Below are 60,948 nucleotides of genomic sequence, written 5' to 3' on the forward strand. Positions count from 1 at the left end.
GATTTGGGTCGGTTCCTAGGTAAATCCAGTTCGGTTGCACACTCCTAGATCACATGACATTTAGGGGAGAGATGTGGCAAAACTATTCCACCTGTACAGTGACATGATGAATACTGTAAATTCTTTCACAGTACACCCTGATGCTCTGAACTATCTCGCCAGAGACCCAGATTCGGCCACAACATGGCAAGACAAGGCAATCTTGTTGGCTGTTATCGCCCATACGTGTAGGTCATGAACGTCATGAACTCCTTCTATGCGCTTCAAACCATCCTCGAGACCCTCAACATCAATTCCCCTGGCTGTTCCCTCCATTAAAACAAAAAATACATTCTTAAGCAAGGACAGAGTAATGCCAAGAGCAAGAACAGAAACAATGAGAGTGGACATCAAATCCACCACTGTCAATTCTGGTGCCACCCATATAATGGCTCCTGCAATCATCACCTGCACCGATTGAATGAGGTCAGCCATGACATGCAAGTAGGCCCCCTGAAGGTTTATATTCAGAATCTTGGCCTTTGCTGAGGGAGTGGGGACTGAAAGATTTGTTTCGTGGTCCTCGTTAGCAGCTAATGCACACAATTCCTCTTCCTCGCCCTCATGATGATGATGATAATGATGATGATGATCAGCATCATCACATTCATGATGCAAATGATCATGTCCAAGCCCCATGACCATGATAAAGTTTACTATAAATCCAAATGCTGCAGTATAGAACATAAGCCCTCCATGCACCATCTCAGATTCGTGAAGAAGTCTGTCAACTGCTTTGTATAGTAGGAGACCAGACAAGAGCCAGATAAGTTGCACTGAAAGAAGTGCACCCAAAACTTCTAGGCGGTTAAATGCAAAAGAGTACTGCGATGTTGCCTTCCAACTTGACGCTCACACTGCAAAAAGAGAGAATGATAACCCGAAGATATGAGTGAGCAGGTGACCTGCATCGGCAAGAACTGCAAGACTGTTGGCTTGGATGCCACCAACAACATCGACGAACATAACTGTCATATATAGAATCATTAGTCCACAAAGTTTTGTTAATGACTTTAATCGGCGATTAGATGCTGCTTCATCATTTTCTAGCTTGGAAAAGGCACAGACAAGATCACAAGGTCGTGGAGGAGTTGGATGGTCATGAATAGCTCCAGAAACAGATGGAATCTCAATTTCCACTTCGTTAGCTTTTCCCTTGATAGAATCTGCCGGGTCCTCCATCTGCTTTTGTAAATCAAACCTTCATTAGTTGAAGCACTGGGAAGATTTTAAAGAACTTTATACAAGAAGGGTACCATGACCGGATGCAATTGAAGACAATCAACTGCAATTCACTGTATAAGTTGCTATAAATTTTGGTCCTCATTTTTATCCCATAGATCATTTACTCATTAAACCATGTACTTGGAAAGAGGACAAACACAAGCACGCCCATCTTATGACCAGTTATTCACTGAACGCATAAGCCGAGAACAGGGAAATGTGATCAAAGTGGAAAGAATTTGTGACAGTACAGCAAAGGCTCCAATTCAATCAGATACCTCCGTAAACATGACGCCAGCAAAGGCCATTACCAGTTAAAATACACAAAATCTAAGAGATACCGTTTTCATATTCCATATTAAACCATGGATTGCTCTTCCACACCAGGGTTATGAATTTTTTCTCCACTGCAATATCCCAAATAAACTCACTAGCAGCCTCGCACAATAGAACGATGTCTGGTTTATCCCCCTCACATGTTTCTCCAGCCTCCATCAGCCATCTTTGCTAAAATTTCTACTCAATCTTCCCATGTCACAGATATCACAATCCAATAAATGCACAAAGTTGAACACCATTAACATAGATAATCTGTCTCAAAGAGAGAGATGCACCGACAGGTGGTAGACAAATCTGAGTCGTGCCTAAAAGTCCTCTTCCACCATTTGTTTGTGCTTGATGCACTTAGCAACCAATTAATACTAAAAACACGTAGTCGTGTCGCTAAAGTTGGGATCTAGGTCTGATTGTCAACGACTCAACCTCCACTCGACCCTCAAACAAAGCCCTGCTTGAATCCCAATGAACCATCAGACCTAATTTCACTGGACACGATAATCTCAGCAGTGGCCATCTTTGACCCGATCGAAATGAGCCCTTGAATACAGAGAATGCAAAATTGGGGAGGAAACAAAAGGAAAGAAGGATGCAAGATCAAACAACAATCAAGAGCCCTGAATAACACCTTACAAACAATCATAAACAGAAGGAAAACGAAAGGACTACAGAATCAGCTTGGTCAGCTCATGCTCACAAAAAAACTACTCACCATCCCTCCAGTCGTGGTGTCTGAATCGGTGCTGGCTGGAGAGGAAGGCCCTGCGAACAAAAATGAACTACTCACCATCCCTCCACTTTTGGTGTCTGAATTGGTGCTGGCTGGAGAGGAAGGCCCTGCGAACACCATTCTCGGCAACAATGGGCAAGAACCTGTCTGCAATCCGATAGAAATATCATTAATTCCATCGAGTTTTTAATGAAAAAAGATGCAGCTCAGTCAGCTCGTGCTCAAAAGCAAAGTACTCACCTTCCCAACACTCTTGGTGTCTGAATCAGTGCTGGCTGGAAGGGCCTGCAAACACCATCCTCGGGAAGGATTGGCAAAAATCTATCTGGATTGATTCTGAAATTGATGGGAATTTAGGATCCACAGCACCGACAGCGTAGCAGAAATATGCAAGTTTCCAGATTTGTGGACAGACTTTGTGACACTGCAGCAAAAGCTTCAATTCAATCAGATACCTCCGTACACATGACACTAGCAAAGGCTATTGCCAGTTAAATTACACAAAATCTAAGAGATACCATTCATTTTCATATTCCACACTATACCATGGATTGCTCTTTCACCCCAGAGTTATGATACTTTTCTCCACCGCAATATCCCAAGTAAAGTCGCTAGCAGCCTCGCACAACAGAACAATGTCTGGTTTATCCCCATCACATGTTTCTCCAGACTCCATCAACCATCTTCGCTAAAACAAACCAATTATATATACACGAGAGTGCTGTATTCATGAATTAATGCATGTAAAACAAACCAATTATAGTTTAACATTACGTAATTATCATGCGGATGGCATTGTAATTGTGCTATGTTTGAAACTATATACATCGTGATATCAATTATTAGCTTCCTCTCGAAGTTGGAATGTATCTGCGTCGTCTTCGAGCGTGCGATTTGGGGGGAAAGACAAAGTTGGCTATGCCTTTCCATTTAAAAAGAGACACGACAAACCCTGCGGGCCAAGGTTCCCAAGTAGTGAGAGCGACGAAGTCTTCTTCAATTGACTTAGTGCATGCAGCCAAGTCAACCTCTCTGTCGTTTGTTTCTCGAGAAACAAATGCTTATCTAGATCGAAACTATTTCGGAAGACTTGCCAAAGATTTAAATATATTTATAGTGTACAATGAGCAATATAAGTAAATTATGAATTCTCTCAGAAACTCCGCTCACATCCCCTTAAAATGACCTTGATAATCGAGAAATTAGTTAATTATACATACCAACATCAGTTGGTAGTTACAATTGCAATAAATGAAGCCATTGGTTCGTGAAAGATATATAGACCAATCCAACGGATGCCTGTGTTTTTAGGGCATGATAGAAGTCAATCTATTGCTCAAGGCATGTACATTATAAACATGTTGCATTCAATTCATGTCACCAACGAATAATACACGTAATTGGACCAGCACACTTTCAATTTTCCTGTGAAATATCATTAAATACAAGGTTTAAATAATCTCAACATCACCATGGATCTTCAAAGGCGCATACTCTCCGAGACACGGCAGGAGGTGCTCAGCCAAGAAAGACTTGTCGACATTCTCATGGGGGCCGGCATTAGACTTGCAGACGGATGTATTCAAAGAGAATCACCATTGACATCAACAAGAAGCACGCCACTCCGATTCCTATTCGAAGCACTCTTTCTCTCAAAACAACATCGAACACAATGAAGAATAGGATCAGTAGCTGCAGAACCAAATCGAACTAAGCAAACACAAAGAAGATGAATACCACGGTCCCAATGTTATGCTTAACCAAAGCATTACTCTTCCTTGTGGCTTTAATCCATAAACATCTTCTAGCACAGAAACAAGTGTTGGGAATGACTGATCCCCGAAATACCGGATTCGACACTAAATCGAACCCCTAAACTCAAGCGGAAGACAAGCCCGGGAATTCTAACACGTATCACCGATCCTAAAGCACACCACAGATTCGAGCGTATCTTTTAGCCACAGATTAAACACCGATGCCAATGGAGGAAGAGAAATCTTGGTCCTGTTGATCCGGTGAAGCAAAAACGCCTTCGGGAGTCACCGTTTCCCTTTTGGAGGAAAACGACAGAGAGAGGGAGGGAGAGAAGCGTACATCGTTTCTTTTAATTAAACGGTACCTTTTCTCTCTCTCTCTCTCTCTCTCCTTTTATACCCCCTTCTTTCCACGGGCCCTATTCCCGTGGGCCGGGCTTTCTGGGCCCAACTTGGGCGGACGGGCCTTAAGCCCAAATCAAATAAAGTCTTCATCTCCCACTCGCACATGGTGGGCCGAACATGATTCTCTTTACTTCTCTTCAACTTTCATACCGGTGAATAATCCGTGCGACCAAAGCATACTTTGAGAGCTCGTTGCTATACATACGGTAGGAATATGTAATGACTCATAATTAGGCGTCACACTTTGAGTAGATTTAGTATGCGGTACCCTAAATCGATTAATTACATTTATATCTCCTTGATCTCTTTTAAACATGATATATATATATATATATATATATATATATATTGTATTCACAATTATAATTATCACAAAGACACTCATAATTGGTCGACTAGTGAATACAAAACCACAATGTGATTCTCCGAAATCGATATTCCTCTTTCATTCAAACTCTCAATTTCAGTCCAGCTTGCTTTTCTAGAAATGCCCCATTAGATCGAATCATCTCATTACCATTGGCAACACCCTAAGATAGCAAACACTGAATAGAAATCTTGAAAATAAGTAAGAGTCATGAGGGGACTTAAAAAATTGAGGAACTCTCTTCCTCAAGAGTCTCACACGTCATAAAAGTTGAGATCAAACTTTTTGCCACTCTTATTGGTAGTCTCATGCATACGTAGTATGAAATACGTATTACGGTATTAACTCATTTCTCATGGAGCGTATGTCTACACCTTTCAATACCGTACAGATGATAGTTCAGACATACCCAATATCTAACTTGAGTTCACGTATCTACTCTTTTTACAAAATTCATCAGAACTCACATCTGGTATCTTAGACAGATAAAGTAAAACATGTGGGGTATATTACTTTCGGACATAGTAAGTATTATGTCCTCATCTTAACACTCAGTTAAGGCGACATACGTATTTTAAGCTTGAGCTCTCGATTATCACCTAGATAATAAGCTTAAAAACAGTCTCATCTCTATTTATCACACAAGTAAATAGAGGCGATTACCCGTGTGAGTGGGCTAATCTTTTATCTGTCCGACATACTTCCTCAACTTAAAATAATGCTGAGCATCAAGATGCATAAAGATCATACAAAGATTCATAGGCATTAATAATGAAACAACACAAGTTCATTGATGTGAACAACTCGGGAAATTACAATATCCAAGTACATCGACTCTACGCAATCCTAGAGATTTTACATGACCACAAAACTCATCTCTAGGTATTGGCTTTGTCATAGGATCTGCTACCATTCTATGCGTAGATATGTACTGTAAGTTCACATCCTTTCGTGCAACCATATCTTTCACAAAGTTATACTTGGTATCTATATGTTTGGTCTTGCCATGATACTTTGGATCTTTGGTGTAAGCTATAGCTGCTTGGCTATCACAGTTAACCAACAATGGATTTGCAGCTTTCTCATTAACACCTAAATGATCCAAAAATCTCTTAAGCCAAACTCCTTCTTGTACCGCTGCTGATAATGCCACGAACTCAGTTTTCATCGTGGACAAGGCTATACACTTTTGTTTCTTATTGCTCCAACACATGGTGCCATTATTCGGTAAGAGAACAAACCTAGAGGTAGATTTCTTTTCATTTAAATCTCCTCCCCAATCAACATCAGAATAGCCTTAGAGTCGCAGATCCTTTCCATAATAAATCAACGTATAATCAGCAGTCCACTTTAGATACCTCAGTATTCTCTTAACGGCTTTCCAACGTGCTTGACTTGGATTGGATTGATATCTACTCATCATTCCAACTACATAACATATGTCAGGTCTTGTACACATCATAGCATACATCAAGCTCTTTACATCACTAGCATAAGGAACATGTTTCATTTATTCCTTCTCTTGTGGAGTCCTTGGACACAGTTTATGGCTCAATCCTTCACCTTTTGCAATAGGAGTGTCAATGGGTTTACAATCCCATATCATTCAATTCAAAAAATTTGGAAGACAACCAACTTTTGACAGTATTGACTAGCTCCATATTGCTTCCGGCAATTAGTATATCATCAACAAATAATGATATGATCACAAATTGATCCTTGGATCTTTTGATATATACACAATGATCATCATCTATCATTGTAAAGTCATATGCCATTATGGCATTATGAAATCGTATATACCATTGTCTTGACGACTGCTTAAGGCCATATATCGACCCCCAAAGTCGACATACTTTTTCTTCTTGGCCTTTCACTATGAAACCAGCAGATTGTTCCATATATGTTCCTTCCTCTAATTCTCCATTGAGGAAAGCAGTCTTTACATCCATTTGACGTAACTCAAGATCCATACCAAACACTATTGCCGAATTATGCGAATCAAGGTAAATCTCACTACAAAAAGAAAATGTATCTTCATAATCAATTCCTTCATGTTGATTATACCTCTTCGCCACAAGGCGAGTCTTATGCTTTCTATCGAGCCATCAGCCTTTCGCTTTATTTTGAGAATTCACTTGTTCCCAATAGCTTTGCGTCCCTTTTGGAAGATCAACCAGTTCCCAGACTTAGTTTGACTTCATTAACTCCATCTCCTCTTTTATTGCATAAATCCATTTTTCCTTACTAGGGCAATTAAGAGCCTCATTAATGTTTCTTGGCTCATCCTCATCTTTGAGCAATCATAAAAGTTTCCCTTTCAATGCTAAAATGTCGACGGGGAATACTTTGGCGACTTGTTCGCCGTATAGAGATTGTACACTTTGCACATCATTCCCCATTGTGCTCCCACTTGGATGAAGTCCACTAAGATCATTATCTTGATCCAAGGTTTCAAATAGGGAACAATCCTCCCTTATTTCGCCCTTCTTAGGAAATTCATCCACTAAGAATGTGACATCCCGTGATTCAAATTCAGTTATTCTCCCACTTTCCTGCTCACCTATGAACACATACCCAATCGAGTGTTCGAAGTATCTCATTAAAATACTCTACTTTTATCTAGGACTCAATTTCCCAAACTTGTGATAGGACTTATGAGTATAGGCAGCATAACCCATGGCTTAAGCAAACTTAAGTCCGGTTTTCTATCTGTCCATAACTCATATGGAGTGGAACTAACTGATTTAGAAGGCATCCAGTTAAGTATATAGGCAGCAGTTAACAACGCATCACTCCAAAAAGTGATATGTAAGTTAGCATGCGCCATCATGGACCTAACCATTTCTAATAGGGTTCTGTTTATTCTCTCTGCAACAGCATTTTGTTGAGGAGTATATGGAATAGACAACTGTATTTCTATTCATTTTCACCACATAATTTTCTGAACTTATCAGATAAATATTCTCAACCTCGATCGAATCTAAATACTTTTATTTTCTTGTCTAATTGATTCTCTACCAGGTTCATAAACCTTTTGAAACAACTTATTACTTCAGATTTATGAGAAATCAAATAGACATATCCGAATCGAGTATAATCATCTATAAAAGTGATGAAATAAACAGCCCCATGCCTTCCTCTCACATTCATTGGACCACATACATCAGAATGGATTAAATGCAGAGGAAATTCAGCTCTTTTACCTTCTCCAAATGGTTTCCTTGTCGTTTTCCCTTCTAGGCAATGCTTACATATAAGCAAATCAACTTTTTCAATATTGCCTAACAAGCCCTCTTTGGCTAGTCTTTTCATATGTTGTTGGCCAATGTGACCAAGTCTAGCATGCCACACATTCACATCATTATTATATGAATTAGGAGACGTGATAAGGGAATAACTAACATTTGCATTGATATACTCAATATCTAATACAATGAAACCATCCAGAAAATAACCACAACCATCGTAGTTTATATCCAAATACAAATCTACACATTTATTATGGAAGTTCATATTAAAACCTAGTCTAACCAACACTAAAACAAACACTAAATTCCGACGAATCTCCGGAGTATACAATACATCATGAAGGAACAAAGTGCGTCCACCACGCATATTGAGTTGGCATGTGCCAATTCCTTTCACTTCAGCTCTGGAGTTGTTTCCCACATAGATCCACTCAGTTCCAGTTGGCACTCGTTGGAATTCCACGAAGGATCCTCTATCCTTCGCTACGTGGTCCGTCGCTCCTGAATCTACAGTCCACAAAGGATTAGACTCAGTCAAGAATACATAACTCGACACATAAGTAAAGTTCTGAATAGTACAAGGGGTGTTTACCTTCTTTGGCTCACGACAATTGCGAGCATAGTGACCCTTCTAGTCATAATTGTAACACTTCACCCTTGACATTTTCTTTACTTGAGGACGTTTTCCTCTCTTGTGTTGGTTAACTTTTGATTTCTTGCAACAAGGATTTGATCCTTTGCAATCCCACATATTGAACGAATCAATACACTTGCGCTTAGAGCTCAAAGCCCTTTATGAGCTAGAACCAGCATTGTAAATGTCTACTTTTGACTCAAATGCCGTTAGACGGTCCTCTATTAGCTCAAGGTGGCGCACAGCATCCTCAAGATCTTCCATAATATGGTCAAGAGTTTCTAGTGCTTCTTGCTTTTCCAGCACATATTGGACTTTCATGTGCCAAATTTCATAGTTGTCACCATTGAGTTTTTCACCTTTGTTCAGCTCGGCAACTATGCTCTTTGTGGTTGAAGTCATTGATCTGAACACATCAGACATATGCACGAATTATTAATGCCTATCATTTATGCATCCCTTTTTACATAGACCCATCATATTAATGAATAATTTCAAGTAAGGCTTCAGAATCAAAAGGTCACTATGTTTCCAATCATCCTCCAAAAACCTAACTTAAAACTATCATCAATATAATTATCTTATGCAAAATCAATTCTATGAAGCTACAAAAACTTCTAAAACTACTCACAGCTAATTACCCATAGCAACCAGCAGTAACAGAAAGCAACACATTATAGGCATCCAATAAAACAATAATGCTTTCAATTAACAATAACATATAAGTTGCTACAGTATCAACAATCAGGTAGTAAAGATTACATTAAGTTGTCCACAAAGCACACTTAATATATATCAGCCAATACAACTAACACCAAGTCGGCACACAACCGGGAAAGATCCTCTTTTGTTCAATTTCTTGATCTTTTCCCTTGAAACAATACAGTAATATTCATTTACAAAATCCATCACAATTTTCTTATAGGAAGCAGCTCCGTTGACATCCCATATGCGATTCAATACATCTTGCCATTCAGGTGGAAGAGTGTTTATGAAAAATCGCACCATCTCTTGTGACATTGGACGACCATTCCATATGACCTGTTGAATTTTCCCGTTGACTTCAAGGACATGATCAATTAAGTCACCTCTCTCCCATCGATGATCAGTCAACTCAGCTATCAACTTAGACAGCCTATCTTTTTGCTCATCAGTAATTGCACGAATAGGTGCGCGTAATCTCAGAGGAGGCATTGTTCCTGCAACAAATGCAGAACAAACAAGGGATCGCATTATAATCCACATAGACTTAATTGAAAAAGAAACACATTCTTTTCCTTTTTTTTTTTTTTTTTTGGGTCAACGGTCAACGGTCGTCGGTCAACGGTCAATGGTCAACGGTCGTCAACGGAGGTCAACGGTCAACGTCGGTCAACGGTCGTCGGACCGGTCGGACCAGTGGGCCCGGCTCGCGCGAACCGACGGCACGTGCCGCGCGCGTGCGCGGGCTGACGTCACGCAGACGTCAGCCGGCACATGCCGCACGCGTGCCGGGTCTCGCGGGTCGGGTCGCTGGTCGGGTTGCCGTCTGGCGAACCGTCGCCGTGCTGACGTCATCGATGATGTCACCCTAGCGGTTATTGACCGTTGGGTGACGTCATGCTGACGTCAGCATGCGTCAGTCCGCGGACCGGCGCGTGTCGGCTCGCCGGCCGGCGGTGTGCACGCGCCGGTTCACCGACCAGCGCGTGTGCCGCGCGTGACGCAACGCTTCCGGCGGCGACGCAACGCTTCCGAGCGCGTGTCGCGCCCACGAGCAGCGGCTTCGGCGCGCGTGTGGGCGCGTGCGGCGTCGCCCAGTGGCGCACGACGTACCTCCAGACTCGTCTCGACGTCGCCTTTCTCTCCATCTTTTCAGAAAACAGTTTCGACATACGAAAACTCAGTAAAAAGGCCTAAGAACGCTCGGGTGTCGGGATTTTTGTCCCGATCCGTACGGCCGAAAGTTTCTTCGCGAAAACTTAATCAAAGAACATGAAATTGATCGGGAAAACGTGAACTAGGGCTCTAATACCAATGTTGGGAATGACCGATCCCCGAAATACCGGATTTGACACTAAATCGAACCCCTAAACTCAAGCGGAAGACAAGCCCGGGAATTCTAACACGTATCACCGATCCTAAAGCACACCACAGATTCGAGCGTACCTTTTAGCCACTGACATTAAACACCGACGCCAATGGAGGAAGAGAAATCTTGGTCTGTTGATCCGGTGAAGCAAAAACGCCTTCGGAGTCACTGTTTCCCTTTTGGAGGAAAACGACAGAGAGAGGGAGGGAGAGAAGCGTACGTCGTTTCTTTTAATTAAACGGTACATTTTCTCTCTCTCTCTCCTCCCTTTTATACCCCATTCTTTCCACGGGCCCTATTCCCGTGGACCGGGCTTTCTGGGCCCAACTTGGGCGGACGGGCCTTAAGCCCAAATCAAATAAAGCCTTCAACAAGATTAGCCATGTTCCAAACCATGATTATGCACACGAACCCTACAGTGTATGCAGTCGATAGAACAGCCCAAAGAAACATATTCTCGATGATGACATGCAGATTCAAAGCCGACCATGCGATAACATGGTAAGCAAAAAGCATGGCGTTAGCCTATATAAATGTGACTATTAATTTCTTCCAAAGATTCAGGACCACACGTGCGATTTTCTTGAAGCCGATCTCCTTGGGAATGAGTGTAAATCCATGCGACCATGAACAAGATCGCTGATATCAGGAAGAGCAATAAGGCCATTGAGATCAAGTAGTAAGCTATCAGGAAGACCCAATAAGCAAGATCGGAGTTTCCGCCGCTGCGATTGAGGTAGTTTAGGAGGCTTGATTTAGAGTACAGAAGCAGGAAGACTGGAGTTTGAGCCATGAAAAGGAAGGAGAGAAGAGAGCATGTGGGTAAGAGCTTAGTGGCAAAGAGTTTTCGATGGATAAGGGCGATTCGGAAGGATTCACAGAAGATACCAAAGAAATCAAGTGTCTTCAGATCATCTAGATTTCTGGTTTCCATGGCCAAATTTGCTCCTCTTTCAAAGAGAGAGTTTGAAGATGGCGTTTTGAAAAGGTTGGAACGGAGATTTACATGGAATAACCGGAATGTTTCGTTCTTCCTGGAAATGAGAGGAAAGTATGTAAATTGATTAAGTCTCTTTATGGGCTTAAGCAAGCTCCTAAGCAGTGGCATGAAAAATTTAATTCAGTTATATTATTAAATGGTTTCATCCACAGTAGTGCCGATAAGTGTATATACTCTAAATTCACTAAAAACTATGGTGTGTTAGTGTGCTTGTATGTTGATGATATGCTTATTTTTTGAACGAATATGATTGGAATTATTGAGACTAAGAAGTATCTAACTTCCATGTTTAAAATGAAGGATTTGGGTGAAGTATGTACTATCTTAGGTATTAAAGTTAAGAAGCATAGTGGGGTTATTCTTTAAGTCAATGTAGTTATGTTGAAAAGTTATTAAATAAATTTCAACATCTTGGTTTCAAGGAAATAAGTACTCCATTTAATTTTAATATTAAGTTAAATTATAATACTGGTAGAGCGGTGGCAGAACTAAAATATGTGAGTGCTATAGGATCTTTAATGTATGCGATGCATTGTACTAGACCTGATATTTTTTATTTTATATGCAAGTTGATTAGTCATACTAGTAATCCAAGTAAAAAACATTGGAGAGTTATTATCAGAATTTTTGGTTATCTTAAGAGAACTAAAATTTTAGGATTATCCGGCTATATTAGAAGGATACACCGATCTTAGTTGGATTACAAGTGTGGGAGATGAGCGTTCCACTTCTGGATAGATTTTCACATTAGCTAGAGGTGCTGTATCTTGGGCAAATAAGAAAGATACATGTATAACTCATTCAACAATGGAATATGAATTTATTGTTTTAGCGGCAACTAGGAAAGAGGCTGAATGGATTAGGAATTTGTTGTTGGATATCAAATTATGGCCTAATACTATGCCTCATATTTCTATCCATTGTGATAGTCAAGCTACTTTGGCAAGAGCCTATAATAGCACCTATAATAGTAAGTCTAGACATATTAGCTAAGGCATGAATATGTGAGGCAATTGATTAAAGATGGTACCATAACAATTGTCTACGTGAGGTCAAGTAATAATCTTGCCGATCCTTTGACGAAGGCTTTACTAAGACATATGGTAATAATGACCTCACAAGAAATGGGGTTGAAACCCTTTAAATGAAATCACTAATAATGGCAACCTAATCTTTTTCTAGAACATCACTAATTACAATGTTTAATGGGTAAGAACAAGTTATTGAATATGATTGTTTGATACTGACGTAGCCTTGATATGAATCGTATGTTACGTTTTGTAGGTTAGATTGAATTCTTAATAAAGTATAGTACGGACTTGTAATGTGTTAATAGTAATAGAAACACATAATAGATACTTCACCTATATGAGCTTAGAAGTGGTGCAACTTCTTACGAAAGTGAGGGTTGCTTTCTAGAGAGCTTATGAAACAGGATCAAGCACAATGCCATAATAGTGTGGAGTAATATAGAATTTCTTGCTGAAATAAGATGTTAGTGTATGTGCGATATATCCGGTTCTATTACATAAAAGTACAAGTTTAAAACCGAATTATTTGTCACTTTGATAGAGTTTTGATATACTTGCACTAAATAAAGGCTTAACTCGAAAGAGACATTTTTGTATGTATATTAATCTTATTGAAATTCTAGATATATGGTTTTAAAAATTTAATTTTGCAATCTTTATTTTACAAAAAAAGTGGGGGATTGTTGGAAGTTTGTTTGTAAAAACAAACTAAGTGCATTTTTCCTTGTCCCACATAGGAAAAGTTGGACGAAGTAGGCCAATTAATAAGTGTGGGATTTTTTTTGTGTACCTACAAGAATAATTGGATGTGGGCTAGACCCATCATACCCGCGTGCGAGTGTGTGATTTTTGAGCACTCAGCACGCTTGCGCACCCGCGGTTTAATTAGCATTAACCCATTTGCTATTTTATTTTTTCTTTCGTACGTTTATCTTACTAACTTTAATCAATTCAAAGATTGTTTTTGTTTATTAAGAATTATATATATATATATATATATATATATGTATGTGTGTGTGTGTGTGTGTGTGTGTGTGTGTGTGTGTAAGTTTTATGAACAAGTGTATGATCATTTTCATTTTTTCGAGCTTCCTTTCAATTGTTTCCTAGAAAGACCCGGAGAAATATTAGAATTATTATCTAGTATTCTTATTTGAGACTTTGTTGTATCCTAGATGAAATTTGCCTATGATCATTAGCAACGTTGTAAAGCAAATAAATCGTTATCACACCTCAAAATCTAACTTGATTAAATATCCAATTTTATTATTCTACCCAATTCAAAGCCATATTTTCTCAACAGAACCATTTTAAGTGTTGTCTCGGGCTAGGTAGCACGGACAAATCGCCGGAGCTTCCGTGTTGTGTCCGACACGTGTCGAAGCGTGTCAGACATGTCGACACATGTCGGAGCGTGTTAGACATGTCGACATGCTCGGACACGCGTTGATCACGTGTTGGATTTTTTGATACATGGTCAACATTTCTCGACACGTTTCGACGTGCGTGTCCGAGGGAGAGAATCATTAAAGAAGAAGATGGAGGGTGGAGGCGAGACTAGTGATCGGAGGCAACGCTGCCGATGGCGAGGTTGCAGCTGAGGCCTTTCGGCGAGCGATTGCGATGAGGCGAGATCTAAGAGGATCGTGCAACGAGGAGGAAGAAGAGGCCGCGGTTAGGGTTTAGCAAAAGAGAGCGAGGGTGGTGGAGGACGACGGAAAGAGACCGGAGCTGGAGAGGAGGGTGGATGGGGTGGCGTGGGGTGGGGAAGAGATGAACCAAAGGGGAGGGGTGGGGGAAGAAATCGAGGGGGCGAGTGATTGATGGGGGCGGGGGAAGGTGGTGGCGTGGATTGGGGATGATTGAGATGGGGGCAGGGAGCATGTGGTGTCGTGGGGAGGGGAGAGAGAGAGAGTAGGGAAGAAACCGTAAGGGGGTGGTGTCGTCAGGAGGAGGGAAGAAACTGAAATGGGGGAGAAAATAATAAAGAAAATATTGAGTCCGGATTTTGGGGTTGGCGTGGGCCCTGGGGACAGGGGAGAGAGAAATGGGAGAGGGCAAATGATTTTTGGGGGATGAGCGTAGGGGGAAAAAGGGAAATAAATTTTTAGAGATTTTTAGAAGAATAATTGTCATTTTTGTTATAAAAATAAATAAAATAGTTAAAAATGATTTCAAAAAATAAAAATATTGAATGTTAAATAAAAATATTTATTCAATAATAATGTGTCCCAACGTATTAAAATTTTTTATTTTTAAGAAATGACGTGTCGGCGTGTCGTGTCGTGTCGTGTCGTGTCACGTGTCCGTGCTACCTAGGTTTCGAGAGACGATGGTCAAGCCTTAGCTGAGAAGGAGGGTATTTCATTTCTGGATACTTAAACATTGGATGCAACAAACATTGAGAAGGCATTTGAGACAATTTTGATAGAGATATACCACATAGGCATTGGCAACTCAAGAAGTTGCTGCTACTATGCTTCCTACTCAAGGGACCACAATTAATGTTGCTAATGTCACACCCCGAAACTACAAGAAAATGGGATGACACGACCGTTCTTCGTCCGTCCTTCCACACGAAGGACGCAACCTCAAATATAACTAACTACTTGATATGAAATGTATATATCCAACATATATACATATTAGATAAATTAACAAATTGGTCACAATATCAAAGTTTCTATAATCCACCAAAAAGAATATGTACAATCAAAACTCAGCAAACCCAATAATTTATAACAATTATATAAACAACTCCTTAAGTCATATCTCAAAATATAACTCTCAAAAGTTTTCCAGTAATTCTCTCGTTCTACTTGCTGCTAACCTTGGGACATGAAACATGAAATATGAGCGGAATGAGTAACCACAACTTAGTGAGTATTATATATCATAAAAGCATATCAAACCTCCACATTACACAGTTAAAACTTAAAGACATGGTTCATTAATGCCAAACCAAAATATAATATCCTGCATTAATAAAATGCATTGTATCTTACTTCAATCTGGCTACATCAAATAGTAGAATTTCCCATTCATCCTTAATATCAAAACACGCATTATTAGTTTGGTTCAATAATTGAACTCATCCTATTTCATATTAACAATTCATTTCATGCTCAATACCTAACTCAAGGTTCTAGAGGTGACTCTCATGAATTTACGTTACTGTATAGTACTTAGTCTTTGCCCTACATATAGCAATAGTACAAAGTCTTAGAAGTGGCTTTTATGAAATTATGTTATCGTATAACACTTAGCATTTTATTACGTATGTTAATAGTGCAAGGCCTTAGAGATGGCTCACAAATGACTCAAGTTGCCATGTAGCATTTAGCCATTGACTACAAGGCTTTAGAAGTGACTCACTTGAAATTTCGTTATCGTATAACACTTAATCATTTACCCATTTACATCACAATTGGTTTTTCTCAATACGTGCACATGCCAAACCCCTTTTTCTTTTTCCTTCTTCTTCTTCTTTCTTCTTTCTCTCTCCCTCTCTTCTTTTTCTCCCTCTCCCAAATTGCTTCGGGCTCTCTTAAAAGAGCTAAGCCGCTTTTTTTACTTTATCTTGACTTTTCAACCCTTTTTATTTCTTTTTTTATTAAAAAAAATCCTTTGAAAAGTCAAATATTACATTATACCCTCCTTACAAGAAATTTCATCATCAAAACTTGAATTTACCTCAACTTTCAAACAAATGAGAATATTTATGTCTTTTGACTCCTCCTTAAGTTCCTAAGTGGCATCTCTCTTGGTGTGGTTTTGCTATTGTATCTCCTTATAGTTCGTCGCTACAACATCCTATCATTTTTACTAATGATGCAAATAGGTTGCTCCTCATACGTCAAGTTCTTCTGTAATCTCAATGAAGTGAAGTCTAGCACATGTTCAGGATTTGACACATATTTTCGCAACAAAGAGATATGAAACACATTATGAACACTCAATAGCACCAATGGCAAAGCCAGTTGGTAAGTGACTTCACCAATCTTCTCTGAGATAAAAAATGATCCCGCATATCTTAGACTCAATTTCCCACATATGTCAAATCGCATTACACTTTTCATAGGAGAAACTTTAAATATTACTTGATCCCCCATGCTAAATATTTAATACGCGTATTTTAAGATCTACATAGCTTTTCTAACGACTTTAAACTATTTCGAGATGTTCCCAAACGAACCTAACTTTCTCTTCTGATTGCCAAATGAACTTAGGGCTGGTTAATTACGTTCAACTCCCTTTCTCGGAATAAAGTTGTTCAGACGTGGCTATCGGTTACACAAACTAGTGCGTCCCTTTCGGCCTCGCTGACTTTCTTCCACGGTTTTCGATCTGTACAATAAAAAGAGCTTCCACTTTCTTGCCATTTTCTACTTAGTTGCATTTAACATTATCGCCATATCATTGTGGTTGGCAAGTGTTTCACAACTTGTTGGTGCTGATACTTTTATGGACAATAATTACGTTCCACTCCCTTTCTCGGAATATAAGCAAGAAGGTGGGTTATTACTGTTGAGTAATGAAACTGACTAGCCATATGCACGTGATTCATTGAAGACGCGGTCGGATGTCATGTCTTTCTTTTTTGGGTTTGAGGTCGTTACTTTACAATTAACGAACCAGGTGAATGATCAGAGTAAAAGTCTCGAAATAAGTCCAGTTTGCTGGAGTTCGCAGAAGATCGCATGACATCTAGGGGAGAGAGATGTGGCAAAACTATTCCACCTGTACAGTGACATGATGAATACTGTAAGTTCTTTCACAATACACCCTGATGCTCTGAACCATCTTGCCAGAGCTAACCCCGGACTCGGCCACAACATGGCAAGACAAGGCAATCTTGTCAGGTGTTATCGCCCATACATGTAGGTCATGAACGTCGTGAACTCCTTCTATGCGCTTCAAACCATCCTCGAGACTCTCGACATCAATTCCCCTGGGTGTTCCCTCCATTAAAACACAAAATACATTCTTAAGCAAGGACAGAGTAGTGCAAAGAACAAGAACAGAGAAAATTAGAGTGGACATCAAATCCAACACTTTCCATTGTGGTGCCACCCATATGATGGCTCCTGCAATCATCACCCCGACCGATTGAATGAGGTCAGCCATGACATGCAAGTAGGCCCCCTGAAGGTTTATATTCAGAATCTTGGCCTTTGCTGAGGGAGTGGAGACTGAAAGATTTGTTTCGTGGTCCTCTTTAGCAGCTAATGCACGCAATTCCTCTTCCTCGCCCTCATCATCATGTCGATGATGATGATGATGATGATGGTGATGATGATGATCAGCATGATCACATCCATGATGCGAATGATCATGTCCAAGCCACGTGACCATGATAAAGTTTACTATAAATCCAAATGCTGCAATATAGAACATGAGCTTTCCATTCACCATCTCAGATTCGTGACGAATTCTGTCAACTGCTTCGTATAGTAGGAGACCAGAAACCAGCCAGATAAGTTGCACTGAAAGAAGTGCACCCAAAACTTCTAGGCGGTTAAATGCAAAAGAATACTGTGATGTTGCCTTCCAACTAGATGCCCACACTGCAAAAAGAGAGACTGATAACCCGACGATATCAGTGAGCAGGTGACCTGCATCGGCGAGAACTGCAAGACTGTTGGCTTTGATGCCACCGACGACCTCGACGAACATAACTATCATGTATACAATCATTAGTCCACAAAGTTTTGTCAATGACTTTGATCGGCGATTAGATGCTTCTTCATCATTTTCTAGATTGGAAAATGCACAGACAAGATCACAAGGTCGCGGAGGAGTTGGATGGTCATGAATAGCTCCAGAAACAGATGAAATCTCAATTTCCACTTCATTAGCTTTTCCCTTGACAGAATCTGCCACGTCCTCCATCTGCTTTTGTTAATCAAACCTTCATTACTTGAAGCACAGGGAAGATTTTAAAGAACTTCATACAAGAAGGTGACAATGACTGGATGCAATTGAAGACAATCAACTGCAATTCACTGTATAAGTTGCTATAAATTTTGGCACCCTTTTAATCCCATAGATCATTTACTCATAAAACCATGTACTTGGAAAGAGGACAAACACAAGCACGCCCATCTTATGACCAGTTATTCACTGAACACATAAGTCGAGAACAGGGAAATGTGATCAAAGTGGAAAGAATTTGTGACGGCACAGCGAAGGCTCCAATTAAATCAGATACCTCCGTAAACATGACGCCAGCAAAGGCCATTACCAGTTAAAATACACAAAATCTAAGAGATACCGTTTTCATATTCCATATTAAACCATAGATTGTTCTTCCACACCAGGGTTATGAATTTTTTCTCCACTGCAATATCCCAAATAAACTCACTAGCAGCCTTGCACAATAGAACGATGTCTGGTTTATCCCCCTCACATGTTTCTCCAGACTCCATCAACCATCTTCGCTAAAATTTCATCTCGATCTTCCCATGTAAAAATATATCACAACCCAACAAATGCAAAAAGTTTCGACACCCTCAACATAGATAGTTTGTCTCAAAGAGAGAGGTACCCCAACAGGTGGTAGATAAATCTCCGAGTCATACCTAAAGTCCTCTTCCACCATGTGCTTGTGCTTGATGCACTTAGCAACAAATTGATGCTAAAAAAACGCGGTCGTATCACTAAAGTTGGGATCTTCCTGTGTCTGATTGTCGATGACTCAACCTCCACTCAACTAAAGGAAAGCCCCACTTGAATCCCAATGAACCAACCGACCCAAAAAAAGAATCCCAATGAACCATTAGACCTAATTTCACTGGACACGATGATCTCAGCAATGGCCATCTCTGACCGGATCCAGACGAGCCTCTAAAGACAGATAAAATGCATAATTGGGGATGAAAACAAAAAAGAAAGAAGGGTGCAACCAGATCAAACGACAATCAAGAGCCCTGATTAACACCTTACAAACAATCACGAGCAGACGGAAAACGAAAGGACAACAGATTCAGCCAGATGGCGACAAAGGGTGACGAGGAATTTTACCTGATATGAGACCAGACGAAGGCGGCAGCGAGAATTGACTCGTTAGGGTTTTGGATGAGAAGTCATCGTGATCGAAGATCACGTCGGAACGGGTGGGTATAAATAACGAACAAACGCGATGGCGACATTATAATGGAAAGACAAGGAATGCTTCGTAGATTCCATGTATTGATCCAGCGTACAGCCGTGCAGAAAAAGATTCCTAGTCAGGAGGAGCTGGTTTGTTTCGCCGGAAATTTAAGATTTAAAGAATATTTTGCCAAAAATAACGTTTACAATGCTTAAAAGTATTTTCTGTATGCATAAGGGTCATGCTCAAGTCGCTGATGCTCAAACTTTGATCGCGCGCTTAGGGTGCGTTTGGTTCGGCAGATTTGGAAAGTTCATTGGGAAAATGCAGCAGTTTAGCCTAAAGGGCTTTGGAGGAATCAAAGATGTTTGGTAAATTCTGCTTTGAAAAGCAACTTTGAGATAAATGCTGTTTGGTAAAAAAACACATTTAGAAAGCCCATTTGAGTGATTAATATTAGCTTTTTAGTTTTTATATGTTTAAAATTGACAAAAATAATGCATGCAACTTCTTTTAATTTAAATTTTGACGACAATGCTAAAAAATATCAAATGGAAAAAATTCACATCAAAGTGGTCTCTTTCTTAATTTAAAAAAAAAACCTTTATTATAATAAATGGAATAACATCTGCCCCGAGGAAATAAATTTATTATCCTTTAAAATTACAAACATCCTTAAATATTTCCTAAACTTAGAGCCATTTGATCAAGCTAGAATACTATGTACAACAAACCTTGATACAACACAGTTTCTCAAATATCTATTCTCTGTTTACATGCAAAGCGTACATAATAAAAGTTCAAATGCTCCTGTCATAGATAGAATTAAAGGTCATTATAGCACATAAGCTGCCATGTCTTTTGACCACAAAGATGATTTGTCTGGTCTGCTTGACTCCCCAGATGAAGTGGAGGATGAATCCTTTGAGTGACCTCTCAGACCTTCATCAGCAATTAGATCCATGAATTTTGAAAGTGACAAGGTGTCGATATTTCACCGTCATTAACCTCAGCTAAGCTCATTAGCATCTTCACGACAGTCAACATGGATGTTTGAAGCCCTGGTATACCCTGTGTTCAAAGAAGACCAATCTTCATGAATAGGCATGCCTCTTACCTATGATGTTCCCCATCCAGAGATGTACCACTAAGATCATTAGCTCCCTTTCTTGTGCAACTTCCATGCCCATAACACATTGTACATGTAGATCAAGAGATACATGCATTTGCAGCATCACAACTCAACTTCTAAGCCAACAAGAGCAAGAAAGTCTCCAAACCCCAAGCCTATCTGTCCACATAATCCCCCGTTAAACACAGAACCGATTTTCACAAGAAAGACCCTCCTTAACAGGAACAAAACACTGTGAAGTTGCCCATGAACATCCAGGTTGCATAACATAACACAAAATTGACATGTATTCTCTATACCCATTCATTGCCCACTCATTCTAGCAAGTATCAGCTATATGAATAAACATCCATGTTGAAAAACAGAACACAAAAAACCAGTGCATAACTCGTAACTGGCACGTATGACTTTGATAGCAAAAAATTTGTTGCAACATAATACAAACTGGGATGCTAGATTAAGCATACATATAGCACCAAATAAGGAGCAAATCAGGGCATCAACAAATTTGGGCAGCATGAGTTAAAGAACCTACTGTAAACAGGTGAATGAACACCCCAAAGCAGGAATGGGATTATGATGGATAGCAATTAAATGAAGTTCCATAAGGTCATTCCGCATCCACGCATCACTCAATGCACTCACCCCTCCAGTCAAACTCTCCAGGAACTCAATCTTCTTCTCGATCGAGAGCCCCCGAGACTTGGCATTCTCGCCTGGTGGGGATATCAAACAGAACAAAGAGAGAGAGACAACAGTCAGCAAAAAATGCCGCGGCGACATCAACCCCAGCGACAACCCCGACCCCGATCCCGACGACGCCGTTGACGAGACCGACGCGCGTCGGATCCTCGACGCCGGCGTGGCCCGGATCCTCCGCGGTGCCATACGCGAGCGCCAGGTGGAAGCTCTCGGACGTCCGGTTCCATCCCACCCAAGACATTCCCGATCGGGGATCCGCCGACCTCGCGCGCCGCTCACCGGCCTCTCACCGGCCTCTCGGTCGATCGATCGCGGCGGTCGTCTTCGTCGGCGGCGGCGACACTGACCGGCGGCGGCGGATCGGAGGACGGCAGTCGAGCTCGCAGTGAGAGAGCGATGGGGAAGGGTGCAGAGCGTGGGGGAGGGTGGAGAGAGAAGGCGATGGAAGAGAGGAGTGCGAATGAGATTAGGGGTTTTTTTGTTTTCAAAATGGGCAACGGTGGGTTTTCAAGAAAATTTTGGGGTAGAATAGGAAACTTAATATTTTCATTAAATGGAAGCCGAAGCATTCCGAAAATGCTGAAATGCTCAAGGCTGGTCTCCACCAGCCTTGAGCTTTCAGCATTCCCAAGGGCAAACTTTCACCCGAAAGCCCCTTGGGAATGGTTGCCAAACACCCTCCCTTAGGGTGAAAGGGCTTTGGGGCTTGGATGGGCTTTCTAAATGCCCATCCAAACGCACCCTTAGGCCCAGGTTCACAAATACCATACATGGGTTCTCGGCGCTTTGGCTCTTGAAAACATTTGTTCTTTATAAAAGCATTTTTAAAAACGTGAATTTTTAATTATTCTATTTTTATCTTTTCTTTCTTTTTTCTTTTTCCTTCTTTCTTAGTTAGTCGTCGACCATTATACTAGCTATCAACTAGCCTTAGGCGAGGGAAGAGCTCACCTGAAGTTGGCGAGACTTCAGCTCACCAAGATGTCACAAGGTCAAAGCCTCGCCAGCTTAGGGCGAGCTTATCCCTTACCTATGGCTAGTGACTAGAGGAGGAGAAGGAAAACAAAATAAAATAAAAAAAATCAAATTTGTTGGTAATTTTTTCTAAGAAAATTAATCAAATTTTTTATATCAAACTATAGAAAATATTTTCTAATTCATTTTCAAGTTACAAGCAAACACCAAGTTACGTTTAGTCGTCCATTTATAATCGAATATGACTAGATATGATAAAATATGAAATTCTAAGATTTTTTTTATATCATATCAATTGTTTAGTGAATCACAATATTAAAGTCGGATATATTTACATCATATCATATACGCTTTTTTTGATATAAATGGCATATCATTATAAACGAAAATAGTGAAAATCTCACGTAAAACTATTTCTTAATCTATTTTATTTTATTTTATTTTTCCTCTTTTTTATATTATTTTCTTTATTATTTCTTTTTTTCCCCTTTCATCATTCTTTAATAAAATTTTATCAAGTAGTAAATTGTACTAACATACCTAAAATACAAAAATACATTAAATATTTAAATTATAGATTGAATGTTTATTATAAGATAGAATTAAAGTTGAATATATAAATTAAAATATGATTAATTAAAAATAAATTTCTATTTTTAATTTTTAATTTCTTAAATTATAATCTAAATATTATTTATATTGAAATATAATTTCATTTTTTAATTTAATAAGTTTGTTATTTGAGAAAAATAACTTTCATATTATAGACATTAGAAATTTTATCCATCTTTATCCTATCTCCCCATGGGATAATTTTATCCTACCTATATCCCCTTATATCCGACTTTATCCTGTTCTAAGTGAGTACCAAACATAGGATATGATATCCTATCCTAAATTTTATCCCAAATTTGTCAAACGTAGCCCAAAAATATATTATCATTTACTCAAAAAATAATTTCCTAATTATTTTTTCCAAAAATGTCATATTATCTGTGAAATAAATGAAAGCTAAAACTCTGCATTCAAATCCCTTGAGATTGTGTTGCCAAATATAAAACTTTGGTTCAAATTTCATTTGAAAGCCCAAAATTGATTGCAAAAGTTGAACTGAACGCACTATGTGTATTTTATAAGATTTTTTTAGACGAATGTTGTCTATTGAGATAAAAACTTTAGTTTTATCATTTAACTCATGGATGATATTAATTTTTTTTATAAAGACAACGACATTAATTTAATTTGGAAATTACTAGTAATGTCATGTCATTTTTATCCTTCATTATATAATTAATGATATATTTCGCTTACAATCTTGGTTTAAATTTTCTTCATAAAATTTAGAAAAATGAAAGAGATATATCTATCTTATGCTTAAAGATTAAATGTTGAGCACATTTGTTTCACTAGAAAACTCGAAATTAGAAAATAATTTCTGAAAAATGACCTTTTATATCACTTATAAATGAATGAAAATATTTTTATTGTCCATGGAAATAACTAGGCATAAATTGTTGTGGATAATGAACACTTTCCGTTGATTAATTTTTCTAATGAATAAGATCAATCATTTTTTGGAGAGTATTTTTCAAATCTTGAACTTTCTATGAAATAGACATACCCGATCTTACACATTCTTATTCCTTTTCTCTAATCTGCCTTATGTATAGTGAGGTGGATATACACGAGCGACACATAATGCTAAATTGGGGCACGATGGGGATGGGTCGTGCACCAAAGTCAAACCCAAGCACCTGGCCAGAAAGAGAGAAATTCCTTAGGATTACTCTACTTGGATGATTGCATCACCCCCATCACACTCTACAAATACATACCAACTAAAGGTGGCTGTTCTCCATCATAAATAAAGGGCATGGATGATTAGTCTATTGGGCGTTTTTGGTCCATTGATCCAAAGGAGGGGATGAGGACCGAAAGAGGGTGTCCTCTTTTGTTGACATGAAGATGAGCAGATTGTGGCGTGGCCGAGTGCTGCTGCTGACCCCACTTGGCCGACCATTTGAAAATAAAATGAATTATTATTGGCGACAATCTCCAAAGAGTGGATTCTCATCTCTCTCTCTCTCTCTGCATGTGAACTATGTCTCGTGTCATCATGGATTGCTAGAAATAGAAACATCTTTGAAGCCCCCAGTGAATTTGATTTGACTCCAACAGGCCTTTCGCTTCAGCATGGCTGTAGAATCTAGAACCCTAGAGTTGTATGTACTATGTATGCTCATGACATGGTCAAAAACAAAAGCAGCTAAGCGCAATATTTGGCTCTTCCCAAATAAGAAAATATCATATAAGTGATAAGCAAGATTCCCAAGATTCCGTTGGGAATCGATATTTTCATGATTAAATTGATTGCCTCGGAAAAAGATCGATCTTTTGATAAGCGAAGATGTGTTATCTTATAGATTACTATAGCGCGTGGGAATTTGAGCACATTCATAATAATGAATCGAGATTTGTGGCTAAATTAATTTTACAAACTTTTTCTTCTATAAATAGTTAGAAAAGTGATGCAAAAGCTGATGATTCAAGGAATCATAACGGTGTGAGTATATACAACTATTTGAGAACCCCTGCTATTTAAAAAAATCATTAAGTTAATGAGCAAACTTAATATGATTGAACAACTAATCTTTTGAGTTTTCGGAATTTAATTGAGATACCAAACGAGTGGTGAGTGTAATTTCAACATGTCGGTAGGGAGTGAGATTTTTTGCACGTAGCCTTTTTTATGATATCTAGTGTCCCAAATATATAAAGCAGCCCATGAAAAACCTGAAAGCAAGATAGCAAAAGAAAAGAATCAAAATCACAAAAAGTTAGCAGCTATTATTGCTATCCACTCAATTCAGAATCCACGCAACACCGGAGAGAAGAGAGATTGAGTGGCAGTTTGGAAATAAGACGCCAACTCGGGGGGCACTCTCCAGACCGGCGGCCGGATTTATCGTCTCCAGCGAAAACAATTTTTGATAGGTATAGAGAGGCGTCCGCCGCATCGGAGTTGCAGAGGCCCCTTCCATTCTCTCTCCTCTCTTTCTCTCTCTACTCTCTCTCCTCTTCCCTCTTCCTCCTTCCTTCTTCTCGTTCTCCTTTCTCTCTCCCTTCTCTTCATCGTCTCCGTTCCTTCCCTAATCGGTCGGCAATCGCGGCGTCGTTTCGGTAGCTGGGCAAACCCTAATTCGCGGTTTCGTTCCCCCCTCTTTCGGTTCTTCTTCCTCCATCGGGAAAAAAGGGGCTCGCCTCGCTTCGCGTTCCGCCGCGACAGGGGAGCGATAGCGACGACGAGAGGGAGCGCGATTGAGGTGGGTGAAGCCGCTGGGTTCGAGGGATTGACAAGTTGAATGGCGAGGCAAGGTCAAGGGGCGCCGTTGGAGAAGGCAGCGCTGGACGACATCCTAAAGAGGTTGTTGGATTTCAGGAACGCCAGGGCGTGCAAGCAGGTCCAGCTCACCGAGGTCGAGATCCGCCAGCTCTGCGTGGCCTCCCGCGATATCTTCCTCTCGCAGCCCAATCTGCTCGAGCTCGAAGCTCCCATCAAGATCTGCGGTAATCTTATTGCGATCTTTTGTCTTATCTAATCCGACCTTTGTCTCGCCGTGCGTCTTCGAGATGCGGTAGCGGGAAGCTCTTGATGTTGGATTCTGAGGTGTTTGGTTCGTATGCGGTGTTGGTTTGGTGCTTTTGGGCGATTTTTTGGTTGAAGTTTAGATTTTTCTTTCCGCAGGCGTTGTATTTGGTGACCTGGACTATGAAAGTTTGGACCTTTTGATTGGATTGAGGGATAATTAGGGTCTTGAGATCCGCTTTCGGAACTCGCCGAGGGAACTTGAATGGCGTTTGATTTGGATTTGGATTAGCGGTCTGGTTTGCGAGCTCTCTCCTTGATGGCGGATTAGAATGCGACGTGATGTTTGTCGAGTGAGACTTTTTTGGTCAGAGTAGAAAATCTCTAATCCTTCTGTAACTTTAGCGTTTCCCAATATACGAGGTCTACTGGGGTTGGGGCATATAAAAACTTAAATGACTGGAACCTCCCTTTTTAATTTGGCAAGGTTAGCTATATGTTCATCTGTCCTTTGACATTTTGCTCCATATAAATATAAACATTCACAATTTTTCAAGCCTCTCTGTACTGAAGTGAATGATGATTGTTGGATGAAGTTTTGTTTTCTATTCTGCATGATAACTCTATCTCGCAGGCCATCTTGCAGGCCATCTTTCGCTAGTGTGATTCACCTCATACTCTCTTTTTGCAGGTGACATTCATGGGCAGTATTCTGATCTTTTGAGACTTTTTGAGTATGGAGGTTTCCCTCCTACTGCCAACTATCTATTTCTGGGAGATTACGTGGATCGTGGCAAGCAAAGTCTGGAGACAATCTGCCTTCTGCTTGCCTACAAAATTAAATACCCTGAGAATTTCTTCCTTTTACGAGGAAATCATGAGTGTGCATCAATTAATCGGATATATGGGTTTTATGATGAATGTAAACGCCGCTTCAATGTTAAACTTTGGAGGACGTTTACTGAATGTTTCAACTGTCTTCCAGTAGCCGCTCTCATAGATGACAAGATATTATGCATGCATGGTGGCCTTTCCCCTGATTTGACTCATTTAGATCAAATTAGAAACTTGCCACGCCCAACTGATGTTCCAGATTCGGGTCTACTATGTGATTTACTTTGGTCAGATCCTGATAGAGATGTCAAAGGCTGGGGAATGAATGACCGAGGTGTCTCATATACCTTTGGCCCAGATAGAGTGTCTGAATTCTTGACAAAGCATGATATGGACCTTGTTTGTCGTGCCCACCAGGTTAATGACATGTTAATGCTTTCTTCTTTTGGTGCCTTTTAGCCTCAGAAACGGCAGCATTAATAATGCTGCTTGTGACAGGTTGTTGAAGATGGGTATGAATTCTTTGCTGATAGACAACTGGTGACCATATTCTCTGCTCCCAATTATTGTGGTGAATTTGACAATGCCGGTGCAATGATGAGTGTGGATGAAAGCTTAATGTGCTCGTTTCAAATTCTTAAACCTGCTGATAAAAAAGCTAAATTCCTCTGAATGATGATGCCATGATTGCTGCTGGAGCACCTCTAAAATTGCAATGTAAGTGATGCTCTTTGTTTTTTATCATTAACCATCTCTATGGGTTTGCAGTTTGCACTCACCCCCTTGGTCACCAATGAGAAGGACCAGTTATATGATATTTACCAGAAGTTTAACTATTCTTTGATATGCATCAGTTACTTCACTGGTCAGGCCCTTGTAAGATGGCATGAATACTTATGTATGATCCTTTTCAGCATTAACATTTTTTGGGATGTAACTTCAATCTTATCTTGGTTGTCATTACGGAAATTACCTGCTTAGTCTTTTTGCAATTTTTTGGCTACCTTTGAAGATCTTGTGAAGATCAAGAACATCAGTAATATTATCCCCCAAGAAAAGAAAAAAAAAAAAGATCTACAATTGCGGGACGTTCTAATTTAACTATGCATATGAAACTCTGCGCCCATTAACATGTTTTTTTGCCTTCATGTAAACTTTGTTTGACTTTTATCTGCATCTCTATTTGCAATGACGGTGGCTCTTTATGTTGAGTTGGAGCAATTGACCTTGCTCGACTTCGAAAAAGTTTTATTAGTACTTGATATGTTTGAAGTTTTTATGTATTTGACATCATTCTCTTAGGCTTTATCCACTAAATTCTTTAAACATATTCCTGATAGAACTTAACAAGCCCAAACTTTGACAAAAACGTTAAAAAATTAAACACGCTCAGCTATGTAATTGCTTAAACATATAAATGAAAATAGAGGCTTCTTGTGCATGTTGCTATTTTTGCTTGATAGTCTTTTAAGTCCCATTCCCATCAATTTGTTCTTGGCCAGACATTTTCATTTAAGTAATGTTGCTTTTTCTGCTTAGGACCTATATCTCAAAGATAGATTGGGTAACTATTTGGGTTGTCAGTATTGACTTCGTAATTATGTTGCGATTCGGTGTGGTCAATATGGTCAATAGCAAGTATTGTGCTATGATTTTGGCCCAATTTCTGCTTTCTAACACTTATTTATGTTTTTATATCTGTTACAATAGGCCTTAATTCCATTATCACGATTTCATCAAACACAGCTCACAATTCTTGCAACTGACCAAGCTAAGCCAGTCATAGTTACAAAATGTCAAATAAAAAAGTCCAAAAGCAATCAAAGAAATAGATTGGGTAACTATTTGGATTGTCAGTATTGATTTTGTAATTATGTTGCTTTTTGGTGTGGTCAATAGTGAGTATTGTGCTATGATTTTTGCCTAATTGCAGCTTTCTAACGCTTATTTATGTTTTTATATCTGCTACTATAGGCCTTAATTCCGAGGACATTCTTTGATTGCTTTTGGACTTTTTTATTTAATATTTAGTAACTACGATTTACTTAACTTGGTCAGTTACAAGAATTTGAGCTCTGTTTGATGAAAACTTGATAATGGACCAATATGGCAAATGAAAGTCTGGGGACGAATATCTCAATTTTGAAAGGTCGATGGATTATTGACCTTCAATTTTATGGATGTATTTTTTGCTGCTTTAAAACAATTTTTCCTTTTCTCCATTGCCCCACTAAGAGAAAATCCTAGCATCGCCACTGTTTTCTCTCTGCTGGCAATGCAATAATTCATCATTTTCTGGTTTGTATATGCTGGGATTTCCCATGCCAATTGGTCCTGACGTAGCTAGTAATTGGCCAATCATTGCTTTTGTGATTCCAAATAATTGCAGTTTACTGATTGCTTCAAGAGGTGCAGTTTAAAAAGGACCAAAATTACTCCAGTTTTTTGTTCTTAAAGCCATAGTTTGCTTGTGGGCATATAATGCCTCCTATATTATACGGGAGACTTTTCATAATAACATATGGACCCTTGTCTTCATTTTTCGGCTATATTTCTTATAGAAGCATTAAGTTCTCCACCTTCTAACCTCCGGTTGTAATTGTGGCAACTGTGACAATTTGTTAAGTTTGTAACTGTGCCAAAAAGAAGGTTGTATCTATTATGATGAATTATTGCTTCATGTTGTAAGGAGTTAAAATGTGTCAAGTTCTGCCAGTTCCAAGCTGTGTTTGTCATGCAAAATCTTAATATCTAATTTTTGCTTGTTCTGTCTCGTGCTTCTATTTGTATCCAATATTGCCAATCCTACCTAGGTGTCTCCTTGATTCCATGACTACATGAATTATTTGTGAAGAGTGCAAGTGGGTAAATCTCTTGTGGTTACTAAGAACAAACTTTACCTTGCAGAGCTCGCATCATTTTAGTGACTCGGGCAATATAACTTGGAATCGGAGGATAAAAACAACTGCTGGTATTGAAGCTCCCATGGCGCATCTTCTGTTTGATGATGTTACGTCTTCGGTCTTCAGAATGGTGATCTAGAGGGGGGGAATGCGACGTGGGAGCTTTAGCTTGTTAATGGCAGCATGAAAAAGATTTGAGTTTCCTTTTCGCGATTATAACTTACCGGATTGTGGTGCCCGATCTTGAAACGTTTGATTGTAAATGACATTACAATTGTAGATTGTGGACGCCTGTAGAAGAATTTTCCATCTCACTTCTTAGATGTAAACCTCTGTTTTGCTCATAAAAGGGCCAGGCAATCGTGATTTCTTTCCTGTCTTAACGGTTTGGATACATAATATGTTGATTTGTCTTTTCTGCTTCACAATTGTAGGTTGTGATTTTTATTCTGTAGTGTGATAAGCTGTTAGCTCATGGATGTTCGATTGGCAATTCGTGTTTGTTTCGGCACATTATGATTCGTGTTTAGGATGATTGCAGTAATCTGTTTTTGTTGGTTAAAAAGTATGTCAAGGTCAGGTTTGTCTTGATGGTGCTAAATCTTCATCCTTAGAATCTGCGGTTGATTCAGATTTTAGCCCTCATTTCCTTTTGAAGAAAGCAACTGTTGAAGGACATTTATTAGCAGATTTTTTTGTTCCAATCTCTAAGAAAAACAAATTAAGAACGCAGTTTCTTAAGAATTTGAAAATTTGTTCGCATGCGGTTTAAAAATGCAACGTGGGATGTTTCTTCGATTGTAACAATATGTCTGAATTCTGTGTTTTTAACTGGTGTGCAATTATGCACATCCCTTCTCCCAAGAGCCACGAGTGCAATTGTGCACATCCCCACTCATCCCAAGAGTCTTTCTCTCATGTGTACAAGTGACTCATGGTTACAGAACCAATACAAATTTACGTTTGCACGTATCCATTTCATAATGTTATAGCTTAGGTCACCCTGTTCTTAGGAGCAAATCAGGAAACCAGCATAGATTTCTTTTTTGGTCAAAAACCACGATAGATGTCAAGGGAAAACAAATATTTAAAAACTAAACTCTTCCACCGGCCAGGGTTCAAAATTCCACTCTTGGGAAGGGAAAAAAAAAAACAAAAAACTAGTCAAAAAGATATTAAAAATAAAAAATTATACCACATGCATATGAACTTGATCAATGAGCTGGTGCTTTTAGCATTTTCACCAAAATTTTATCTTAATGGTACACTGAATATTCGTTTTTGCTTTTCACTGCACAGACACAGAACCATCTTGTTTCATTTTGATGAGGCTGCTCTCAATGTTCCGCAGGACTGGCTTATAGCTGCAATGATAATTTGAAAATCAGTCAGCATTTAATACAAGAATTAGGCAAGAAAAATGCATCATGTAGCTTGCAGAGTAGAGTGGCAAAATTAGGACTCGGAAATGTGATTTTCATGATAACAAGGGAACGAATATCTCACAGGCGTGCAAGACCATTGTATGCTTGTGTAGCTTGCTGAAGTCGTGCAGAGAGCTGCAAGATCTCGGCTGATAGTGCTTCTGCTCTAGTCTGCTCTTTTGCAAGTTGGCCCTAGGGAAATAGAATGACATTGCACTTATTAACAAGATGCTCCAAAGTAGCGCATTCGAGACTACATGACAGGAGTCGAAAAAGTGATGCCTGAGCATGTTTATAAGACACAAGTTTCAACATTCAAGGCCTTTGATTTACAAGAAAAGTGAGCATCTACAGTTGAATTGGACAGTCCAACAAGTCACCAAGAGTTCAATTCTATTCATGGTGGAGTATCAAGGACAAACCTTTAGAGAGAGAATTTCAGACATATATGCCGGTGGCTGTGAACTTATCTCATTGACCCCATCTCCATGAGATTCCACTGTACATTTTAGCGCCTCCCTAGCCTGATCTGCTCTTAATCTATCAATAACACCTCGCAGCTCCTCATTTTGCTTAAGACAATCTTTCACCTGCAAGTAAACTTATTAGGGGTACTTACAGATATGAATGAAACATTGAAACATTGAATAGAAAGGAATTACTATATGTAGCTGTGTCAAATTTCAGGAAAAAATATGGCATGTAAAATTGTATACCAGCTATAAGGTCCTAATTAGCTCCCAATTCAAAGTAAATAAAATCAATCCACATTCAGAGTACGTGGTAACTAACTGCTAGGCAGATCTTTAAGCCTGGGCTATAACTTCAAGGGTGGATATCCAGTAGGCAGAGCCAATAACAGCCATGGGGAAAAAGCAGAAGGGCATCCGGAAGTTTGGAGACTTTACTGGAAATCAAAATATACGCTACACAATCACCTTGCGAATCCCCAACCATAGTTGTTAAGTCAGGATATGTATAGTGAATTGAGAATCGAACACAATCGAATTTTAAGTTTCAGTGATGTACCTAAAAATTTGTATTTTGTGTCATTGGCAATTATAAAATAAGTGCAGAATATGAGAATATATGAAATATGAGTAAGATTTATGATACATGATAAAGAAATCTTACTCAAGAATACACATGGTTATCCTAGGAATAACAAGATAGAATTCCCTTTTGTTTCCTTAACAATTTGATTACACTCAAATATAAGGATAAATCTTTAAACATCATTTTATTACTGCAACATAAAATGCAAAAAATTAACTTTTGTAATACTATAACTATCCAAATATCGTGTACATCAAAGTATACTATGGACATTACATCATTTAATAGGCAAACATATAAAAAATTAAACCTCTTGAATTGGCACATACATATCGAATAGATTCGCTAGTGAATAGATAGATTTACTTGGATTTAGGAGATCACTGATTCCGATTAAATACGTATCTCTTGGATCCAAATCGATTTGACAAGACAAGATTTGACGGATTCTGATAACTATATTTGCAACACCTTCAACAGCAAAATTCTCTATATCGTAATTGTAAAATGATACGCATTGCTAATAGTCGGGATAAGCTTCGACGTATTAAAAGCAAAAAGGAAAAGAAAAAACTGTCTTGCAACATAACGTTCCAAAATTATTGCAGATCGAGCAATAAGAACTTTAACACGTGGAACTTCATATTGCATTTGCCATGACCAAGTGGTGCATGAAATCCAAAAACTCCAAGGGTAAAAGAAAACTGGTCGTCCATGACAAATGTAGCGAGACATAGCTCCATCATGACTTCTTAATGAAGAGATGATCATTAAGATCAAGTAATACTGCTAAATAACTCCTCATCCACTCCGCAAACAAACATACAGCAAAAGAGACACAAAGATGATAGCTGCATAACATTTGAGTATGTCACATCACACTAATTTGGAAATCTAGAATAGCTCCTTTTTGCCAGATCGCAACTCAGTATTCCCCTTTTAGGTAAAATCAATTAATAATTACCTGACTTTCCCAGAGCGCTACTGCACTCATTGCCTCTTGATAAGACGAGGTAAGGTTGGAATTCTCCTCAAAGAGTCTTTCTATCTCTGAAGATTGGGAATCAATCTGCACCAAAATTTATGGAGAAACCATGAATTAAGCCATCAAGTACCAAAATATACCCTATGATAATTTGGTAGAAAGAAACAGAAGCAAGGCTACCTCTATAAGAAGTTTCTGCCTACTATTTTCCAGCCTCTCAACTGCCACAGCCATATTGTGCAACTGCTTTTCTAATTTCTCCTTATCCTCCTGCAAAATTTACCAAACAAGGAATAAAATGCCCTGTAATAAGATGCATGATCAACATATAGAGTCGCCTGGTGCCAATCATCAAGAAGTTGCAAAACAAATACCAGCAAGCACTTTAAAATCAATGGCAAATGCCATTCAGATTCAGATTTTCATCCATGAAGGACAACATGTCAGAAAAACAAAACTATCTTGCAGAAATTATTACCACTGACATTGCTTCATGAACTGCGTTCTCAGGAGCTTTCTCTGAAATGCAGAGGCGGGACAAATCATGAGAAAAAAATTCAATGTTTTAATTGGTAAAGACAGCATAAGGCAGCAAAGTTACTTCTTTTCTCCACTAGACACTATTCAAAAAATCTCATACCAGAAGATTCTTTGGACAGAGCAGCCACTTTCTCTTCTAAAGCTTGCTTTTCAGACATCAGTGAAGAAGTTCGAGCTTGCTCATCCACAAATCTTTGCTTCTCTAATTGCCTCAATGTAGATTCTTGCTATGCACATAAGCCCAACACAAACTAGTAAAAAAAAAAAAAAGGATGAAACAGAGGGGAGTGGCCAAATAGTACCATACAAGAACCAACCTGGAGCTCATCTTTTAGCCTACTCAGCTCCTTTTCCAAGGCCTGCAACTGGTTAAAAGAGTTGTCCATAGAGGCCATTCCACCAAACTGACCTCCGTTTGCTTGTTGCTGTACTGAGTAGAGTTCTGCTCTCAAAGCTGCTGCATCTTCCTCCGCCTAAGGCAACAGACTGATAAAGATAGGAAATTCGAAATGCTTTCACATATTCAAAAACAATATGTTTGCTTACTCGATACTGCTCTTCTTCGGCTTCCTTCAGATGTTTCTTAAGTGTGCGAAGCTGGGTTGAAAGATCCTCCTACACTAGGTCACAACTGAAACATAAAAAACATAGACAGCAAAAGATGCAATTTGTAGAATGAAGAGATGGTAAGTTGAAATACCCGTGCAACAACTGCTGCATCTTTCTCCATAGCGACATCCCTGAGAGCTTTTCTCAAAGAAGGTACTGTGTTCTGTTCCTGAAAATTTTTGAAAAGATGGGTGAAATAATCAGACATAAATCTTAGCAAATATTTGGCATTAAGGGCCAACGGAGGATAGAGAAAAATTAGAAAGAAAAGCAGATAGAATTGAGGAAAATTTTTTGGAGAAAGCTTTGTGGTTCACAAGGTTCTCAAAAATGCAAACTTTTTACATGTCAATGAGTGTCGTCACATCAGGTAGATAAGATAAAAGCAGTTCAGCTAAGATGACCATCTTGCCATCAAAATGTAATCCGAATTTGCAGACATTGTTAGCTAACAGAAAGACCAGGTAATGTCTACTTCTCACCAGATCATTTAAACGTTTAAGCAGCGTAGTGTTCTCAACTTCCTTGGCTTGAAGCTGGGAAAAAAAAGAAAACACAACAATTAGAACAACACTCATGTCAGAATTGGCATTACCCTGCTCACATTAAGGTCGAGCAATCACCAAGGAAAAGAACAGGATTATTGTACCTGCGATGCCAATATCCTGTTTTCTTCCTCCAATTCTAGATTCATTTTCTGGAAATCCCTCAGCTGAGAAACTAAGCTGCTAACGTCGGACTGCCCTTGCAGTTTACAACAAGCACGAGTTCCTTCAGTAATAGCAAACACAAACATATAGGATCACCTAAATCATCCTAACCAGTACAAAAACAAAAGTGCACAATTTCGCTCCACATCTCATAGCTCAAAGCTCAATAATTCGCCAAAGCAGAAGGCGATCAGCGGACTCAACATGCAAATGGAAATCAACAGTCCGATGGCAATGGACATTTGAGAAACGATAAAAGACCTAAAAAGCAACGATATAATCCTAACCTCCGAGAGCCGATTCCCGCTCTCCGATTTTCTCATCCCTTCAGCACCTACGGCAGACAGAACACGCGAATCAGATCACCCCCACCGATCGATCCGCGACCGGAGAAACGCGCGGAAAAACGGAAGAACGAATCGACCAACCGTTGGAGCCAGAAGGAACTTGGGCGAGATCCGGGCCCGAGGGAGCCCTGCTCAGCCTCTCCGCCGCTCTCTTCTGGCGGATCTCCTCCAACTGCGGCGATCGCGAGTCCGGAACAGCAGCAACGATCAAGGAAGGTAATTAGGCACAATACCGGCGGGGAAACGTCGAACGAAGGAAAACGGAATTGTCAGGAGGAGGGAGGGGAGGAATCCGAGGATCCCGTACCGTTCGCCGACCGAGAGAAGCGTGACGGGCGTCCATGTTGGCGGAGGACGACGACGACATTCGCCTACCTCGAAGCTCGAACTGCAGAATCGCGTCTCCTTCGTCCTTCCCTCCACGACGGATCGGCGCTAAACCAGTTTCGAAAATCAAAATTCAGAAGAAGAAGAAGAAGAGGAAGAGAAACTGGAGAAGGAACGACGAGGGATTGAATGACGTTGGTGTTTCCATTTATATTTTTGAGGTGGGAAAAAGGGATATCAAGCGTCTGGGTGGTGTAGTCGGTTATCACGCTAGTCTCACACACTAGAGGTCCCCGGTTCGAACCCGGGCTCAGACATTCTTTCCCTTTTATTTTATTTTATTTTTCACTTTTTTCAATCTTCATTCTTTCTTTTACTAGAACAAAGTTCTCTTTTTGATGTTTTTATGGTTAAAGTAAGCGTTGATACACTAGTAAAAAAATTCTAAACTAATACATTTGTGATAAATTTACTTTTCAGTGAATTTTTTACTATAAAAAATCTCAAACTAATACTTGTGATAAATTTATTATTTGATAGTTTTCATTTAATTTTTCTATTAAGTTACCAAGTTGAATGACACGTAACACTTGATAGATATACCAGTTTGGGTTTTTATCTTTTGTTTGCCCTTGGTGTACTAATTTGTGACTTTTCATGATGTTAATACAATTTAACTAAAATTAACAAATGGTAAATTTATTATAATGACATCAATTTAGGATTCTTTTATTTTTAAAAAAATTACTTTAGAATAAATTTCTTATAAGTGTATCGGTTCAGGATTTTTGGTGATCAAAAATTTAATTTGTGATAAATTTATTATATGTGTATCAATTTGGCATTTTCTATGTGATATTAACTGTAAAGATAAAAGCTTTGGAGTGAAAGCCGCCAACTATAACATGGCAATCCTCCGCGTGATTCATGCAATTTTTCTTGTCATGTCTCTGATTGATTTTATTATAATCACGCGATTTTCACATTTGGTTGATGTTGTCATGTGATGGCTGCTTCCTTAATAAAGAATCTCTCGCGAGGAAAAAGCTAGTTTCACATCAATTTAGAATTTTTATGATTAAAAAATTAGTTTATGGAAAATTTCTTATAGGTATATTGGTTCAAGACTTTCGGTGGTCAAAAATTAATTTATAATAAATTTATTATATGTAAATCAATTTGACGTTTTCCGTAATATTAACTGTAAAGATAAAAGCTTTGGTGTGAAAGTCGCCACAACTGTAACACGGCAATCCTCCGCGTGTTCCATGCGATTTTTCTTGTCGTGTCTCTGATTGATTTTATTATAATAATGGGATTTTCACATTTGGTTGATGTTGTCATGTGATGGCCGCTTCCTTAATAAGGAATCTCTCGCGAGGAAAAAGCCAGTTTCCATCACTGCTCCTCTACGCGGGTGTTCCTGCCTTTCGACCGCGCCTTTTTAGTGAAGAAAACGTGCAAAGGAGGTTTAGAAAATGTTTAAGGAACGAGGCACAATTATTGGAGTCGAACAGCATCCCCCTCCTTTGATCCTTTTAATGGACAGCTCCCAAACCCAATGGAGGTAGGAGGGCGAGGCTTTAAGTCCCAAGACCAAAAAGCACAGGCATTAGGTAACCGTCATCTGTCTGCTTCGATGATGTTGAAACTGTGTTTCTGCATAGCAGATCCCAGAGATGGAGAGGACAAGCACAAGGAGCCGACCCACAAGCCTCGCCGTCCGAAGGCTGGCCAGCGAGGTAAAAGCCGAGGGCTCGTTACTACAGCCACGGCACCTGATGAGCAGAGTGGCCAGGGTGGCCATGGCCAGGAGTCCAGCAACAATGATGATGGCAGCGCGGCTGCTTTGATGGTGGCTGCGGTCTATGCCTCCTCGACCTTGGTTGGTACTGAAGGCGGCAGTTCCCACGGCGACGGATGTGACGGTTGTGACGGTGGTGGCTGCGATGGTGGCTGATGACAGGCTTCGGTGCGTGACTCAGTTGTTTCCACATGATCTCTATGGTTGTTTGCTTATTTCCAGAGAATTTGGGAGTTCAGACGCACTCACTTGCCAACACTATTAGTACGACAAGGGCAAGTTGTGCAATTCCCTCATCTACGCTTGTGTATTATATTTCACTCGTGTCTTTGTAAGCCGTCCATTAGGAGTTTTATCATCACTAGGGATCATTGGTATTGCCTTTATTCCTTTGTAATCATCAATATTGATGCTTGAGATTTCGTGCTCTGCATCGAATTGCCATCCTTTCACCCTATACTGCAGTTATTTACCCGGTGGTATCATTATGAAAATGTTGAGAACAGGGTTCTTTTAGTCAGGTTCCACATCTGATGCAATTGGTTTTTTCCTAGACCGGTTCAACTCGCTTGCATTTCCAAATTTGTCATAATCATCGGTTGATATGTCTAGTTCTAGAACATATATCTGACTTCAGAGCTGTGAAAAGATAATAACACAAAAGAGGCAATTGAATCAACAATCTATCATAGGCAATGCCTCAAGCTTGGCTCTAAGACTACCGAAGCTCATCAGATCACTTCTAAACAAAGGATCGTAAGTTTCTGGTGAGTGGAGTAATCACACACGTGAGAAAAAAAAAGGAGAAACAAAGACAGAGGACGATAGCTTTCACACAGCAGAACAGGTAAACTCTTTGAATCTACTCGTGTCTCGGGTAGAATCCGTTCACAGACATCCCCCCGTCCACGCAAATAATCTGGCCAGTAATGTATGATGATGCAGGCAAGCAAAGAAATGCCACCAAAGATGACACATCCTTTGGATCTCCCAGGCGACGGAGTGGTGTACAAGAGTATACCTCTTCCAGATACTCCTTATTGCTGAGCACCTTCAACAAATAAAAGCCGAGTCCAATCATTCTCTTCCTACATTCCTATCTAGAAGAGGATTGGTGCATTTGCCAGTGCAAGGAGTTCTCCAGTGCAGTGCAGAAGCTATGTTTTAACCACAACAACATTGGTGCATCAATGTAGAGATCTCGATTTATGAATATGCACAAGACGACTGGATCCTAGCTTTTAACAATAATAAAAATTTTACAATTTGCACAACAAAATATAGCACAATCTTTAGTGGAAATAGTCCATAGGTGAATCGAGGGAATAACAGAGAAAGAGATCTTACCTGCTCCACCATAGAAGTTTTGATGTACCAAGGTGCAACAGCATTGCTCCTTATGTTGTCCACAGCCCACTCACAAGCCAGACTTTTGGTAAGTTGATTAATTGCCCCTGAAAGTGCACAACATGTACCATCGCATAAAGCCACGATAAACTTCATGCTCACGACTTGAGAGGAAAAATGCACTAAATTCAAGCCATGCCGTGGTAACCTTTCGTCGCCCCATGAACAGACATGGATTTCAAAGAAACGAATCCAGAAACAGAGGACGTGAAAACGACACTTCCCATCCCCGATGCCTTTAGCAACGGATGAGCAAGTTGGCACAAATGGAACATGGACTCAAAATTCGTAGCCATGAGAAGAGAAAACTCTTCGGCCGTGAAGTCCACAGCTGGTTTCCTTATGTTGGTGCCCACATTATTTACCTGCAAACCTCCATCAAGAGCACAAACTTCATCACCAAATCTTGATAATTCAGTAAATCTCACCATCTAAAAAACTGACCAAAGTTCCTGGACTGGAAACTTCCGTTCGTTCTAAACAAGAATTTGAAGACAGTGGGGAAAGATGCTTACAAGAATGTTGAGCTTCCCATCAAACACGGAAGAGACGTTCCCCATCAGTCTCTCCCTCTCTCCCCTGACAGACACGTCACAAACCGACCCCGTAACTTCGTAGCCGCCGTCGACCCACTCCCTCAGGCGTCTTTCCAGCTCATCCCCGTCTCGAGAACACGTGTGCACTCTCGCCCCAAAGCCCACCAACTCCGTCACGACCGCGTTCCTGAACATCCAATTCCCGTTCGAGAATCTTAAACCAGAACTCGCCGAAAGACGTTCTCGGAATGCATCCCCATTCGAAAGCGAGTCGAGTGATTGAAGCTTACCCGATACCGCGGGTCCCGCCGGTCACGAGGGCGGTCATCCCTCGAAGAGACCATCTGCTGGTGGCGTCGGCGCTGGGGAGCGAGCTAGTGACGGGGCGAAAGGAGCGGTTTTTACGGGAGCCATGCGGCGAGCTGACGTCGAGGACGGTTTGGCCGGGAAAGAGAGTGGGTTTGAGGGAGACTTTGGGTTGGGAACAGGGAAGGAGCGAAGGCGGAGGAGAGTGTCGACCAAGTGTTTGAAACATGTCCGAGCCGAGTCGAGATGGACGCTCGTGCGTGCTTACGGCTTGTGCGGATTCTCGCCGATCATTTTCATGGCCTTTCTGTTGACTCTCCGTGTCGTGCGACGGATGCGTAGCCCCCGTTCTCTCTCGCGGCGAATTGCACCGATTCTGAATGAAGAGGTAAGTTAATGGATTCCTCTCGATTCAAAGAAATACGACTCCATTCACTTTAATGTATTGAAATCATGAGGCGTGTTCAAAAGGCATATAAATAGCGATAGTCTCTTATCAATATCTTTTGCTGACTAATTTGTGGAGTCGAGTACCGAGGCTAAGAAACTTCTCTTTGCTTTTGGCTCGACATAGCATAAAGTGACAAGGGAATATGCAAATCATGTTAATAGATTGAGGAAATCATAGTTGTGAATTAAGATATCATCTAGATTGGGATAATTGTCTAAAAAGTTATAAACTTATTAGGGTGATCAATTCAATTATAAATTTTTAAATTATGTCAGTTTAATCATTGATATTGTGATAATTTGTTAATGTAGTCATTTTGGTCAAAAATTGCTAATGTGAACATTGTCAATTTTATGTGACATAACTAGTATTGACGTAAATAAATTTTACAATTTTTTAATTTTTCATTTAATTTTAGTTTTCCCCCTTTTTTTTCTTTACTGTTAAGAGTCAACGAGTCCTAAGGCCTAGTGAGCCCCGATAGCCACGACCCTTGCCCATGGTTGGCAAGGGCTTGTACACCCTCATCCGATGGCTAGCAAGATTGCCAAGCCTCAATTAGTGGTTGGCCCTTAATCAATAAAGAAAGAAAAAAAAGAGAAGAGAAGATAAAAATAATAAGATAATTAAAAATTATTCACCTTAGAGTCGATTGTGAGGCATAAGATAGCCGATATCTATGTCAATGATTTTAATCTAAAATTTATTAGAATAATTAAGTACATTGACAATCGTCAAAAGGATTAAAATTATATTGGCACAATTAAAAGATTTTGGACTAAATTGACTCTTATACCTTATGTCAATAACTTTTTAAAATGTTTTTCTCATCTAGATTCATCCAACACATGCTCCAAATCCCTTCTCTGACTTACGAAAACCAATCAATGGTAAGATACAAAAGGCAAAACCCCGATAGAAGGAGAACCAATCAATTAGAAATAATTTATTGTTACAGTTTAACCTAAAAGGTTAATCTTATAGGTTTATATATGATTCAACACCGGCAATAACTAAAATAATAGTAGTTAAGGCTCATACACGCCTCATCTTTAGAGTAGAATATACGTTGGTGATTTTTATTTGTAGTGTCTAAATAAGGCAAATTTCGCTTGATGAGAAGGGGCCTTACTCTATCCAAGAAGCCGAAAAGTCTTTTATCTCTTCTACGTCTTCTTCAACATTTAAAAATGGGAAGGTTTGAGTTAGTCTCACCCTCCCCTCCATCTCCTCCATCTGTGTTGATTTTCCTTGAGTTTTCTTTTTTTGTACTTTTCTTCTTTTTTCTCTCCCGATCTAGATCTAGGAGCTGTGCTCTCCTGATCTAGTTCTAGATTTGAGAGTTTGAACTCTCCGAATCTAGTTTTAGACCTAGAAGTTCTTCTCTCCCAATTTAGATCTGAGAGTTCAATAATGTTTTCAAAAATTCGATACCCCTGTACTCTATCCGTGTATAAATTCTCTACCTCAAGTTTCAATGATAATTGTATGAGCTTTGGTGTCTTGTTAAACTATGAAGATTTGCTCTTCCAAAGGTTAGCTATGTGTTTATCAACCTATTTTGGTTATTTCCATATAACGATGGTGGAGAAGAAGTCGAATCTAAGCACACACCACCAACTAGCAACGTAGTAGTTATTAAAGAAATTTTCGGCATGTGTTCATTATTGGTAGTGATACAAAATCAAGTGATTGGTTGCTAATTATTTTGCTTGACAAATTCTTTCTTTTGGAATGAGTGTGTGCTTAACCTTATCAATGCTTTGTCAATCATCCTTGTTTTCTGGATTTAACTTTGTTTTGTAGTATTATGACATTTGCTCTGTTTTGATTTTTTTTTTTTTTGGATCAGTCCTACGTTATTCCTACTCTACACTTATTCTCAGACTCAGACTTTTGTCCTGCCTCGTGCAGGGCGTGGGACTTCTGAAACTTACGCGTCCCCTGAGAAGGTGGGGATTTGAACCCCTCACCTCCCCCTTCCATGTTGGAAGGGTGGCCACTGGAGCGAATCCCAGTGGTTGCTCTGCTTTGATTTGCTTTGCCATAAAAGTCTATGTACCTCTCATGTATCCTTTTGAGCCATGAATATATATTTCTTCCTGACCGAAAAAAGAGAATATGGCATATGCAGTCCATAGTCAATCTTTATATATGGATAGCTATAGTGGGGGATAAGAGGGAGATGTCTCTTGACCTTCCATTTGGAAAAGAGCTGGTGCCTCTTGTGCACTTAACGAGGAAATGAATTACCTTGCCAGCTTCAATTATTTTATATATTATATATAATATAAAGGAATTCCTATGACCTGGTCACTGATGTAGTGTTTACAGCGTTAAACCAGGAAATAGGCCATGGATTGGCTATGCAAGTGCGAATGCATGATCTTATCATGGAGAGGAACAGCTAACAAGGACGGCCAATAAAATTGGGAAAATACAGGCCTTGGATTTTCCTCTCTCCTCTATTCTTTTTTTCTGGGAAGACAAATGTTGTAATTCCGTCTTGTCTCTTGTTTTGCCTCGGAAATCACTTGGAAAATATCCCGCATCTTGTCTCTGAATAGAGATTTAAGGTTTCTGGCTTTATTCCCTGCTGTCCTCGTACTAAATCCATATTATGTATTGAATATATGAATACGAGCATTCGAGATGTACTATGCCGAATGATCGAGTTAGTATGGTTCCAAGTGGATTCAGCAACGGCCACAGAATTATGGTAAAGTCGAAATTATTCAATAATTGTGAACTTGTCGAACTTGATGTTATCTATGTACACTAATAGCATAATCATCAAAACATTTTGCTTTAGAACTCAGACAACTCTCTGAATTATTTATATCCTAAACAGTCCATAATCCAACTCATTCTGAACAGTTGTTCTTGGCCTGTATCTGAAAGTTCTACAAAGTAAACATAATGCATAAATAATTCCTAATTAAAAAAGGTATTATAAACTAGTCAGTCCAGAACTACCTTGACTTTTTTCCTTAGTGTTACCCTACCAAAACTATATAATCCATAACGATCCTCTTAACATTGATTTAATTACTCTTCTAAGGCATCAAAAGATCGCTCTCCAGAAAGCCAAAAAAAAGGAGAAGAAAAGAAAGATCAAACCTTGATCCCCTCCTTCACTCCTCAAGAACAAAAACGATTACACAATTTCTGTCTCTGTCTCTGTCTCTCTCTCTCTATTAGCCTGCAGTTGACCACCCCTTCTCTCTCTCTCTCTCTCTCTCTCTCTCTCTCTCTCTCTCTCTCTCTCTCTCTGTGATACTATGGACGGTGATCATCATGAGCCTACACAAGAAGATTCTGAGAAAGCGATTTCCAAGAACGCAGAACAGCAAGGCTCAAGCCAAGGTAGATCGTATGAGTGCATATTCTGCAAGAGGGGCTTCTCAAATGCTCAGGCCCTTGGAGGTCACATGAACATCCACCGAAAAGACAAAGCCAAGCTCAAGCAATCCTCCACAATTTCATCGTACTCTGCAAGTTCAACTGTCCAGCCACTGCCGCAGATGCCATCGTTGGATGCTAGGTTCACTGGGAGTTCAGATACGAGCAAGGTATCTTGGCCTTGGGTTCATCGGCGTGAAGGCGAAGAGGAGAGTATCAAGAAGGATTATTATTCCCATGTTGGTGGAGTTAGACAATTACCTTTGTTTTCCGAAATACCGTCCTCAACAAAGGATCATGATCAAGAACAAAATATTCAAACTTCAGGGAGGAATAAACCAATACGCAACGGTTCCTCGTGGTCTTCTTCAGAACTAGACCTCGAGCTCAGGCTGGGACTGGAACCTCAAGAACCAAAGGTTACTAAAAAGTTCTTTTGAAAGATCGGATATTAGATTGATTACTAAGTCCTTTTTATCCTCCTTCATCTTGAACCTGATTGTGTTTCACGTGCTTTCCTTGATTTTGAATATTGTGTAACGTAGCTAGCTGTATATGCAGACATCTACTGATTGTTTTACCACTATTGTCAGTGATCTCATTGGAACCTTATGCGACCTGGAGTTTCATATAGCGTGAATGACAAATATTCTTTAATTGGTTTATATTTGTTATAGGCTTCTTTCATAAACCGTTTCATTTTGCATGCACTCTCCATTCTATCTTCTTTGATCTGTTGTTGGTTTTATTTTCTGGCTTGAAATGTTGTAGATGATCAGGATTAATACTCTGCCAGCCAACCTAGTGAAATTAATCATTAACAAGAAATATTTATTAATTCTTTCCATTCTAATAAGAACAAGGAGTTTAATATCGAAATTGATTTCCATGCTGTATGAAGACAAACTTGTTCTTAGGGTTTATCAATGTGCCACATAGACATAGAAAATTATGCATTGCTTTTGGCTACAATGGTATTTCGAGTCAATGATGCAAATTTGGCCAACTAGTGTGTACTCCTTTGGGTTTTGCTGATTAGAAACCTGAGCATGACTCTCTTTATTTTGGGTTCTTTTGGTTGGAGTATATATTTTATTTGAACTTAGAGTATTTGTCATTTATCAAGAAGTACTGCCATTCTAGTAATTTCCTTTGTGAGACTAATTGTTCCAAAACTTTAGTCATTCCCCTCACATACAAAAGAAGCGTATGCATGAATTGGCCTGCATTGTCGTGCAGTAACTATTCAACATCCAATTGTCACATTCTCCTATCTTGAAGATCAAGAAAACGTTGAGAGTATTTTTGAAGTCTTTCTTTAGGTAACGTTACACTTTTGAAATTGAGTTAAATTATCCAATTAAATTTAAATGATTTCTTTTGCTTGGAGTGTTTCACTTTTAAGTTTTGATGATTGCAAAAAGAAGAGCAAAGATTCATTTGAAATGCATAAGTAATTTAATACGAGATTATGTTAGATACGATTGTCTAACTTATACAACATTACGTTGCACCAAATGGTACAAAGAAGAATGAGAGGTAGCGACTTGATAAGATCTATAAATACAATTGATTTATTTTTCCTTACTATAATTTTCATTCATCAAAATTCATGATGTCAATAAGAGAACTCACTATTGATTACAAATTCAACTTGAAAATATCATGGCGCGATTACTTGTATTGGTGTTTATGTGTGTTCTTACATACATACAGGCATGTGTGTATTGGATGATGTGATTTATTTGAACATTCAAAATGAATGTGAAAGCAATGATAAGAAAGAAAGAGCCAGCCTCATTGATCTAAAAGAAATGATTTGTTCTTCCACATGTTGAGTATGTTTTCAAGGGAGTTTCTCTAAAGTTTTATCTGTATGTATGCACTAAGATTTGTTATGTGGTACTCGTATCTCTACGTATCAGGTACTTATCAGTTGTAAACCTTGCCTTAAATCCCAACCATTGCTTTAAGATCATAGTTTTTTTGTACTATTTTGCTTCTGGTTTCACCAAAAAAAGAAGTGGACATGTCATTATGTTGAATCGCTTTCTTAATGTATGGAATCAATAGTCAATGACTCATTTTTCACACCAGAAATTTGATGAATATGTGTGTTTATAGTTAGCATTAATATTCATCTCCAACGTTTTTCCTTCGCTTCCTCTCTTTTGGCCAATCACGTTTTTCTTTAGCCTTAAACATTTGAGAATTACGGTTGTTACCATGAAAGAATAGCATATTTTAATTAATATGTTTTAGTTCACAGTGAATGGAAATCATGAGTTTCACGGGCAATGTTTACAGCTTAACAGTTGTAATGGTAAATTCCATGATTAACTCTTCTCGTGGAACCTTGATTTTTTATGGTGGTGTACAGATTAGAGGTCCAAACTCAACTCCAGTGTTTGAAATACATTCATCTATATTCAGGTTTTACAACACGAATCTTATTTTCACAGTATTATTAGCATTATTTCCTACTGCAGAAAGAGCGTAACTGGGACAGAAAAACTTACTAATTCATATCGGAGATTTTGAACTCATGGACGATATTTGCTTGCATCCAGGTTTGCACAAGCCCTACCAACTAAAATGTCTTTTGAAGAGATTGCACTCAACAAGCTTTTTAGCTCCGGGTACTTATAAGTCCATCAGGCCAGTTCCAAAATGCATGATATTCTTGATCTAAGTTAACCATCAGAGGAAAAACTGAAAAGCACCATGAGTCCATTGCAATGCGGTCGCATTTTCGTGTGATAACCTTGTTAGTCTAGCTTTGTCGCTTAAAATGTTCGAATCTCTTCAGTTAGCTCGCTCTCGTGAATTCACTGTGCTTATTTTAGCCTCTTTGTAATTTGATATGGAAAAGGAAAGAAACCCAAGATGAACAAGAAAGAAAGATGTAATTAACGGATATAAGAAATCAAATCATCGTTCTATAAATAAACCACCACTTATGAGAAAGGATGTTGCGAAGAAGCATCCGATAGTTTTGTTGGATCTCAGTACTATCAATAAAAGTTACGCTTTCTTTACCAAAAAAAAAAAAAAAAGTTACGCTTTCAGCAACGTAATTGTCTCAAGTTGAATTCTGTCGGAGATAAAATATTGCTCCAACTCGTGCAAAAAGGGGACATGAATTTGATTGAAGAAAGCACACAAAAGATTGCCCTTGCATCCGACATAGAAAAATTTCCAAGATGAAGACACAAAAACATGATTAAAATTTTTCTGGAGATAGTGACAGAAATTGATAAGTCACACATGTATATAGGTGAGGAGTGTGCGGTGACGGGTACTGTTTGTCTCCTTATTTGATGGACATTGAACTTCTGATTAAGTTTTCATGGGAAGAGAAGACGAAAAATTCTTATTTCCCTCGGCATATTATTTTCTGAAACCATGCGAAAATTCATACTAGGGTTCCAAATGGTAATTAGGGTTAACTTGTGCTCATTTTGATAAACTCATGTTACCTGACTGACATTTGACTGTAGTTTGTTGATTCAGGGAAGTCAATTGGGTGGTTTACCCGATTTCCTTTTTCCCCTGGACTTTTGCCGAGGTTGATGTTTCATCCGTTTGTTGTTTTCTTCATGGAGGTATTCGTTTGTTCTTGTCCGTCTCTCTCTCATTCAAGATTGACCGTGCAGTAACCACTAATGTTGGTTTTGCTGTCATGTACGATAGATAACCGGTCCAATCTGTAAATGATTGGGTCCCAATTCATGAATATATACAGAGAAAAGTCTCCTTTCCAATTAAAATATAGATTGTTACCGTCTATTGAGGGGACGTTGTTTAACTTCCTTGAGCATTAGAAAAGCATTGCGTTGAAGCATTAAACAAAATACAACTTTGTTCTCTCCAACTCATGAATCTCTTGGTCGCACGTTCATCTTCAACCGCGATAAACAAATGCTAGACAATAACATACTATATGCAAAGCCAATAAGACCGATCTTCTTTTTCTCAGTCATCGTCAATGTAGATGGTCTCTTGCTGAAACAGCCCACCAAACACCTTCCTCACTTCCTTCTTCGGCTCGGCCTGCTGTTTCGGCTTTGGCTTCAGCTCCTCCTTTGTCGCTTCTGGACTCAAAGCAGGAGCAGGTTTTGGTTTTGGGGTTGCACGAGGTTGCTTGATCAGCGCTTTCGTGGGAGTTAAGCTCCGAGCCTTGGCCTGCCCTCTCACTGTCGCGATCTGCACTTTCGGCTTCTCCACTGAACTCCGCACAGAGTTTGCAAGCTCAGAGCCGAGCTTGTCAAAGTTTAGACCCGCTCTGAAGTCCTTGGCTTTGTTGAATAGGCCCTCCATCGAAATCCCAGCAGCCTCCGCCTTCTCTTTGGCTTCTTCCGCAAGACTCGCAGCCGCGGCCTCTTGCTCCGAGAGCTTCTTCACTTCTTCCTCAAGCTTCTGCGCAGCCTTGGCTGCTTCCTGGGCTCTCTCAGCAGCTATTCGGGCCTCTTCCTCGGCTCTCGCTTTCGCAACCGCCACTTTGTACTCCTTCCTTCTTCCATCCTCAGGAATGGCACTAGAAGAAATCCAACATGCAAAGTTTTAGGTTTTTCTCGGGTGGAAGGCATAAACGTGTAATATACAAGAAAATGGAACTATTCCGCGTAACTGTCTTTGAGATCACCAAATAGAGTATATCCACGAGATTAGCAGCATTCTCAAGCTAGAAAATATCGAGGAGGAAAGTGACAACCTATGCAGAAGTCAGATGGAGAACAACAAAAAGGACGAAGGAAATGCAGAAGAAAATGTCTATATTGTCTATGTTCTTCGTCTGTATTGTCCAGGTTAAGGGAACAGCTTACCTGTTACAGGGACAAAAACGTTCAGACAAAAACTATGTATACTGACGATGAAAGAGATGTGCAAGTTTCTGTTTTTGTACATAATCTGTCTGGTGATCACTACACGTGTTCACTTGCACATATGCTTTGATGATCACAAAGGCCTCTTGCGAAAAGATACTATTACCTGAAAAGCTCATCTATAGGCCGTGAAGGAGCCGATGGATCCGTAGAAACTTCCACCACCTGCATTTGATTTAACTTATATAGTTCATATACTATATACATGATTAAGCACGAAAGCGACAACCTTCCTTTAGAAAAATGCATGAATATGACAGCATTCCTTAAAAAAATAACACATGAAAGAAGCGGAATCTTGCATGACAATGTCAATAGGTAGAGCACTTATGTATGCTACCTTGTTCTCTGCCACAGCTGTGTTGGAGAAAACACCTGCGACTAGCGATGCTATCTGAGACTTCGCAACCTGATCAAGAAGATTTGGAGTATGTAGATTGACTTGTCGATATGCCTTTATAATAACGTCGAAATTGATGATTAATGTAATAAGACGGCAAATATAAGGGCATGGTGATGGGAGAAATTGGAACGACGGAAAAGATTCTATTGCATACATTACATTACTTTGTAGTCGTTCGCACCACCTCTTCCCTCCTCCGCCACCACAATGCTATAGGAACTCTCCGGTGAGTAATCCTCCGTCAGACTCGTCTTGATGAGCGTGTAGCTCACTTCGAATTCCGCTAGCTTCTGTAAGAATTCGGGCATCGTCAGCGGCTGCGACCGTGAGAAGAGGTTGTTGAAGAACGAGGAGATGCCATCCAGCACATTGTATGTGGATGTGGCCGTGTTCCCATCGTAGACGATCGCCACGTGGCCGACTCCCGCCAACTCGGCAGCTTGGATCACCTGCAAGGCGTCTGAGGTGGTGACTCCCATGGTGGGGCCATACTCGGCGGGTCCGATGGTGACCACCACTTTGCTAGCATTTCCGATGGCTTTTGCAATCGATTCCGCGTCTTGTAAGGTGGATTCAACAGCGTTCAGGCGTTTCAATTCTTCATTCGATATTATCTGACCATACATCGATGCAAATTATCAGTTCCAGCTAACTGACTATTATTACTCACCTCTCATAAATATAAGTAAATATGACTCTTTCCCAGTGATCTTGCAAGCATCTCCTGGTTACTTAGATAAACGAACCAAACCACCATGTCTAAAACACCGTTCATGTTTCAAAGAATCAATCAAGTATAATCAAGTGAATTAATGCATCTGCCATCTTCACAGCAACTCTCAATCGACAGTGTTAGAATGTTAAGAATTGCCGATAGATTTTTCATGTGTTGAGCGAGTACGTTCATCGAAGTGATTATATTGCTGAGCGCCAACCTTGTATTGGGCAGCCAGGCGAGCCAACTCCTGCGCAGCGCCAAGCTCCGGCACACCTGCCCTCACGCTGAAACCTCCCCTCAGCAGCTGCTGCGCAATGCGGACGCCAGCTTGGCCCGTCGCCCCGGCAACAAACACCGTCCCCGGGTCCTTCATCCTAGTGTTCCCAAACGACAATCCGGTAGACCTGTCGCTCATGACAGGGACCAGCGACTTCACATCCGGGATCTTCCCAAAGTTGAACCGGAACGGATTGAAATTGGCCGGACCATCGTCCCCATTCTCCCCGGACGTCGGTTCTTCCGCCGCCGAGGCATTGCCGAGCCGAAACGGAGGGAACGGACCGGGACCGGACTTCTTGGCGAACACGGTGAACTTGGAATTCTTGAAGGGGATGAGCTTAGAGCGCGGCGGAGCTGTGAGGACGAACGAGTTGGAGGTGAGAGTGGGAGCCATGGGGAGACCGACCCTCCTCTCTTTCCTTTTTTTCCTCGGTGAATCAAGAGAAGGGCTTATCAATGTCCATGGCTTCGTTGAGTGGACGCATTGAGATATCGTTCAGTCATATGGCCGATGGATGTGATCGGTCGAAATGACACCAATGTTTCTTGATTTTTTTGAGGATTATCTAGATCGATTGGTGTGGCATATGAGCAAATGAAAGCAGCCCACGTGGAACACATATTATCTGCTTAGCCAGTGCTGGACACTGGGCGTTTTTTGGGTGGGCAGACAGAAAAAGTAAGTCGATGAAAAGCCCGTCGAGTCAAGCCACCATCAAAGCAATAGAAGGCACCTATCCCCAATTGCCGTTCAGGGAACCCGATTCAACTTTGGCAAAGCAGCCGCGACTCCAGTCAGAAGCATAACCTACGATGTTTGATTCACTTTAATATTGCCCATGGCTTTGCTGGCCTAGAAGAGTTCATTATAAAACCTAACTTGAATACGAGGAATTGAATAGTCAATCTTCACTAGATTAATTTTCCTGCAGTATCTTATGCGTAAACGGTCCGTTCTTAATGGAAAAAATTACTAAAATTATTATGACCTACAGCGATGCAAGGCGTGGGATTTCTACTACCAAATACCAAACCGACCAAACAATATCAAGTCAATCGCTGGCTCAATTTTAAGAGGCTGCAGCAAATTTAGTTTGTGTTTAGGGAGCCCATCATGTTAATTGACTCAGAAATCTCACGATGAAGAGGGGTCAAACTACTCTGAATAATACTAATTGTTGAAGGCCATCACTGTGAAAGTCAGTAGCAGCTACTTCTCGAGCGTATTTTCCAGAGTCTCTCTCAGACTTTCAAAGTTCAACAACGACAGTAACACCAATCGTGTCGGTACAAGCAATTAACTCCCCCAAGGTTAGCCAGTGCGTACGCAACTTTTCTGTTGAACCCACAAACATTTTTTGCAGCCATTTGACCGCCGCAATAGATTAAGGTCTATGAATACAATATAAAGTACCGTCAGGGACACCTCACACAAGCCACCTCAAGTGCACATTGGAAAGGAGTTCATCTACCAATTTGTTGCTGGGGCGACATTTGGACGCGAGACATCAATGGCCTCCAGCAGATCAGTTCAGATTAAGTTGTCCCTATTATCCGTCCGAGGCTAATGTCCCCAGCCAGTACGAAGTCAAACTGACCCTTAAATATTTCTAAGAATCAATGCCTTGGTAAGCTAATGAAGATGCGAGTAAACCAAATAGAAACGAAATATGAGTGTACGAACGATGGTAACCATCCCAAAAAGAAAGCATGATAATAGGGGCAGACCTGTAAGGCTCAAGGATATAATATATAGAGAAGTATGGTTGCTGGGCGAAAACTCTTTTGGCCTTTTTCCGAAGGAGCACTGCCATAAGAACGAGCTGGCAAATACAAAACTTATGGCCACGTAATGCCTTTAGGCAATTTTGAGCAGTATATGTGGGAAGAAACGGAACGAGAACCACAATCCGACTCTCATAATAGCACCTCGACTGCACCAATACCATTTGAGCAAAAGGCCAGGTGCAATTACGTTCGAGACCAAATAGCAATTCGCATCCGTGTTGGGGCTCAAAGCATTATGATAGTCATGAGTTTGCCATCTAAGGTGATATATGCAGAAAGCTCAATAAGTTTAAAAAATAAAAATAAAAAAGGCGGAAAAAACCAAAAACCCCTTTTTTCTATAAGAAATCGCCAGTACTACAGTAACGCAAAGATAAAACTGGATTTGTGAACGTCCCATCGTCAAAGATAAAACCTGAAGCAAAACTCCACGAAAAAAAAGTGCTACACTTATTGCATTGATAATAATTCAGAAGAAATGATAGAACACTAAAAGCAGCAAGAAAATAGAGAATGCTCATCATAGCTGCAAAAAAGGCCACTCATCCATTGTTTACTGAACTCTGTTCTCAATCTACTAAATATCAGCCCAGAAGGATATGATAGAACCCACATTACACATCATTACCTCCATTTACAAACAGCTAATGGAAGCAAAGGTAGTAAGGCATACCAACATTGTTGCACTAGATTAGGTAAGCTGCTTCTACAAACTTTAAACGAAATGCTTCAGAGTCGCCATGGAATGGATTCCCACATCCAAGCTCATGAAGAAACGAAATAAGACCAAGTGGTTAATAGTTGATATGGAATTGTTGCAACACTAATTGCACTACTAACACAATTTCGCCTTTTATACACCTCCAAGGACAATATACTTAGCAAGAGCATAGTTTGACACTTAGGGACTCTAACTAACTAATGAGAATAGTAAAAGTTTTTGTATCGGTCAAAAACTGCTTGAAATATGTCAGGTTTTAAGAACTTAGCATTTCCTCAGTTAAGTATCTCCAGAATTAACACCAAATTTCCATAGCAGTCCCACGACAAAAGAAAAAAAACAGAGTTCTCAGGTATCTAGACATCCTAGATGGCATGATGTGGATCTATCATCCGATATCCACCTCAAAACAGGCAGGTAGGTAAGAAACATAATCTACAAAAAACTTTCCACCACCCAGAAGAGAAGTGGGCATCTAAATACATAAACTTCTCAGTGTTGAAAACACCATCCTAAATGAACCCAGAGAAAGATGTAAATACATCACCTGAGTTGATGTTCAGAATGATGATCTGCGGAATGTTCTGCTCAACCAAGTCATCAAAGTTGAATTTTTTTTCATCTAACAATCGATGAGAAATCCAATTTAGTACCAACCTCAAGTTAGCTGAACCGACAAAAAACTTTTACTTGATTTAGTCTCCAAAACACATTAAGCAGCCATCACTAGAAGCTATATGCATCATTATTCGAATTTTCAAACCATATTTCATTAGGAATAGAATAAGAAGACTAGCTAATCCTGGCAATTACAATGGAATCGCAATCACATGAAAAAGCACGCATTAAGGCAAGGAGTTGTCCTCTCCTATCCACAATAACCTGTAAAGCGATAAATTTAACCTTCCCTACAAGGGGAAAACAATGATTACCAGAAAATCTAGCGGCAATGCCTGCTTAAAGTCGCATCAACAGAATAGCTGAGGAACCTCATTTATCGATTAACTGCCAGCAATAAAGACAGACTAATTAAATATTTATCAACATATCAAAATCTTTGAATCACAACACAAAATTCAAAGCAATTTCAACGAAAGAGATGCTGATCAATATGATAAAACAAGCCAAAAGCGTTCATAATTCCAACACTAGAAGCAAATTCAGTGACCTATGCCCTTCTTTGCCTTAAATGACTCAAGAGCCTTCATTCGTAGCTCAATCTCAAGTTTCTTTTGCTTGGTTTCTGCCTCTTCATCATACGAATGATCCTCCTTTCTGTCAACATCTTCATCATCTGAGGAGGATGCATCTCTGGAATGCTTTCCAAGGTCAGATGAGACAATATCCTCTTTCTTTGCTCTCATCTTTTCTGCACGACGTTCTTCCCGTCTACGACGTCTCTCCTCTCGACGTCGACGTCTCTCCTCCTTCTTCATTTTCTTCTCTTCTTTCCTCCTCCTTTTAGTCTCCTTCCGATCCTCTATCTCAGAATCATAGCTATTATCATCTGAATCTTTTTCTCGCTTATCTAATCTTTTGCGCCTTTTCTTCTCCTTGCGATCATTAATGTGCTTATCACTTTCCTCAGAACCTGTTTCAGACAAGCTGCTGTGTTTACTATGATCAACCTTCTCCACAGATCTTTGTGTGACTTCAGATCTGTGCCGTCGAACACTATCTCGAGAATGATCCTTATCACCAGATTTTCTACCTTCAACGGAGTGAGATGTCTGTAGCTTCTCACCAGATTCTTTGTTCAGTGAAGGTGACAACAATCCCTTTCCAGAGGGCTTTTCCCTGACAACGATAACATTACACTATTAGACAGCATGCAATACAAAATAGTAGCTGGAGAAATTCACGGGAGAGCCCACACCTCATTCTCTCTTGGTCTTTGTTTCGAATATCCAAGCCATCAGAACGGCTCTTAGAGCCATTAGAACGATCTCCAGCAGCTTTTTCAGGAGGAGAATTATCCTTATCACGCAGCTTCATGGGCGAGTCTCCCTGTTTACTGAAAGAGGATGAATTTATAGATCTTTTATCTCTAGGCTTGAGAGCACGATCCCTACTTTCCCTATAAACAATAAGAATAACAGAAATTAAAACCATTTAGAGGATTTGCTGCATACAAACAACCCAACAAATAGAATCAAAACTCTTATGACAATTCATTTTACATTACTAGCAAATGATATGGAGAGAGAGAGAGAACCAATTATCTAGAGATTTGGAATCTAACCGAATGTTGTTAGTAATTCCCCTCTCATCACTTTTATCTGGGCTTCCTTGATGCGACCTACGTTCTCTCAATCGCAGTGAATTAGAACGGTCGTCATTATTCACCAGATTCTTTAATGGACTCCTGTATGGGCTAGATGACCTTTTAGCAGCAAAACAGACAATCAAGAGGATAAACAAAATGACAATAAAAGAATACTAGAAATGTTTTCAGCTTAATTGAGGATATGGATCTCAGGGGTATACCTGCTTCGTCTCCGGACATTCCTAGCTTGCTTTACAGGACTCTCATATGGGCTCCGTGACCTTGTATCAGAAGAGCATGCATAAGTATCTATGAATTTCACGTAGTTTGAGGGTAAAGTGAGTATGAACTCTATCTGCAAATCCTACTTTCAATACTATTCATCTCTTCAAACTTGAGAGAGCGAGAGAGGATAGTTTGCCAATGTGATCAATAATTCTAAGCAACTCCCTAGAGGAGTCAGACTGATATGTTGTATTTTGTATGTGTAAATGTGCCCCAGTTAACAATTTCCGTAAGCTTACAAATAAAATTATGCATAGGAAACAACCGTTGTGGCAAATATATCATTTTGAAAAGGAAAGAAGAAGCCGATGAATTGACAAACAAAATCCATTCCTCCTCAGTAGAAGATAGACCAAACATACGACCAGCATCCTCAGCAAACAAAAAGAAAACACTAATACTCAATGAACCTAGAAGCTGTAAACAAGTCATCTATGAAGGATATACCTCATTCTTTCCCTGGTAGATCCAGCAGGCGATCTTCCAAATGGAGAAGATCTCTTCCGCAAGGGTGGAGATCTATGACCAATCGGAGATGCAGAGTCTGACTCATGAGATGTCCTCCGGGGTGGAGGGGTCATTGATTTCCTGCGTGCAGATAAGGGCGATCTTCGCCGCCCTGGGGATGAAGATCTTTGCCCAGGAATTGATTGAGATCTCCGTAGCCGCTCTGGTACAGGGGATGGGGTCCCATGGTGTACAGGAGATGATGATCTGGGCTGCATAGGTGAAGTTGATAAATGACGGACAGGAGATGATAACCCGCGAGACACAGGTGAAGGTGATATATGACGCCTGGGAGATGGTGATCTGTGTCTTGGAAAGGGCGACCTCCTTCGAACAGGAGAGGGCGACCTCCTCCGTACAGGAGAGGGCGACCTCCTCCGTAATGGAGAGGGTGATCGACGTCGGACAAGGGAAGATCTATGTCGCACCGGAGGCGGTGATCTTCGTCTATCAAAAGAAGGTGACCCACGCCGGACAGGAGATGGAGATCTACGACGCCGGACAGGAGATGGAGATCTTCGACGCCGGACAGGAGGCGGAGATCTACGCTTCATTGGAGAACGTGACCTATGTCGAGGAGGTGAACGCAACCTACGCCTTACAGGAGATGGTGACCTGCGATGCGGAGGAGATATCGATCTCCGCCTATAAAAAGACGCTCCTCGTCTCGGAGATCGGGATCTCCGAGGAGAATACCTCCGACGAGGTGTCATAGACCTTCTTCGAGGAGAACGATACACCTTACTAGAAGAAATTGAACGGCTACGTCTCTGTCGTGATGCAGAGATACTCCTTGACCTGCGTCTTTCACTAAAGGACATATGTCAACAATACAAGTAATCTTAGAACTATTAAGATACAGCCAAAAAAATAAAATAAATAAATAACAAGATAACCAACTCTACTGTTTGCCTCAATCCCGAAACCAATCAAGAACTGTATTAATGCCAAATAATCTACCCTAGCAGAAGTATGGTTACGTACTCTGAATAGCTCCTGGATTTAGACAATGACTTGCTGATTGACCTAGAAGGTGAAGCTCTGAACAATAATTCACATTACTTCTTAGGTCATCATCCAACAAATAAAGATCAACCAATAAGTCAAAATTCAAATCACACAAACTTCAGTAGATGCTCACCGAGGGGATGAAGAGGAATGGTCCACCGATCGAGGAGATCTAGAAACTCTGCAGGAGATAAGTAAGTCAGCATTCAAGAGTCACATTGGCAGCTTTCGAAAATCTCAGATAATCACTTGCCATATCCTACAATAATGCTTGCACAAATTTCAAAACTATACAAATAAAAGCTGGATGCTGACCTTTTTCTGCAAAGAACAGAAGCATCCTAATAAACTCTAGAATCCAACATAGGGAGACTAGGAATCTCAAGCCCAAACCCAACCAAATAAGATGGAAGAAGTAATAATCAGGAAGAACTATCAATATCAAAAGATTGGGTATAAAAAGCCAAATACAATGGCCAATGTCTGGGGAAGGAATCTGTTCCTTACTATTCACTATTACGTAACCACGAGCGAGATAAAAGTTTTAAAAAAAAAAAAAAAAAAAAACAAAAACAAAATCAAGCATATTTCTCTACCATAATATGCATTCTCAAGGAAAACCAATTGACTCAGCATTTCAGAAGTCCTATCTTGATAACACCAAAGAAGCGATGCTTTAGCCAATTTAAGGAAGTACCAAGCAAAGAATAAGATACCAAATGCTCACAATTTGTGATTTCCAAAAGATTTCAGCAAATTGTAATGTCCAAAATAGAAGAGGCAAAGTCAGAGGAGAAAAGGCAAAAGCAAAATAAAAAAAAAATCCCTGTTGACCACATAAGTTCTGTTATGCTACTTTACTAAATGATAGAGAAATTTTCCCAGGTGCTTGATAGTTTACTGTAATCCGAATTATTGTTTAAAAGTTCAATGATAATTTCACCCTACAATAACATATTAAACAAAATATACGCGTCTATGTCAATCCAATTCCCCGAGGAAACTTGAAGACAAATGTGAACACTATCTCATCTTTCATGGGTGAAAAAAAGCTTCTTTAATCCAAATTGAGACATTTCTTTTGCTGTTAGATATTCTGCTAACTTTCAAAGAATTGAATGTCTAATGCATCTTGACCTCATCTCTGAATAGCTTAAATCAACTATGCAAGGTAAGTGCAACAGCAAATACAAGCTCTAGACACAAAGGATTGAAAAGAATGCAGATGACAGGCATCACCAATAATCCCTTACTCATGGCTTCTTCTTGAAGCACCCCTCCTTCCATTATCATTTTTACCATCCCGACGGGCATTTGAGGCCCTTGAAGACATGAAGTCCTTCTCCAGGTCATCATTTGAAGCCTTCATCTCTACCACACCGTCCTACAGTAGTTTGAGGTAAAGGACATGAACCCAAATAATTGCAGAAGCTAGCTGAACGCATAGAAACACAAACATAAGTTAAAAGTGTAAAGCAGCCTCAGTCAATGTAACTCCAGCCTGAATAAAATAGTATTACCATCCTCTCTGATTTCTCCTGTTCAAATTCTCTACTTTCCTTGTCTCTTTTCTTCCGAATTTCATCAGCAACGAGGTCGGCTTCAACCTGAATGATCATGACCAAGAAAAAATCGCTGAGAACATACAATCAGCTATTTCAGTCACAAGCTCATTGCAGAATTATAGAGGTAAGACCTTCTTCTTCCGAGTTTCTTCCTCTTTGGCATCTAAGAACTGCTGAGGCACACCGCTTGCATTTTTCTGCGCACTGATAAGAAGAGTCCAGAGTTCTTTCATAAACTTGCCAGTGTTTTTCTCCATAAATCCTGTGAGTTGTATCTGAACCTCCTTTCCATTAACCTCCTGCACCAGAAACAAAAAGCAAAAGGGCTCGACTTCCATAGTTGATTTGCAAGGAGTTCACACACCAAAAACAGCTGCAGCAGGCAATTCAGCCTCAACAACAACCAAGCAGTCTACAAGGCACCCCTCGAAACATCCTCAATTGACTCGAACCAAAGAGAGGGACAAATCACTAGAGAACACGAAATAAAGCACTAAAACTGAGAACTCACGAGAACCTAGAAAGACAGCAGAATACCTTCCCATCCAGGAGTCCATATATGAAATTGATGAGGACCTCGTCTTCAAACCCTAGAAGCCCAGTCACCCTGGTGGCAATCCAAGGTTTCATGACATCCATCTTCACTTTCGTCATGTCCACCTGAAACACAAAAATTTCGAACGGTCAAGACATCTCCGAGACACGCCGACCGATGAGCTTCTCCCGAGTGCAAATGTACACATCCGAACGCGTGCACTCAGATCGCGTCGGCGCTTTCCTACGCTTATCACACCCTCAATCAGCAGTTCTTACAGGCATTCGAGCATCGCATCGAACCTACGGGACGGGGAAAACGCAAAAAATAAAGAAAAAAGAATCTCGACCAGCTCCGAGCGTAGCCGAGCGGAGCGGAATCTCACCAGGAACTCCAGCTCCGGAGCGAACTTCTGCGTCTTGAGGAGCTTCGCCTGCTTGTTCGAGAACCGCGTGTCCTGATCCGCGGAAGTACCCTGAAACAACACGCGATTACGCAAGGCCGTTCAGAACCGACGGGTACACGAGAGGAAGCGCGAGCGAGACGGAAATACAGCGGAGCGAGACGGATCCGACGGATTCGAGCAGGAGCTTACTCGGAAAAACCCTCCCGACATTGCTTTAGGGTTTCGGGGGGCGGAGCGGGGCGGAGAGGGGCGGCGGAGGGGCGGCGGAGGGGCGGGATTTTCTCCCTAGGACGAGGCGGAAGATGGGTGGGGCTAGAGAGAATCGCCGTCGCTGCTGGGGGCGCGCGAGATGGAAGGATGGATGGAATTGGATTGGATTGGATGGATAGAGAGGGAGTAGTGGGGAAAAGGCCGGGGGCGTGCCGGGGCGGGGTCGGTGTGGTGGCGGTGATGCCCTCCCGTATTTTTGGATCGGATCCAAGACCCCCTCGTTTCGGCCCAAATCGAGAAAAAGGACCCGGTGGAGCCCTAATACTCCGTGCGCACTTGAATTTGGTGGGGGAATTAAGTTGAGGAAGAAGGAGATGGCAAAAATAATAGACCTCTGTGTCAGCGAATTCCGCCATTAGACTGATCTTAAGGATGACCGGCGACACCATGTGAAAAGTATGTGGACGATTTCGAATCGAAAGAGATAAGGGAATGGTTATGGTTTTTGGGTTAAAGTGTAAAGGCTAGTGGTGAAATCAATGTTAAAGCAAATAATACGAATTCCGTCATTAAACCGATCTTAAGGATGATCGGTCGCACCGTTCAAAAAGTAGATGGATGAGATATTGAATCGAAAGGGGGTAAGAGGACGGTTATGATTTTTAGGTAAAAGTGTAAAGATTATTGATGACATCAATCCTAAAGTAGACATTATGAATTCTGTCATTAGATCAATCTAAGGATGATCGGTAGCACTGTTCAAAAAAGTAGATAGACGGTTTTGAACCAAAAGAGGTAAGAGGGACGGTTATAATTTTTGGATAAAAGTGTAAAGACTGCCGGCAACATCAACCCTAAAGCATATGGTAGGACGATATAGTAATAAATTACATGTTTAAGAAGCATGTGCTTCACTTATGTTCTCCTTCGACCACTCAAAATGCTTTTCATGCCCAAAGTAAAGACAATATTCATTTTTCGTTAATTCATAGTTGGAATACTTTTGAATCACAAAAATCGGCTATACATGATTTAAAAAGGACAACGGCATAAACCGCGCATCACTTAATTACCCGACGATGAGAGAATCATTAAAGCCAAAGTTGAACATATTTGGTATGTTTGTTATCACCCAAAAAAAAAAAAATTGCATGAGAAAATAAATCTAATGTCGAAGAAGCTCGAAATAAATTGTGCTATGCACTATGTCTTAACACAAGGGAAATTTGTGTTTAAAAAAAAAAAAAATGATTTGGAAAGTGATTTTCTAAAAAGAGAAATGATTGCAAATATCGTCATTTTTTTTTCAAAATTCTGTTTGTTTCATGAAAAATGAATGATTTAAAAATATTTTTCAAAAAATAATCACTTGTATTGTATAGAAATGAAAGAACAATAAA

General features: G+C 40.0%; 7 protein-coding genes, 1 long non-coding RNA gene, 1 other non-coding gene and 1 pseudogene across 17 annotated transcripts; 3 read left to right on the top strand and 7 right to left on the bottom strand.

Annotated features, from left to right (window-relative positions):
* LOC104432685 overlaps window positions 1-3,008 on the bottom strand; it is a 3,286-nt pseudogene extending 278 nt beyond the window's left edge.
* A 14,519-nt stretch (window positions 3,009-17,527) lies between these two features.
* LOC104432686 (metal tolerance protein B) lies at window positions 17,528-20,078 on the bottom strand. Of its 4 annotated transcripts, none has more exons than XM_039307790.1 (2): window positions 19,866-20,078; window positions 17,528-18,753 (listed from the first exon to the last, which is right to left on the bottom strand). In XM_039307790.1, exon 2 carries the CDS (start codon window positions 18,732-18,734, stop codon window positions 17,574-17,576), a length of 1,161 nt encoding a protein of 386 aa, XP_039163724.1. In that variant the 5' UTR covers window positions 18,735-18,753; window positions 19,866-20,078; the 3' UTR covers window positions 17,528-17,573. The 4 variants fall into 4 exon arrangements, with proteins under 4 accessions (XP_039163724.1, XP_039163723.1, XP_018724278.2 ...); XM_039307789.1 differs by having other exon boundaries at window positions 17,528-18,761; XM_018868733.2 differs by having other exon boundaries at window positions 17,528-19,688.
* A 445-nt stretch (window positions 20,079-20,523) lies between these two features.
* Window positions 20,524-22,301, bottom strand: LOC104452623. 2 transcript variants are annotated; one of them, XR_726872.3, is made up of 2 exons: window positions 21,603-22,301; window positions 20,524-21,006 (listed from the first exon to the last, which is right to left on the bottom strand). It is a non-coding gene; the product is annotated as an uncharacterized LOC104452623 (long non-coding RNA). The 2 variants fall into 2 exon arrangements; XR_005548154.1 differs by having other exon boundaries at window positions 21,713-22,295.
* Window positions 22,302-25,735: 3,434 nt separating this feature from the next.
* Window positions 25,736-30,495, top strand: LOC104432687 (serine/threonine-protein phosphatase PP1 isozyme 2). Of its 2 annotated transcripts, XR_723384.3 has the most exons (5): window positions 25,736-26,311; window positions 27,022-27,581; window positions 27,663-27,881; window positions 28,019-28,062; window positions 30,072-30,495. XR_723384.3 is itself a non-coding variant. In XM_010045188.3 (4 exons), exons 1-3 carry the CDS (start codon window positions 26,107-26,109, stop codon window positions 27,834-27,836), a joined length of 939 nt encoding a protein of 312 aa, XP_010043490.1. In that variant the 5' UTR covers window positions 25,737-26,106; the 3' UTR covers window positions 27,837-27,881; window positions 30,072-30,495. The 2 variants fall into 2 exon arrangements, 1 of the variants encoding a protein (XP_010043490.1); XM_010045188.3 differs by lacking the exon at window positions 28,019-28,062 and having other exon boundaries at window positions 25,737-26,311.
* Window positions 30,496-31,087: 592 nt separating this feature from the next.
* On the bottom strand, window positions 31,088-36,206 carry LOC104432688 (filamin A-interacting protein 1-like). Its single transcript, XM_010045189.3, has 15 exons — window positions 36,046-36,206; window positions 35,820-35,910; window positions 35,679-35,725; window positions 35,331-35,420; window positions 35,164-35,217; window positions 34,773-34,850; window positions 34,619-34,687; window positions 34,390-34,545; window positions 34,173-34,299; window positions 34,011-34,051; window positions 33,713-33,802; window positions 33,512-33,616; window positions 31,914-32,081; window positions 31,574-31,683; window positions 31,088-31,431 (listed from the first exon to the last, which is right to left on the bottom strand). The coding sequence occupies exons 1-15, from the start codon at window positions 36,103-36,105 to the stop codon at window positions 31,356-31,358; spliced, it is 1,362 nt and encodes a 453-aa protein (XP_010043491.1). The 5' UTR covers window positions 36,106-36,206; the 3' UTR covers window positions 31,088-31,355.
* Window positions 36,207-36,308: 102 nt separating this feature from the next.
* Window positions 36,309-36,382, top strand: TRNAV-CAC. Its single transcript has one exon. It is a non-coding gene; the product is annotated as a tRNA-Val (tRNA).
* Window positions 36,383-38,522: 2,140 nt separating this feature from the next.
* Window positions 38,523-40,575, bottom strand: LOC104432689 (tropinone reductase homolog At5g06060). Its single transcript, XM_010045190.3, has 5 exons — window positions 40,103-40,575; window positions 39,792-39,999; window positions 39,425-39,641; window positions 39,217-39,323; window positions 38,523-38,920 (listed from the first exon to the last, which is right to left on the bottom strand). Exons 1-5 carry the CDS (start codon window positions 40,345-40,347, stop codon window positions 38,732-38,734), a joined length of 966 nt encoding a protein of 321 aa, XP_010043492.2. The 5' UTR covers window positions 40,348-40,575; the 3' UTR covers window positions 38,523-38,731.
* A 3,275-nt stretch (window positions 40,576-43,850) lies between these two features.
* Window positions 43,851-44,610, top strand: LOC120290713 (probable transcriptional regulator RABBIT EARS). Its single transcript, XM_039307080.1, has 2 exons — window positions 43,851-44,390; window positions 44,533-44,610. Exons 1-2 carry the CDS (start codon window positions 43,851-43,853, stop codon window positions 44,608-44,610), a joined length of 618 nt encoding a protein of 205 aa, XP_039163014.1.
* Window positions 44,611-47,709: 3,099 nt separating this feature from the next.
* LOC104432691 (protein PLASTID TRANSCRIPTIONALLY ACTIVE 16, chloroplastic) lies at window positions 47,710-50,786 on the bottom strand. Of its 2 annotated transcripts, XM_018868735.2 has the most exons (6): window positions 50,196-50,786; window positions 49,425-49,874; window positions 49,198-49,266; window positions 48,964-49,022; window positions 47,931-48,508; window positions 47,710-47,880 (listed from the first exon to the last, which is right to left on the bottom strand). In XM_018868735.2, exons 1-5 carry the CDS (start codon window positions 50,649-50,651, stop codon window positions 47,947-47,949), a joined length of 1,596 nt encoding a protein of 531 aa, XP_018724280.2. In that variant the 5' UTR covers window positions 50,652-50,786; the 3' UTR covers window positions 47,710-47,880; window positions 47,931-47,946. The 2 variants fall into 2 exon arrangements, with proteins under 2 accessions (XP_018724280.2, XP_010043493.2); XM_010045191.3 differs by having other exon boundaries at window positions 47,712-48,508.
* Window positions 50,787-52,542: 1,756 nt separating this feature from the next.
* LOC104432692 (serine/arginine repetitive matrix protein 1) lies at window positions 52,543-59,710 on the bottom strand. Of its 3 annotated transcripts, XR_001984658.2 has the most exons (15): window positions 59,528-59,710; window positions 59,318-59,407; window positions 58,935-59,057; window positions 58,529-58,696; window positions 58,353-58,439; window positions 58,086-58,216; window positions 56,966-57,013; window positions 56,809-56,865; window positions 55,765-56,634; window positions 55,254-55,313; window positions 55,009-55,149; window positions 54,643-54,843; window positions 53,935-54,563; window positions 53,699-53,771; window positions 52,543-53,388 (listed from the first exon to the last, which is right to left on the bottom strand). XR_001984658.2 is itself a non-coding variant. In XM_039307748.1 (13 exons), the coding sequence occupies exons 1-13, from the start codon at window positions 59,546-59,548 to the stop codon at window positions 53,927-53,929; spliced, it is 2,634 nt and encodes an 877-aa protein (XP_039163682.1). In that variant the 5' UTR covers window positions 59,549-59,710; the 3' UTR covers window positions 53,782-53,926. The 3 variants fall into 3 exon arrangements, 1 of the variants encoding a protein (XP_039163682.1); XM_039307748.1 differs by lacking the exons at window positions 52,543-53,388; window positions 53,699-53,771 and having other exon boundaries at window positions 53,782-54,563; XR_001984659.2 differs by lacking the exons at window positions 58,529-58,696; window positions 58,935-59,057; window positions 59,318-59,407; window positions 59,528-59,710 and having other exon boundaries at window positions 58,086-58,267.
* Window positions 59,711-60,948: the final 1,238 nt, after the last annotated feature.

Source organism: Eucalyptus grandis, chromosome 2, assembly GCF_016545825.1.
Source record: "Eucalyptus grandis isolate ANBG69807.140 chromosome 2, ASM1654582v1, whole genome shotgun sequence".
In the NCBI taxonomy this organism is placed as follows: Eukaryota; Viridiplantae; Streptophyta; class Magnoliopsida; order Myrtales; family Myrtaceae; genus Eucalyptus; species Eucalyptus grandis.

What these genes read in the sequence shown, in the direction of transcription:
- LOC104432691 (XM_018868735.2), bottom strand. Translation starts at nt 50,651, where the DNA reads ATGGCTCCCACTCTCACCTCCAACTCGTTCGTCCTCACAGCTCCGCCG. An exon ending in GCCTGGCTGCCCAATACAAG is followed by an intron (nt 49,875 to 50,195) that starts GTTGGCGCTCAG and finishes ATGTATGGTCAG; the next exon opens with ATAATATCGAATGAAGAATT. An exon ending in GTGGTGCGAACGACTACAAA is followed by an intron (nt 49,267 to 49,424) that starts GTAATGTAATGT and finishes CTTCTTGATCAG; the next exon opens with GTTGCGAAGTCTCAGATAGC.
- LOC104432686 (XM_039307790.1), bottom strand. Translation starts at nt 18,734, where the DNA reads ATGGAGGACGTGGCAGATTCTGTCAAGGGAAAAGCTAATGAAGTGGAA.
- LOC104432692 (XM_039307748.1), bottom strand. Translation starts at nt 59,548, where the DNA reads ATGTCGGGAGGGTTTTTCCGA. An exon ending in CTCCGGAGCTGGAGTTCCTG is followed by an intron (nt 59,058 to 59,317) that starts GTGAGATTCCGC and finishes TTTGTGTTTCAG; the next exon opens with GTGGACATGACGAAAGTGAA. An exon ending in ATGGACTCCTGGATGGGAAG is followed by an intron (nt 58,697 to 58,934) that starts GTATTCTGCTGT and finishes TTTCTGGTGCAG; the next exon opens with GAGGTTAATGGAAAGGAGGT.
- LOC104432688 (XM_010045189.3), bottom strand. Translation starts at nt 36,105, where the DNA reads ATGTCGTCGTCGTCCTCCGCCAACATGGACGCCCGTCACGCTTCTCTC. An exon ending in TTCATGAAGCAATGTCAGTG is followed by an intron (nt 33,803 to 34,010) that starts GTAATAATTTCT and finishes TAAATTTTGCAG; the next exon opens with GAGGATAAGGAGAAATTAGA. An exon ending in TAGCGCTCTGGGAAAGTCAG is followed by an intron (nt 32,082 to 33,511) that starts GTAATTATTAAT and finishes GTTTACTTGCAG; the next exon opens with GTGAAAGATTGTCTTAAGCA.
- LOC104432689 (XM_010045190.3), bottom strand. Translation starts at nt 40,347, where the DNA reads ATGTTTCAAACACTTGGTCGACACTCTCCTCCGCCTTCGCTCCTTCCC. An exon ending in TGTTCATGGGGCGACGAAAG is followed by an intron (nt 39,324 to 39,424) that starts GTTACCACGGCA and finishes GTGCACTTTCAG; the next exon opens with GGGCAATTAATCAACTTACC. An exon ending in AAACTTCTATGGTGGAGCAG is followed by an intron (nt 38,921 to 39,216) that starts GTAAGATCTCTT and finishes TATTTGTTGAAG; the next exon opens with GTGCTCAGCAATAAGGAGTA.
- LOC120290713 (XM_039307080.1), top strand. Translation starts at nt 43,851, where the DNA reads ATGGACGGTGATCATCATGAGCCTACACAAGAAGATTCTGAGAAAGCG. An exon ending in TGGAACCTCAAGAACCAAAG is followed by an intron (nt 44,391 to 44,532) that starts GTTACTAAAAAG and finishes CTGTATATGCAG; the next exon opens with ACATCTACTGATTGTTTTAC.
- LOC104432687 (XM_010045188.3), top strand. Translation starts at nt 26,107, where the DNA reads ATGGCGAGGCAAGGTCAAGGGGCGCCGTTGGAGAAGGCAGCGCTGGAC. An exon ending in AGCTCCCATCAAGATCTGCG is followed by an intron (nt 26,312 to 27,021) that starts GTAATCTTATTG and finishes CTCTTTTTGCAG; the next exon opens with GTGACATTCATGGGCAGTAT. An exon ending in TTGTTTGTCGTGCCCACCAG is followed by an intron (nt 27,582 to 27,662) that starts GTTAATGACATG and finishes TGCTTGTGACAG; the next exon opens with GTTGTTGAAGATGGGTATGA.